This window comes from Triturus cristatus, chromosome 7, assembly GCF_964204655.1.
Source record: "Triturus cristatus chromosome 7, aTriCri1.1, whole genome shotgun sequence".
In the NCBI taxonomy this organism is placed as follows: domain Eukaryota; kingdom Metazoa; phylum Chordata; class Amphibia; order Caudata; family Salamandridae; genus Triturus; species Triturus cristatus.
The window spans coordinates 235,215,034-235,287,122 of NC_140590.1; the positions used below are offsets into that span (position 1 = coordinate 235,215,034).

A 72,089-nucleotide genomic window follows, 5' to 3' on the forward strand; every position below is an offset into this window, starting at 1 on the left:
GGAGTGATCTCTGTGGACCTGAACCTCCTGAAGGATGACCACAAGAAGCTGGCAGACACGGTACGACACACGAATCAGACGGTGGAGCCTTTGGTGTCTCAGGTAGCGTCCCATACTGAACAACTGTCCCTTATGCGTCAACAGATCGAAGCCCTACAGACGCGGGCGGACGATGCGGAAGGGCGCGTGCGCCGAAACAATCTCCGGATAGTGGGATACCCGGAGGGCGTGGAAGGCTCGAACCCCACGACCCACATTGAAAACTGGCTGAGAACGGCGGTGGCCCCTACTGGTCTATCCCCCCACTTCACAGTAGAAAGAGCGCATCGCGTTCCTGCGAGGAGACCACCGCCGGGGGCTAATCTCCGCCCTCTGCTGGCACGTATTCTCAATTATAGGGATCGCGACCACCTATTACAAGCGGCTCGAGACAGAGGTCCACTCCGCGTGGACAACGCCACCGTCCTCATTTTTCCTGACTACACGCAGGCAGTCCAGCGAAAGCGCTTCTCCTTCATGGAGGTCAAGGCCTGGGTCCGAGCTGCAGGTCTGCCCTTTGCGCTGCTTTTCCCGGCCAGGTTGAAGGTAGTACATCAACAGAGAGCTATCTTTTTTGACACCCCGGACAGTGCATGGGACTGGATGGACAGAAACTTACCGGAAGTCCTTCCGGCTAGGAGGATGGATTCTTCCAGACCGCAATCGCAACGACTCCCACAACGACGCAAAAAGACTATGTTAACGCAAAGCACATCCTCCAGCGTGCCGCAGCAGCAGCAAATACGTGAGGGTCAGAGGGAGGCGCTGTGCTCGGCCTCTTCCTTTCATTCTGTCCGGCCCCCGATCAGCACTAGCCCATCCCTGGAAAATTCCTTCGACTCAGACATGGAGGGCAGTGTGGCGCTGTTCCCGTCAGATTCCACGCACTTGAGCAAGGATCCTCTGGAGACCCCCCGGGACTGACCTTCTTAATGTGTCACTGCTTCTCAGTGGGCGAGGATGTGGGAGGGTACCCCCTCACTGCTTAGACAGTGAGAGCTCCTGTGTAGATTGCTCGCCTCAGAGGGCCATGGCCCGGATTGTGTTCTTTGTTCATGTATGAGTAGTCCCCCGGCCTGCCCTGTCTTGGGCGCTTCCATGACTTACATACACTACTGTTAATTCACTGTGCTGTTAACCTTTTCCCCCATTAGGCGATAGCACTGGTTTAGGATCTGAAGTTATGATTCGTTTACAGTTTGGTCGGACACATTTAAGGTGTCGGACCCAGTATTGGGCAAGGGAGTTTTTGTTTATAGGTTTGCCACATGGCCTGGGGGACGTGGGAGGGAGGATGCGGTGGTGGGGGGGCGGGATGGGGGGGTGGGGGGCGGGGGTGGGGGGGTGATTGTACCCTGGCGCGAAGACAGCTCCAAGATCTTATGTCTTCATATCCTGGAATGTACGGGGTATGGGATCCATCCAGAAACGCCATCGGGTAGTGGCCCAGTTGCACCGCCGTAAGGCTCAAATTGTGTGTTTCCAAGAAACCCACCTGATCCATGCAGAATCCTTGAAGTTGCAGAAGCGGTGGAGGGGTCAATTCTATGCCACTTCATACTCCGCCTTTTCTAGAGGGGCTGCAATATGGCTCCGAGCGGGAGTCCCCTTTTCTTTGCAAGAGAGCCGTATTGATGTTTTGGGTAGGTATGTACTGTTACGGGGCCTATTGGATGGTTCACCTGTAGTGCTGGGTTCTTTGTACGCCCCTAATGTAGAGTACGCCCAATTTGTCTCTCGGGTGTCGATGGCCTTGTCGGACTGGAGTGATTGTCCATGGTTGCTAGGTGGAGACTTGAATGCAGTATTTGATGTCGAGTTAGATCGATCTCACCCTCCCCTGGCAGGGATGGCGGCTCAGACTAGGGTCGCGGCCTTGGGTCAGTGGACGAGAGGCTGGAATTTGTTAGACCTTTGGAGAATGCAACACCCGACTGACAGGGAGTATTCCTTTTATTCTTATACCCACCAACTGCATACACGTCTGGATTACTTCCTAGGCTCACCGTCATTATCCTTTGCGATCTCCCATTGCACATACTTGGGAAAAACCCTGTCTGACCACAACCCTATAGAATTGGGTCTGCAGTGGGGGCGCTCCCCGGCACCAATACCGACCTGGAGAATGCAACCCCTCCAATTGGAGGACCAGGTTTTCCGTGATACCCTACAGAGGGCTATAACTACCTACTTCACTATCAACGACGGCACTGCCTCGTCCCGCTCCATAGAGTGGGAGGCCTTTAAGGTGTCTATGAGAGGGGTGTCTCTTGGCTCCTTGGTGGGAGCCCGTAGAGAAGTGGTCCGGGACCTAGCGGAGTTTGAGGATGTGCTCCAGAAGCAAGAAGTAGAGGCTCAAGGGGACGAGCAGGCTGCAGAGTCATTGCAGGAGACTAGAATAAGGTATGCGGAGGCCCTGGAGCGGCTTCGCTTATTGGACTATAGAGCATAAACCCAGCGTACGCACTCGGAGGCTGATAGGGCAGGCCCCTTACTGGCACGGCTGATTGCCCCCCCAGCCTGCCCTACTCCCATCCTGGTTATTAACACCGCACAACACGGACAAGTCCAGACCCAAATGGAAATAAACTTGGCGTTCCGGGCTCATTATAAAGCCCTATATGGGGCACATCCTGCGCCGCGCACGGATGCTGTAACAGACTTTCTGACACGGGCAAACCTCCCAGTGCTGACTGCAGCGGAAATCCACGACTTAAAAGCCCCGATTACTTCGGTCGAGATTAGAGTAGCTATTAAGTCCTTGGCCCATGGAAAGACCCCTGGTTCTGACGGACTGCCCATCGAATTTTATTCCGCTTTCTCACCTCAATTGATCCCCAAATTATTACAACTCTATACGACAGCACTTGCGGAGGGGAGGTTGCCCCCTACCGCTCGAGAGGCGATCGTCACATCCCTCTTGAAACCAGATAAGGATCCCTTGGATATGGCATCCTACCAGCCGTTATTGCTCCTTAACACGGAGTACAAAATTCTCAGTAAGCTTCTAGCTAACCGCCTTCTTCCACTCCTGTCGAGATTGATCCACACGGACCAGTGCGGGTTTGTCCCACAACGAAGTACATCCCTGAATTTACGGCGTTTTCATGCCATCTTGCACGCAGCTAGGCTTCAACCGGTGGGAGCGGGGTGCTTATCCTTAGACATATCACGAGCCTTCGATACCCTCAGCTGGTCTTATATGCTGGAAGTGTTAGCAAAGATGGGCATTCCCCCAGAGTTGTGTGCCTGGATTCGTCTGCTTTACACCGCCCCTACAGCCCGGGTCAAGACGGGCTCGATTATTTCTTCGGCCTATCCCATCTTTCGGGGCACGCGCCAGGGCTGCCCGTTATCTCCTATTTTGTTAGTGCTGGCGCTTGAACCTTTAGCACAAAACCTACGACGGGTCATGGTCCCCCATGGCATTCAGTTGGAGGGATGCCTCCATTCAGTCTCGCTTTACGCAGACGACATGCTGCTGTACTTCCGGGATCTCCAGGCGGACTTGGGGGAGGTGGCGGATCTCTTCCTTCAATTCGGAGAGATATCCAGTTTGCACCTCAATGCTTCTAAGTCCATAGCCTACTCCTTCAGTGGGGTGCTGCCGGCCCCGCAGCTCCGCTTCGGGCCCTTGACCTTACAGGTGGCGCCAGTCACGTTTAGGTATTTGGGGATTAATATCTACCGATCCGTGCCGGATGTCATAGCTGGCAATCTAGTACGTACAATATCTTCCATCCGTTCCCAAATAGCGTTTTGGAACACCTTGCCTCTTACTGTCGCGGGACGGCTAACGATATCTAAAATGGTGATGCTGCCTCGCTTACTCTACCATTTTGTCAACATTCCGGTGGTATACCCCGCTTGGATTTTTCGAGAGTTAGGTACGCTGCTGACCTCGCTGGTCTGGGGCCCGGGTAGACGTAGGGTGTCGTTGGCTAGGTTGCGGCTGCCAAGCAGAGCCGGTGGTATGGGGGCGCCCGACTTTAGGGCATACTGTATTGCTGGCCAGCTGCAGTGGCTGGCCTATTGGCTGGCCGAGAAAAACCTGTTTGAAATCGGGTACACCACGGCCCAATTAGCGCGTGGTACTTTGCAGTCATTGTTGTGTCCCGCGGCCCCTAGGCTATTAGAACCCCCAGCCCTCCTAAACATAGCGCTGAAGTATTGGAGAAGGGCATGTAAATATGCCACAATCCAAAATCCATATGCTTCCAATATACCATTGTGTGGCCTCCCCACGAGGAGCGGAATCCTGAGTGCCAATCGGGTGCGGCCTTGGACGCAGCACGGAGTGGAAACAATAGGCGCCTTTTTTCAGGAAGGCGAGCTGATGTCCCACGAGGACTTCGTGAGGGTAAACTTGGTAACTGATACCCAGTTTCTGCTACACGCGGCGATTTCCCAGTATATTCGGGCACACTGGCTAGACGCGCCGCGGGAACCCTCCTGCGCTCCCTACATATAATGGGACATGGACGCTGCCTGGTCCGCTGGCTGTACCGGGGCTTGGTGGAGCACACCCGGGTCTCCTTGGCTCCTCTCCGGTTGCGGTGGGAGGCGGACTTGTCCCGAGCATTGAGTGATAGGGAGTGGACCTATGTGCTGGCATACCCTAGGAGAGTGTCCTGTAATTGTAGATTTAAAACTATTCAGTTGTTTGTCCTACATAGGGCTTACCTTACACCCCATACAGTAAGTAAGATGTATGCTACCACCGTCGCGTCCTGTCCTCGGTGTCCGGCACAGGATGCCACTTTGTTACACATGTTGTGGCTCTGTCCGGTGCTGCGGGGATACTGGAGTAGGATCACACATGTTTTGGATATAATTACTGAACGCCCCTCCTGTGACACGGCAGAAGCTTGTCTATTGGGTTTGCTACCGCTCCCCCTTAAAGCGAAACTATTGCGCCGCTTTGCCAATTTGGCATTAATACTGGCAAAACGCCTGATAACCCAGAGGTGGAAATCTCGAGCCCCGCCGCGGGTGGAGGTCTGGGGAGAGGAGGTATTGAGGTGGTCGGTGGCGGAGCGAGAGGCATTGTACCGGGAGGAGAGCCGCGGGCTGCGGAAGTGTCCTATATCCCTGGAATGGGCACACCTCACTGAGCTATTCAAGGGTGAGATGGAGGAGAGTGAGGAGGCTGTAGGGAACAGTCCCCGGAGTCCCCCAGTGTGAGGTGGGGTATGTGACGGCGGATGAGTCGGGTGGTGACTGGAGCCAGTCCACTGGTGTTGAGTGTTGTGAATTCCCATCTGACTGTGGCCTTTTTTCTGGTGGGAGATGATACACGCCTTCCCCTCTTATGTTGCACTCGTCCGTAACCATCAGGGTCCCCCCCTGGCCGCTGTGCTCGGCCTCCATTCCCCCCCGATCCCACGCTTGCTGTGTGGGGCCGTCCGCTCCCCCTCCCGAGTGAGAGGATCTGTGACCCTCAGACTGAAATTTGTGGCATGTTTGGGTTAAATGGGTGGGTTAGGGCGGATTGGGAGTTTGTGGGTTGTTTGGGAGGCGCTGCCCCCGTAGATACAGAACCTTGAAGATAACGAGAGTAGCACATAGACACGGTCGGATACCTAGTAATGTATTTACCTAATGTACATTCAGCCTCTCGTATGTCTTATCCGGAGTGTATCGACAACTGAGTAATATCGTCTGTAAGGATGCTCATGATACTTGTGTAATATCCGTAGACCTATGTATAAGTATTGTGTTCAATGCAGAATGTAACTCATTGCTCCTCCTCATGTAAAAATTGAATAAACATTTGTTAAAAAAAAAAACACAAAATATCCGAAGTAAGATATAATTCCCCGAATTGGGAAATAGTGGTTACAGGTGATATCAATACCCATCTTATTCACACACCGGATGATGATGACCAGTTAGCAGTAGGAAATGAAACTTGGTCGGTAAACCATCAAACAGCCCATCCTTGGAGGAAGCCCAATAAAGTAGGCAAGGAACTGGTCACCACATCATTTTGGTTTGAGAGTAAATAATGGGAGAACACCGGACGATAATCCTCCAAATTTAACTTATTATGGTCCGACGCCTGGGTCCGTAATTGACTATACTATTCTTTCCCTGCCACTACTACAGCAACTAAGTATATTCAAAATTAAGTGCACAATGGACAGTGATCACTCAATTCAACATATAGCTATAACTATACATCCAGACAGATATCAGTCTGCTCTAACAATCGACGATGGAAGTGCAGTAATCACCCATAAATGATTGAATTGGTCATCTCATCGACTTCCAGAACTCGCAGGCAAAGCTAAAACATTCTTGGAGGATAGTATAGCGTTATCTTCTACAGTATTAAATGCCTGTATCAAATTTGTGACTGAAATGATGAACCATAAATCTAATTTAATATCGGGACGGACCAAAAGCTACACTCATTCATCATTACAGAAAATTAAAGAGTTGAAAAAAGAACTGACAAGAGAAATAAGGAAGGTAAAAAACGAGGTAACCAAGCAGACGCATGGGATAAGCTGAAACAATTGAAGAAGGAATTTAAGAAACATGTCTGGAAAGAAAAAAGAAAAATGACAGATGAGTTCTGGGCAAAGCTGCTCTACAAGTGCAAACAATCAAATACCAAGGCTTTTTGGAAAACAATAAACAACTTAAATAAGGTAAACATAGTAACAGTATCATCAAATGTTACAGAACAAGATTGGGTAGTTTATCTGACAAAACTCTTTATTGATGAAGACCAGCTACAAGTAAGTAAAACTAACAAAGTTATTGAGACTGAACTAATAACATTGCCGCGTTCTGAGTTTGTACCCACTTCAGACATTACATCGTGTACGCTCACAAGAGTTGAAAATGTGATCAAATCAGGAACAAATGACAGCGTCCCAGGTCCAAATGGCATCCCAAAGGCAATATTTAAATTGTATTGTTTAAAGAGGTGGAAAATACAGGCATGATTCCAGACAGCTGGAGGGGATTAATATTAAACCCTATCTTTAAGGGAGGAGCTAAAACAAAGCCATCTAACTACAGATTAATAGCCCTTATTGACTCAGAAGCAAAATATTATGCATCACTAATATTGGAAGATCTAATAGAGTGGTCAAATTCTAAGAATGTGATTCCACCCCAACAAACAGGATTTCAGAGAAGGTATGGTACCTCAATGAATATGACAACAGTAGCATTAATTGCGGAAAAAAGCAAACGACAAAAGAAAAAACTGCCACTCTGCTTTATAGATCTGAAAGCAGCTTTTGATCGGGTGGATCGACCACTTCTATGGGCTAAATTAAGACGATGGGGTATTCAAGAACAAATGTTAAGAGCAATTGAATCGCGATATACAGAAACATGGATTCAAATCAAGGTAGGTGATGGGACCAAAATATCAAGGAAATTACCAACCGCAATGGGTCTTAAGGAAGGGTGTGTGCTAGCGCCACACTTGTTTAACTTATTTACGGTGGATTTATCCACCCACCTGAAGCAAGTCAACTTGCATGCTCCAATGTTAGGCCCACTAATGATATCCTATCTTTCATACGCTGATGATATTGTGCTGCTGAGTCCCACAGAAATTGGACTTCAAAGATTGATTAAAGAAACTGCGGCATATACTAAACTCAATAAATTGGAAATTAACATTGCCAAGACAAAATCCATGCATATTGGGAATAATCCCCATGCCTCACTAAAGATCAAGCTAGATAATGTAACCATAGAAGAAGTCAGTACTTAAATATTTGGGTTTTAATTTTGATAAAAATTTTAACTTTCATGTACACCAACAGTATATGGTTAGGAAAAATAATGCTCTAATACATTCATTCAGTTTACTTGCAAAAAAACTAGATGGCCCCTCTTATCAACCATTGCTCTCTGTTATCAAAGCAAAACTGCTTCCATCTCTAACTCATGCAAGTACGGTGATGCATGGTAGGGATTCCAAAACGTTGGATAGATTACAAATCAAAACTTACAAACGGGTCTTTCGTCTGCCCTGTAATGCTTACCCCGCTCAAATTCGTTTGGAATTTGGATTGACACAGCAAAACATAGCAAGAAGATATCATTTCATTAAATTCATGCATAAAATATTAAATAATCAGTCCAGCCCTTTAATCAGTGCTCTATGGGAATCTGTGAATAATTATGTGAATTCAAGTTACAGCAAATACTTGTCATCATCTCTACAACTAAGCAATGCGGGTGACTCATGGGACTTGAATTTATCACATTCTACTTTTTGCCAAGCCATGAATAAAGCAGCAAAAATGTATTCGCTAGTTGAGGACAAAAGCATATTTTCGTGGCGACCCTACGCTTGAATGACAATTCAAACGTATGTCACATTGCAACTGGCAACTTACCTACACCTAACCTATCCGGTGTATTTCAAGAAAAAACTATTGGCTATGCGCTTAGGTGAACTGCCATCTTTGTCAGACAAACCAGTATGGCGATATAAAGGACCAAAAATGTAGAGACTATGTGATGCCCCAAACGAGGATTTTGTGCATTTGGTCAGCATATGTCCCAAACTGAATAATGTACGCCGTACACTTTTAAAGTGCTTATTAAATGAGAGATGGATCCGTACGTGCAGAATAGCCATCATGAGAAGTCTGGACCCTACAGATCCTTAGCTAAACTGCAAACTTCTGAAGTTTTTACAATTTCACGACAAAGCAGTCAAACAGAATTGTAAGCTGCATACTACAGCATAAGGAATTTGCCCCGCCTTATGAGCACAAGACATTGATACGATGTTAAAACAGTAGGAGGATGTTGACATTTGGAGTTGTGGAATTTTATACTGATGCATATTACACTTTAAAACAACGGTGAAGAGTATCCACAATAATGAATTGAAGGAATTTTATAATGTCATGTTTTAAATAAGACCCCAATATTTTCCTGTGTCGTAGCAATATTAATCTATGTTTTTAACCCCTTCGGTGCTCATGACGGAACGGTTCCGTCATGAGCCACGGTTGAGCTGTGCTCATGACGGAACCGTTCCGTCATGACCCCGCCCGCGCAAGATTCCGTCAGCACAGCGGCGGAATCTGCGCAGCATGGAAGGGGTTAAGACAACTGATTATTTTAAAAAGGATTTCTTTTATATGTACACCTAATTTGTATTGTGATGTTTTTAACTAATAACAATAAACTTTCATTCACTACTGGGAAATGCTGATGTTGCCAGAGTGGTCTCTAACAGTGCTGGTTATAGATTGACCGCTGTGTTTTCTCTTTTAAATTGTCTCAATGCTGCTGCATGGTGCTGGCATGGTAGTAGGTCAGCAGAGGCTCTTTTCAGGGGATCAGTGCTGCAGAGAGCGCTGGCACACATTAGACTTGACAGCTGAGATCAATTGCAGCCTCAATGCCGGGGCTCCCTTAGGATTGCCATCTTTTACAGAGAAAAATACCAGCCACTATCTGTTCACGTCTTAATGTTTTGAAAAGGCCCGGACATGATCCTTTAGCAGAACTTTATATGAAATTGTCCATATAACTTTATAACATGCCCTTTGTCTCTGTTTACTTTAATTATCAGTCCGGGGTGATTAAGGCAGCTTCAGAATATATTTTAAACTGTTTTGTTCTTACATTCACTGTTTAAAGTATGTGCTGATTAAGGGAAAAAATACCTTTTGTACATGCTAGGAAATTAAAATGCAGATCAGGCCTGTTTAAAACCGGCCCGTTGGCAACCTTATGCTCGCTGTAGTGGAGTTGTGATACTAGTACTGGGGTGCCACATCGGATCTTACCTCGTTTCCGGGAGCCCAGACTGGTGGTCCTGCTGCCTGCCTCATCGTCAGTTGCTCCTGGGTCCCTGACGCTGCGTGTCTCCCAGGGTGCTTTGCTGTTCCTTCCTGCCCTTCTCGCGCCCGGAGGCGTAGAAAAACTCAGAGGCTCCCTCCGCGTCGCGGGACGCGCGCGGGCGACGCCGGGCTAAGCCCGGGCAAAGGGCGGGCCCTCTGTAGCCCTCAGGAGCCGAGGGAGACCGGGCCGGGCTCACCCCCTTAAAGGTGCTTGTGAACTTATTTGAACATACTAATTTGTGAGCTCCTTTGTTCTGTGTACTTTGCTCTTTTTGCATGTTTTGCACATAGCGAGCTACCTTATATATAGCTGTTAACTCGACCCATAGTCCAACCACAGCGATATTATTATTAACATGGCTGGAGGCGCTAATAAGGGTACCCTAGATAGTTATTTATTTAGGGTCAACTCGGGATTAGAACGGGAATCAATCCTTGCTGAACTGAGGGCAAAGCGCCGTAGCTCTATTGAGCTTATTAAAAACACGCCATCCCTCGTGGGTTCTGTGCACTCAGTCACTTCCCCACTTAGGAGTTGCCACTCCCAAAATGCAGTCCTAGATAATTCTAGCAACGATGATCTCTCAATCCTACCACGAAATTTAACCTCCTTACCCGAATTAAATAATGACCAGTCCCCAACTGCTCCACCTCTACTCCTTAATTCAACTCCTGAACCAGTACTCTTAATTGAGTCACCACCACAAGCTGTTAAGCCTCCACCTCAAAAGGCTAACACACCTAGACAATCCAAATTTTCAGGTCCACCACCTAGTAAAAGGAGAAAGAGAGGTAGTGAGCCGTTAAAGAGAGAAAAAAAAGAGCAACCACTCTGATTTGGTTCCAACTGCTAAGGGTCCTGTAACTTGTACTGATAAAACATCTCTCCCAGTTACTTCCGTTCCTTGCTTACCAAATGATATATCTATTGCGGAGGTATTGGGTAATGTTGAACAGCTATTTAGATCTCTCATCTTACCTATTCTTGAGAGATTAAAAATAATAGTTAATAGACTTGATAATGTAGAATCGCTAATAGGTAATAACAGGGAATTAATCAAGAATTTTGCAAAGCCAGTGAAGGATCCCCCTATTACTACAGCACCTGTTGTACTGCCCCCCATTGTACCATCTCTAAACTCTATTCCTCAAAATCATCCAAGTATTAACAATCTAAATAATAAAAGCATAGGAAGAGTCATTACCTCTAAATAATTGCAACACTTTACTTCAAATAAAGATGGAGAGTCTCTGAGGGAAGATAACTTAATTCAATCTGGTACAACACGTGATAAAAATGGTAAAATTCCATCTCCTACTGTAAAGAAACGTAAGGGGCTCAAATTAGAACTGCCACCTGAAGCAGTTCTCCTTGTGGTTGTTCTTGCGGGAGTCCCAGCATTAAAAGAGGGGACAACCGAAGGCTACTCGCAGTTAAAAAATAAAGTTATTCATTGGCTTGGTCAGAATCGTATATAAATGGCGAACTTTTACATGTACGGCGTCTCTCTTGGTTGGGAAACATACCTAAGAATATAAACGGGGATATTGTTATAATTAATTTCAGAGATCCCAGAGCCGTCAGCCATATATTTAATTGGCATATGAACAATGCGAGGTCTTTTATTTCTACCTGGGAATTGACTTATTTTTACCCAAGAACTCAAATAGTTCCCACTGCTAATCCAGGGGTTCCACTTTGTAAACAGTCCAATCCTGTCATTTCTCTTGGAAACCGCTATGAGGTTCTAGCAAATCTTGAAGAAGTGGATTGACATAATCACCATAAGGGCTCAATGATAGACATCCAAGAGACTTCTTTTGATTTACCTTCCCCTCCCAATAAGTTAGGAAACTTACCACTAGAAACAATTGTTGGTATTTGTATTAATCCCCTTATTTCCCTTGATCCTCCTTTATTAACTAACCCCCCGGTTGGCACTGGGGATAATATGGGGAAGCTACTTTCATGGAATATTGCTGGGCTGGCCTCTAAACTGATATCTGATGATTGGCTCTGTTTTGTTAATAATTTTGACCTATGTATATTTCAAGAGACCTGGCTATGTGATCCATCTTTTGCTCAGGGATATCTGAATTACTCTGTGCCTGCATTAAAAGGTCTAAAGGGGAGACCTATGGGTGGATTAACTATATGGGTCCGTCAGAGTCTAAAGTTAGTTGTCAAAGCCATTGACACCAGCCATAGAGACATACAATTAATCAGAATGAACTTACACAAATTGTGAATGCTTGATATTTACAATGTTTATGTGAGGAGTAACAGGGGAGGGAGATCTGAGGTTTTAGCGGCCTTGGGACGTCTCCTTGATATTCACTCTCTAAACAATAACATTGTCATTGCGGGTGATTTTAACAGAACATTCGAACCCCTAGTTACTGAAGACGATTTTCTTGGATACGAAGAAGATCGGCAATGGGGAGTTCCCAAGTTGGAGCTCAAATCGGTTGTGCGTTGGACCGATGATGTGATTAGTTTGAATGCCCTTTGCTATGAAAAGGGCTTAAGAGCTCTAAACGGGAGGACTCAAAGTGATAAAAATGGGTCTAGTACATTTGATAACGGGCGACACAAAAGTAGAATTGACTATGTTTTATGCAGTCTTAAACTATGGCGGTTGATCTGCGACATGGAGGTTGTTTGGAGGAGTGAGAGTGATCACAACCCCCTGTGTGCAGATCACAAATGGTGGTCTTTTACCAACAGGACCATTGGCCCGATTGAGCTTGCCCCTCCTTTGACTGTCCCCACTAATGATATGCGCAGATTAAGGTGGGCGAACATAGTGACCAACCAACTGGCCATTGCTAACATCAGCGGCGAAGTAGATAAAGCAATACTAGCCATTGAGCATATTAATTCATCTAGTACCGGGTTGGCCAGAGTAGTCGAAATACATGACTCCCTCTTTTGTGCAATAAAAAACCACTTCCTTAAGCCTGTGAAAAATAAAGGAAAGAGAGCCCCAAAGCCTGCAAAGTGGTACAATGACCAATGTAGAGATGCTCGACTAGCTCTAGGAACCGCCATAAAGGGGAGGCAGTCTACTGCCATTCGGTTTGCTACAAAGGAATATAAAGCTAGTATATCAAAGGCAAAGAAAGCCTGGGATGAGCATCATTGGTCTGAGCTAAAGAAAGCTAGTGACAGGAATGATTCCAGGTTATTCTGGAGCATCGTTAAGTGGGGAAGTTCGGGTTTACCCGTACCCCCAAATAACAATGTACCGGAAGATGAATGGGTAAAATTCTTTAAAAATCAGTATGCTGACCCAAATAAAGTCGTTACAGGGTCAGATATAAGTTTAATTCAATTTAAAGAAAGTTTCTTTAGTATCAAAGAGATTATGATGGCCCTCAGCTCAGTGTCTGGTGGACGCGCCCCAGGACTTGATGGTGTCCCAGCTGATGTCTTTATCAATGATAAAGAGCGCTGGTGTAAGTATATCCATCTTCTTATTAATGCAATTGCGCAGGGTGCAGCGGTACCAACATCTTGGCAGGGTGCGGTAATAATACCCGTGTTCAAGAAAGGCGACCGGTCCCAGCCGGGCAACTATAGACCGATAAGCCTTATTGACACTATCCAAAAGGTTGTGGGGCGCGTGATTGTCAATAGGCTCCTTGACTGGGCCGAAGAGACCAATGCCCTGTCACCCTTCCAGGCAGGATTCCGTCGGTCCACAAGCACGGCGGACCAGGTTTTCCGCTTTACCCTGTTGCAATGGAGGACCGTGGTGCTGGGCGAGGGCAGCTTGTACGCAGCTTTTGTTGATCTGCGGGCTGCCTTCGACCTAGTTCCCCGGACCAAGCTGTGGTTGGTTCTTAAGAACCAGGGTCTACCAGAAGAGTTACTGTCACTAATAATGAGGCTTCATGAAACAAATTTTGCCAAAATTCAGTGGGGGGGACCGGGTTCGGTGACTGTGGATTTTCCAGTTGAACAGGGTGTTCGACAAGGATGTTCAATGGCTCCCATCCTTTTTACATTGTACATCAACGATGTTGTTGCCCGTATGCTCTCTGCACAGGTGGATGCTCCCTCTATAGCTGGCTCAAAAATGCCTATTTTAATGTTTGCAGACGACACGCTTATTTTATCTAAGACTCCAAGCGGTCTGCAGTGTGCTTTGTCTATTTTTGACCAATTTTGTAGGGAGTATGGCTTAGAGGTCAACACAGCTAAAACTAAACTTATGACTTTTAACCCCCATCGTAGCTTTAAATCCAAAATCACTATGAATGGCTGCCCGCTAGAGGTGGTGAATACTTTTACGTACCTAGGACTACACATATCTAGTGAGAATAGATGGAGTCAGCATATAGATATTGCTACACTTAGACATAGGCAATTGTCCGGTGCCATTAGCTCAGAGCACAGAAAATCTTTGACCAAACCAGTAAAACCTGTACTTCAGGTTTATGAAGCGAAGGCTCTAGGCTCTGCACTCTACGGGGCTGAGCTATGGGGTTTCGAGAAGGTGGCTGCACTTCAAACCTCGGAAAATAAATTTTTCCGGGCAATAACCGGTGTGTCCCTAAAAGTTCACCTTTGTTGCCCCTCAGATATGACCTGGGTAGAAGAGCAGTCACAGATTTGGTTAGGCTCCGTCCGATTTTGTATTGGCGAAGGCTATGGACGACACCAGTGCTCTCCCACTATGCCGAGGGGTTCCTAGATATTATTAGAATAGATGTATTCCACAAAATTGGGTGGCTTAAATCACTCAAGTTAACTTTGACTTTTTGCTCTCCATGTTACGCTTTTACACAGAAATAACAACTCCTCATCTTGGTAAGTTTGTAACTTTTCCGTAGGGATAGTTCCTACTATTAACTCTTCCAGTACCATTCGTAGTTTGGCCATATCTATTGACTGAGATTATTTGTCTTTCTTCTGCAAGCTTCTCAACCATTCACTCAATTCCTCTGTAGATGGTCCTACTGGCTTCTCTACATTTCCTTGTCCAAAATCCTTTTGTGTTTCTGATATTGACTCCACTATTGTCATACGCCTTTCTGCACAGTTTTGGCCTACAAACGGGTTATTTGAAAAATTCGGTTCAATCATACTCATAGTCTGTCTCCATGGATTATCAGTCTGACTCATTCTTGGTTGTTCAACCTGTTTATTACTTTTATAAGGGACCGTCAAACAATGTTCGCTATCTTTTTGTTTATCAAAAATAGGCATTACTGGACCTATTGTTACTGGAACTGTTACCGCTTCCCGATTTTTAGTCAATTCTCTTATTTTCTCTGTTAATTTTAGGGTCGTTTTCGCTAGTACTGCTGAATTGTCATCGTTTATTCTACCTCCGGACTTCTTCTCTACCTCTCTAATGGAATTGTTTCTTCCCAAATCTTGGAATTCTGGTTCCGATTTTATGATCCGTACTGTTTCTTTCACTGGGGCACTTGGGGTTAATATTTCTGGTTCTGGTCGATATGGGGGTGGATTTTTATAGAACATGTCATCAAGAACATCATCCTCTGACTTATTCACTCCATATCCTCTCGATTCCACATTATGTCTCTTTTCTACACACTTTCTTCCTTTATTCTCTCCTGCAGTTCTTACGGGAAACAAACCCTCAGTCATACTCGCATTCCGCCACCTTCTCATTCGATCATCATGAGTCTCATGTCCGTATGACCTACCAAACACGTACCTATACCCTCTGCCACTTCTCTGTCTTTCTCGGTCATGCATCTCATCTTCCCACTCCGTCAATGCCTCAAATTGTGTCGGTCTAGGTCTTGGTTCTAAATTCATCATTTTCTCTCTTAAATTTCTCAATACTGCCAAATTAAATGAACCATGTTCTGGAAAAGCCAACACTCCGTCCTTTTCAGTATATTTGACCCAATTGTCTAACCAAATACAAGTGTGATATCCATATTTCGCAACCATAAAGGATGCAGGGGTTTTCGGTGGAAGAAGTAACTGTCCTTCCCTTGTTACAATCGGTTTGTCCTTTTTAAACCATATTTTAATTCTACCAAACCAAGACTTTTTCTCCTTTTCCGGTGGATCGTAATACATTTTCTTGTCTTCCGTGTATCACTAGTTTCTCCTTGCAACTGTACCGCTATTCTGTCCAATCGTAGCGCTACTCACACTAACGCACCAATCCGGAGCGTCTATGTCACTTTTATAATTCTCCAATCCCAGCGCGACTCACACTAACGCACCAATACGAAGCGTTTACGTCACCTTGTACTTCTCCACTCCTAGCGCGGCACACACTAACGCACCAATCCGGGGCGTTCTACGTTTCAGACCGACTGTCCAATCCCAGCGCGGTCGTTCTGACGTCAGCAGCCGCTGCCGCAGCTCCTGCTCCTGTCTACCTCTCCTTTACAAATCCACTCGGTAAGTTTTGTTTCAAACTTACAATTCTGTTAGTAACAACACAAAAACACCACCATTGTCCGGTTCGCTAACCAATGAATAGCAATAGACCTTTCTCACGAGAATTCCGTCTTTCCCGAGAGCAGCGCTTACCTCTACCCTACTATGGAATCGTTACTTCCGTTGATAAAGTAGCACATCCCTCTACCTTACCCTTCTAACAAGCATTAGCTAACCGTTTCTCCAGAATTAAGACACATAGTTGGAGACCCAATGCTCCTGAGAAATAAAACTAGAGTTTCACAATTAGCCCGAATGCCTTTACATTCACGCACTTTCACACTAGAAAATGTAGTACATTCACACAGAATCCTGTCTTTCCCGAGAACAGCGAACAGTCTGTCCTACTACAGAATTATAACATACGTTAACAAAGTAGCGCTTCCCTCTACTTTATCCTTCTAACAAGCTCAGAGAACACCTGTTACCTTTCCAGTGATAAGCGTTATCGGAATGCCATTTGGACTCCTGGTACCTAAGACCAAAATTTCACAGGTAACCTTCGCTATCATACACACTCCTCTCACACAGAAAATGTCTCTAATGGCAACACACGACGATGTCACCGAATCGAACCCAGACAATGCGTTGTGCAACTTCAATCGTTACACGTTTCTCCCTGTGTACCTACAGGGCAACAACAATTCCGTCTTTCCCGAAAGCAGTGCTTACCTCTGCTCTACTACGGAACCGTTACAAACTCCCGACTTCCTACATCCCAGAAGCCGTGCAAACAACATAGTACTCAACGCGACTCAACATAGAGTGTTAGTACATAAACCAATATCAATAACCAATAATCAATAAGCAATTTACAAGCAATAATCACCAAACCAAAACAATAACAACCATCAATCTGCTACCAGAAAAACTGCTGCAGCGTGGAACATCAAATTCCCCCTTCGTCACAGACCAAATACCGCAATAGCAAATTCACTCAAATGCATTCATTGGTGGGGCCCATAACACCAACACTCATACTTCATTGATCTGTTTCCCTAGAGGAATAAGTTTCCAAACACTGACATGAAAGGAATATCTTTACCTAAACCCTAAATGCATTGAATACTTTATCAACTCCAACCTTGTGATATTCCCCTCATTGGGTGATGAATCAGTTAGTTGTTTATTTGATTTAGTGATCCAATTCATCTATCTATATTCTTCTCTTCTTTATAGTTTCTTCTTCAAATAATCGACACAACACATTTCTCAATTAATCAAATATCGTTTATCTAATAAAATTGCAAATTGTTAGAAATCATCATCCAAACCGCAGACCATCATATTTACCTAATCTGGCTATTAGTCGTCCTCTAAGTCAGTCAAGTCGTGGAAAAATCTTTCAATTCATCAAAGTCAGGCCGCAATTCAGTCTCTCAAAGATTCAGGATAACAGCTGTTCAGCAGTGTCACCGTTCTCTCCGTCAGCATAACGTCAGGAAATCAAGTTCGTCAAAGAAGAGAGAGTTTTTTTAGTTCACTTTTCTACCTACTTTTATAATGAAACTAATGTCAAAATGTATCAGATTGGGATTTTAGACAGTCCTCATTGGTGGATGTGGGGTTGATTGGTAAGGTTCTCACATAGTCCGCAAGATTAAGTCATCGCACTTGCTGGTTCCGGTTTTAAAGACAGTCCATTGTTTTATCCTTGGCGAAGCTCCCAGAGTGTCCTTGGTAGGAACATCATCTCCTGGGGTCAGGACGAGGCCATTGTTGCTGGCAGTGACGCATGCGCACTTCACCCAGAACCTCATGTGTCAGCAGCAGTCACGTTGTACGTCTCGGTCAGCCATTTTGAAATAGGCCGAAATGGTCAACTTAAGCAAAACAAACACAAAAACGTAATTAAAACATCGAAATGGCTAATAAAATGTTAAATCCTCACTAATTCCCTTATGTGTAAGTAATTATCTAGCAGAATAGCAACATTCAAAGCGTTTATACTCACTCAATGATGCGCAACTTACAATTACATCACAAAAGCAACATATATCATGCAATATTCTAATTTTCTACTATTAGTATGCGTACATAAGTTAGTATACAATTAGTTCAGCCATGCAAAGTGCAAATCCCACGTGTAATTCTTTTGTTAATATAATTGGTAAGTCTCCACTTCAAACAAATTAATAAGATTACTATTAGTTGATTATTCAGATTAATATAAACATGCAGAATGGGGGAGGGGTATACAAAATGTAGTACTACCCGCTCCAGCAGCTGCACAGCAGTCAAAGTTTCTGCGCCGCATTATTCTAGGGGGAGAGAGCAGGGTAGAGTCGTATCTACTAAGATCTCTCTCCCACCGCTGGTGCACAACCAGGGTGCCTAACACCAAGCACATAACTTTGCACCACAGTGCACCATAGTGCAATGGTGTGAGGCGCGTAAGGGTCACTGCACACAATAATATGCCTAGAAAAACGTTAAAGCTTTTCACACATTGGATGTATTGTACAGTGCCGCACACATGCAGAAATTAAAAGGTTTCACCAATTTAACATTTATCTTCTATTATGATGTTGGCATTTTTGTAGCGCACAGTCTCGCATTAGTGTGCCTCACAGCACTCTCGGCTCTCTGGGATGCCTTTCCACAGAGTTCCAAGGTTCCCACTATCGACAGAAGTCTAGGAGGTCCAGGGATGATATGTTGCATGTATTGTGAAATAACCCCTCGCTAGATTGGGTGCCAAAGTTTGATGTAATTAATTTAATTACCTAGCTGCATGAGCGCTATAAAAGATGTGTGGACAAGACGGGAAGGGCGGGACCGTGTCAGTAAAGAGCTAGAAATCTAGTACAATTGCTCAGAATTTTCCAGAAATTTCTACAATTGCCACAACCCCTATAAACAAACAGAAGGTTCCCTAACCTGGCAATGATATGAAAAAATGAAAATCCTTACCCTTCCATTAGTGTTGCGAAGTGACTTAGGAGACCTTGGGCGCTATATGAGACTGCCAAATAAATAGATACGGCTTTCATTAAGTAATTTCCATAAACTTTTTATATATGGACAGGACAAGAGGCCGCTAAATGGATTAGATTTGGAAACGTTTAATAGTAAGCTGTATTTTGATAGAGCTGATTAGTGTCGATGTTAGCCAGTCTTCTAAACAGCAGGTATGGTTTTTACCTAACTGTACTCATTTTATCAGTTTCTGGTGGCTAAAACTTTTAGTGGACGTGCCAGGATTTTAAACTGTTACCTTTGGGTTACACACTTCTGCAGGTGAAGCTTAAACTTTTGTAGCAACAACAAAATTAACTTCCCTTTTGCGCTTAAACAGAAAAAATATGTACTGCCGCAGTCACTGTAGTCTTGTCAGCCTGAGGGGGATGAACTGCCATCCCACCCCTACCTTGTTCTGAGCCTCCATGGGCTACCCAAAGATCACTGCAGTTGGCGCTCAACCCGTTGAGTTGTCTAGCAGATCTTCAGAAGTCAAGCAGATGTACACAAAACACCCCTTGATCGGGTACATATGTTTCGAGTAGACAGACATTCCCCACACAACAACCCCCAAGATGCACTCAGCCCAAAGATGCCCAGAGCACACAAAGTCACGAAGCACAAGCCCCCGGGATACAGAGAGCACACAGCCCCCAGGATGTACAGAGCACACAGCTGGGGTCAGGCTTACCATGGTGCCGTGAGTCCACGCAGCGAGTGACCCGGCACAGGCCGTGTTACAGACCCATTCCCATGCACTGAATGGGGAACCATGTGCCGTGCCCGTCAGCCACACGCCAGCCAATCACCGCTCGGGCTTTGTGTGTACAGAGAGACAAAGTGATGCTCGTCTTCTCACCGAAAGTTAGTTGTTTGGCGAGCGTGGAATCGAGTGTTCAAGGCAACATTCACTGGGTCACGTCACCAGTTTACAAAATATAATAAGAGGCAGACACAGGAGCGAGAGAGGGGTCGAGACGTTGACAGAAAATCAACCTGAAGGGTGATTGACAACCAGAGGTCACCCACCCAAAACAAGGAAAGGTAGAATCAGGGTCCCAGCAGAATCAGGGTCCCAGCCAGTTAACTCCCTTACTCTTCAGTCTCGCACTTTTTCTGACAAGCGTTTTCATTTCTAAGGAGAAATACGCATTTTGGCTGTTGGTCCTTGCACCAGTCTACATCTACAGACTGGGCAGCAGTGTTCCATTCAAACTGCAAACTTCCTTTGAACACGCCAGAAGCCGCGTATCCGCTAACACCCAGTAAACATACAAAGAGAAGCCATCTTTTGCAGTCTTTGATTCAAGGGGAGGAGTGTAATAAGCCTCCATCTCTTGTCTGATTGGGCCATGTGTTTGAAACACATGACCCCACAAAGATAAGAAACCTTTTGCAAAGCACTGAAAGCAGGCGAGCCGGTCCAAGTGGTCTGAAAAAGCCAAAAGTACACCACATAAAAAGCTCTTTTCCAATGGCTGGCCACCGTTTAGCATAAACGGTGACGCCAGCCAATGGGAAAGAGGGGCGGGTGTAGTAAAGGCTCATCCAATAAAATCAGGAGAAATATCTCTTTGAAGAAAGTTGAAGTTTATTCACGACAAGACCCACGACCTTCTCCTTCCAGTGCCCCAGTCTGTTGTCCAATCAAACCCAAACATTCTCTAATGACCTAGTAAGAATTCTACGCTCTACATTCCTTAAAGCAACATACATTAAATAACACTTATGCCCCTCTTTACATAAGAAATTCACTGCCACATATTACACATCCCCCTTTCCATAAATCAAATGAGAAGTTAAAGCAATTACACAAAAAAAATACATATATACAAATATACAATACAAAAATGCACACAAAATACATTGACTCTAAAAATTGATAATGGAAAATCAAACAGAGGAGATATGCATATTTACAAATCATTAATAATATACAAAGTCCCTTGAATGAATAGGAGCAGATCTTATTCTAGAACTACTCCTGACTGAAGCATCTCCACCACCTGTAGACTGGAAACTAGATGGCGGAGAAGGAACAACTATATTGTCACTGCTCCCCATACCATCTCCTTGATCCAAATTATCATGTACATCCCTACTGCGGCCTGCACATGTATGGGCATCTAAGTCAAACCAATCCTGTCTTATCTTGCTACCATATGCCTTCACTCTTTCATAAATGATGCCAGCTTGCTTAGGAGTAATTTTGACTAAAGCATTGCAATTCCACCACCCCCTATCTTGCAATAGAACTGTTGTCCTATTCATCCTTACAATTTTTACAGGTTCAGAGAATTTTGACTGCCCCTTACTAACCCTATACGGTTTTTTGATAAGGACCCAATCTCCCACACTCAAAGTACCTTCCTTAACATGCATCCTGGAATCATAGTTCTTTTTATAACAATCTTGTTTTTCACGGACATGTTCTCTGAGACTCTGTAAGTCTACTTTTTGATAACGTTCCACTTTATCCAACAACCAATTTGGGCTAATGGCAGTAATAGGTTTCCTTCCTCTTAACAAAATAAAAGGAGCCACATCCGTTGTACTCTGTGGTGTAATATTATAATTCCACACCTTGAACTGTAAGTAATCTTTGACATCAAGGTTATTAGCAATTGCCGTTTGAACACCTTCCTTAATTAATCTATTTGCCCTTTCAACTAAGCCATTGGAAGAGGGACTATATAAAGGTACCCTTATGTGTTTTACATCATTTTTATCCAAAAAACTGGTGAACAACTCAGAAATAAAATGGGAGCCATTATCCGTCACAATCTCCTTAACTCTCCCTTCTATATAAAACAGATGTTTCAAAAATGTTATGACAGACGCAGAATCAGCAGACTTAACAAACGAAAAGTACAACCATTTTGAAAAATAATCAATAGCCACAATCAAAAACCTTTTATCACAACCCACCATGTTAATAGGGCCCGAAAAATCTAACCCAATTTTTTCCCAAGCATTGTTGGGCCAAGTGACCGGACACAAAGGAACCGTAGACGTCTTCCAATGCTTGTCTGAACACAAGCATTCCGTGCAAGAATCAACAAATCTCCTAACCTGCCCATCAATACCTGGCCACCAATAGATTTGTTTAATCTTCTTAGACGTCGCCGACATACCTAAATGTCCTTCATGTGCCAAAGCAATAATTTTTGGACGTAAAACACTAGGAGGAACAAACAAATCTTGTCGAACCAAGATACCATTAACAATCGACATTTCTGAAGCAACCTGATGAAAACATTTCAACTCCATTGACATAGATCTTTCATTGGGCCAACCATCAATTAAAAACTTCTTCACCTTAGTCATACACTCATCTTTGTCACAATTCTCAACCCATTCTTTCTCAGAAATCCGAAATTGTTCATTTATATCTCCAATAGTAAACACATACTCCAATCCTTCCCATTTTTTATCCTTGACATCCACAACATCATCACATTCAACAGGTAGGCGTGATAAACAGTCCGCTCTAACATTTTTCCCACCGGGAATGTATTTTATGTCAAAGTTGAATTCCTGTAACCTAGCCAACAATCTAATCAGCCTAGATGAAGCTTTATTCGAACAACTATCTCCCAACATGTATATTAAGGGTTTATGATCCGTATGCAATTCAAATTTGTTCCCCCAAATGTACATTTTAAATTTTTCAGAGGCCCAAGAGCACGCTAATGCTTCCCTTTCGATCGTACTATAGTTTTTCTCAGCCACATTCAAAGTACGTGAGGCAAATGCAATGGTACATTCCTGACCATCAATCATTTGACTGAGGACTGCCCCTAAACCTTTCCCACTGGCATCAACTGTAATTATGCACTTCGCCCCATACATAAATGGCTTAATTGCAGAAGCAGAAATGATTAATTTTTTAACAGCCTCAAACGCCTCCTGACAATCCTTGGACCATATGAACTTCTCTTTTTTTTTTTAAGAGATTCCTTAAAGGCTGCACAATTACTGCATAACCTTGCACAAAACGTGCGTAGTATTCACTCAGGCCTAAAAACGCCCTAAGGGAATCTTTGTCAGGAGGAACTGCCGCTTCATGTATACCTTTTAGCAATGATTCTTTGGGTCTGATACCATCACCAGAAATGTTGTGCCCTAAATAATTAACCTGTTGTGATAAAAATTTACATTTCTCAAAATTTACTCTCATACCCCACGCACCCAATTTACCTAAGACCTCTTCTAAAAGTACAATGTGTTCATCTAGGCTTTCCGTGTGAACTAAAGTATCATCTTGAAAAGTTTGTACACCCCCAAGATCTCCAAACATTTGATCCATCAATCGTTGAAAAACGCTGGCAGCAGATGTCAAGCCAAATGGCATGCGCCTGTACATATATACACCAAAAGGTGTCACAAACGTAGTCAAATGTGAATTTTTAGCCAATGGAATCTGATGGTACGCTGAACGTAAATCAATTGTAGAAAAATATTTACTACCACCTAATCTGGCAAGCATTTCATGAATACGTGGGAGGGGATGACAATCAACAAGGATAATTCTATTAAGAACTCTTAGATCAGCACACAGGCGTATATCCACGTTACCTTTTCGTGCGACAACTGCCGCAGAAACCCATTCTGATGATTCTACACGTTTAATAATGCCTTGAGTACACATATCATTAAGTAATTTCTTAAGATCATCTCTGGGTGACAAAGGAACAGGTCTTACTTTTTGAATTACTGGAACCGCATTACTCTTGAGTACAATATCATGTTCAAAATTTTTAATAACTCCTATCTTGCTAGAAAACACTTGGGGAAATTTATTTTGTAGCATCCTAGTGAAATTGTCACATATGTTTGTTTCCTGGATCGCTAAAATGGGCATCTCACCTAAAGTAACTGGCTCCTCATGACCTGGTCGTAACATAATACCCAACTTAGCTTGATCCTGCCAACCTAGAATATCCCGTCCGTTAACAGCTACATAAATTTTAGTAAAAATGTTCCTCCCCTTAAACAAAACACTATCCTCAAAGTATCCTCTCATGATTATGTCATACTGCCCAAAAGCCTTGGGATTAATAGTTGTAGATTTCAGTAATTTTTCAGACCAAAATTTATGAAATGTGTTCTCCGCTAAAATTGTAATTGGAGATCCAGAATCCGCCATCACATTTAGGTCAATTACTCCAATTTTAACCTCACATATAGGACCCTTACATCTTTTTTCACATTCACCTAATGCACTAATTTCTAGTGATGACACCGATACATTGTTAATGGCTTCAGCCAATATGTCATTCTCAACGTCAAGTTGACTAACCTTGACTCTTGTTTTACTAGCATGACACACATTATAGAAATGTCCAATTTTCTTGCAATTATTGCATCTCTTGCCTTGAGCTGGACAATTTTGAAAATTCCCTAAATGGAATCTCGACCCACATCTGTAGCATGCTCCACTCACTCTCTTGTCAACATTCCTTCTCACATTACCCATATGTGTAACCAAATGTATGTTAGCCTCATTACTAACAGGTGTGACCTCCACAGCAGAAACTTTAGCGATGTCAGAGGACACACTAATACTAGACTCCGATAACATTTTTGATGATACCACAGAACGCTCAATACTTCTTGCTATATCCATGACCTCATCTAAAGATGGATTCTTACACGTTAAGATGCGTTCTTGAATCTTTTTGTTAAAGCAGTTAAAAACTAATTGATCACGTAGGGCAGTGTCTAGATGATTCTCCAAAACACATTTAGATGCTAATACACGCAAAACAGCCAAATAATCCTCAATAGATTCATCCGCAGATTGTTTGCGTTTAAAAAATGTGTGCCTTTCCACCATTACTGAAGGTTCATCCACGTACTGCCTTCCCATACGTGCCAGTGCTTCCTTGTAAACATCCCAAGAGTCATCTTGCGCAGGTGCTGGAACCACAGGTACATTATCGTAGACTTCTTGTCCAGCGTTACCCAAAAGATTAAAAAGAATGGCTTTTTTGCGAGCTGGTGAATATTTTAAACCATCTATGGCTTCCAGATAATTCTCAAAAATTCTTAGCCATTTATGCCATGGTTTAATAGGTTTACCAGGAAGTTCAAAAAAAGGAGGTGGTTGCATGACATTTGAATTACTATTATTGGCCATACTTTAATGCTTCTTGAACAAAAAATATGAAATTTTTAATTCTCCCCCTCACTTTGTATGCTTTCTATCGTTTTGGCTGCATGCGTGAAGAAAAACAATGAAAAAAACCAGTCACCCTCCGTGTACGATCTCCGTGTCTCACTCGCTTTAACTTGTTGCTAGGCAACCGGGAACAACACATCCAAGATGGAGGCACGCAGCGTCAATTACCGTGACGACGCATCACGCTGTGCACCAGAGCGAGATTGCATGCGTCACTCAGCTCACTAAGAACGAAGAGCGTGTGGCTGCCTGGAACGCTGCGCCCGCTTCAAACAATGCCGCTCCTCTCGTTGATGGTTCAACCGTTGGAGGCCTTCAACCCCTCACCATAACACCATGGAGAAAACCGTAAGTCAAGACTCGCACAGAGCCACTGCACTCTCGAAGCAGCTTGCCCACTTAATAGTGCACGCCTCCAAACTGCATTCGTCACTTTGACACGAACATCTTTGCGCCTCTTCGCGGTGTAAATTAAGAACGAGTCAGACTCGTATGCTGCTCCCCAGCTGAAAAACAACACCACGAAGTGCTCAGTGTCTCCAATCCAAGACGCAGGTGCCAAAACACATCCACGAACTGCTTGCTCCTTGAAAATCGTTGTTTTCAGCGATCAGCACTTTTGACAAGGTTTAAATCTTCACAGTCGGTGGGTCTAAGTTTAAGATCGTCGCCATTAATTGTAGTAAACGCTCATCCAATAAAATCAGGAGAAATATCTCTTTGAAGAAAGTTGAAGTTTATTCACGACAAGACCCACGACCTTCTCCCTCCAGTGCCCCAGTCTGTTGTCCAATCAAACCCAAACATTCTCTAATGACCTAGTAAGAATTCTACACTCTACATTCCTTAAAGCAACATACATTAAATAACACTTATGCCCCTCTTTACATAAGAAATTCACTTCCACATATTACAGTGGGGCTTAAAGCCCTTTACTGAAAGTCCTCCAAAACATTAAATCTCGCCGAGCCCGCTGCGCATGTGCGCAGCCACGCCAGCCGCGACCTAAAAAGTGTGCTGTATAGCAAAATACCGATAAGGTCCTAATGGCGAGAAGTGCCAATGATAGTTGACTGCGTGCCGATATACAAGGGTATAAAGCCAATGACGCAGATGAAGCAGTCTCATTGAAATCCTGCGGGGGCACTGTTTTGATGGTGTTTTGTTCCAAGCGTTCAAATTGTAATCCTATCTGTAACTAGGGAGCACACGTACTTTATAAACAATATTTTACAATGGAAGGAAAAAAAGTACTTTGGCAAAACTCACTCTAAAAAAAAGAAAAATGAACTAGTGTTATTGTTTACTCTAAGTTCAACTACACTCTAATTATAAATGTAGACCCACAAGCCACTTTAAATGTTTCTACATTGCTTGGTTGTTTTAAAATCACAAATTAGGTTTTTTGTTTGCGCTACTTTTTCAGCTGTTTCGGTCCCTTCAGCTGTTCTCAGCGGCAGGGTTTCTATTCACAAATGGCTGCCGCTTTGTCGTGCGGGGGCACCGGAGGGCGTGCTCTGCGCGAGTGACGTATGTCCGAGTCGTGATGCGTGAGGTACGTGCTCTTCCGGCGTGGGTGACATTGGTAGGGCGCTGAGGCCTCGGCAAGTCTTACTTTCTACGGGGAAGGACGCGGGTAGACCCGACAACCGCCACCATGTTTCGTACTATGCTGAACCATGCTAAGAAACATCCGAGCGTGAGTGAGCGTCTGGGCGGGCACAGGGGCGGAGGGAGAAGCGAGCGCTGTAGCAACAGGAGAGAAAGGAAGACCACCTCAGAAGCGACAATCACGGCTTTACACCGAATGGGAGAGGGCGGTTTGAGAGTACAATAATCGTTAATTTGTATTAACAGCGCTGACCTTAGAGAAATACAAAAAAAGTTACTCGTGAAGGGTAGATTTCCGTAAAGGCATTCGCTCGTGTATTTATTTGTAATGTAATCTCCAGACATACATCCGCGAGCTCTCTGATGTTCGTTGTAGTACACTTTAACATAATGTCACTAGCGTGCTGCACAATCGGCCGTTTCCTTGGGATCATATTAGGAGTGTCGCCCTGTACGCTCTATTACACGAGGAAGTCCTGACACTGCTGCAGGCCTTATTCACTGACACATGTAACCTTCAAGCGCAAACATCCGCATTTGGTGCTTTACAAAAATTATGGGTCAACACACCGTGGAAAGTTAGAATATGCTTTAGTGCTATCTCTGGTATCGGCTCGTACCATTTCGGCTGACCGATGCCACACAAAAAATGACCTGCCTCTCTCAGTGCACCCATGTGCTTATTAATCCACCTAACTCGCTGCCCCAAACCCATGTTTGTGGCACAGTGGGAAATCCGCTATTACTTTTGTATGCTTAATAAAAACATGGTAATGGGTGAATTTTCCAGCAATATTTGGCAGCTGGCATTTATTGGTTGGGTATTTCCTAAATGTGGTCGCAGTGCTGGAAAGGAAGGTCCGTGTTTTTGTTTGGAACTATGCTGACATTCAAGATAATTATGTAACCTTCTTGCTGAAAGTCTAGTTTAGGCCACTGGATTTGTCCTTGACAATTCACCCCACAACTACCGAACGCTCCATAGTCTGATATATTAGCAAGAATGTAAATACATAATTTCGGTTTACCTGTTTGACTATAAACTCTTACTCACAGTAAATGAAAACATTCGATCATTAAGTAAAGTGAAACGTTTTTAAAACTAAGTTATGACTTTAAATTAACATCTTTTGATTCTCCCAACACCAGCAAACTGTTACATTGATCATTATTCTTTATAGGACCAAAGATGTCAACTCCAGTGCTTTCCTAAAGCATTTGTGGAGTTTCAATGGGATGTAAAAAAGGCTTGGAACATTATCAATCTTTTATCCTAATAAATGCATTTCTCACCATTCCATGCTACCTCAATCTTATCCCATGTTGGCCACCAATATAACTGCTTTGTTCTTCTCATAAATTTACAATACCAAGAGGTCCTTCATGACACAAGGTCACAATCTTGCCTCTTAATTTGCTTGGTGGAACTAACCGCCAACTTCTCAAGACAAATTCACTTTCCACTTCCCAAAACGTGATAATCTTTCTCCAGATTCCTCTTTTCTGGCCAACATCCCACTACATACTCTCTTTAGTCATTAAGGCATCCTGTGCCAACTCTGTCTTCCTCACTTCAAAGGAAATTCTTTGCAACTCCTTACACCAGAGATGCACCCAGACAGTTATCCCATTCAGTCTTGGCATTTCCACGATTGTGTAAAGGCAGCCTACTAACAAAATCTGCAATTTTGTTGCGAATACCTGGAACATACCGGACACTGTACACATAATCTAGCAGTTGCATAGACCATCTTGAGATTTGTGGTGAAACATTCAGAAGAGCACGTGGTCGCATCGCAGGATTGCTTTATTTCCCGCACAAACTGTCTGAAATGCTTAAGTCCCCACACACATCCCAGCTTTTCTCTCCCAATGACCGAGTACTTCTCTTCCACTGGTGGTAAAGCGTGAGAAGCAAAGGCATTTACATGTTCTTTACTGTAGCCATCTGTCTGGGATAAAACAGCCCCCAAACCCTTTTCACTTGCATCCATAGCGAACAGACTTTTACACTTGGGGTGAAATCCCTGCAACACAGGGGCTTCACAAATATATATATTTTTTTAATCTAATCAAATTCTTCCTGACACTACTCTGACCATACAAATTCGTATTTATTTATTTTTAACTGCCTGAGTGATTACAATTTTACGGGAAACTTATGTACAAATTTAGAATAATCTGCTAACCCCCAAAAAACTCGTACCTCATTTTTGTTTTGGGGAGACCGAGCACACTGTGTTGCCTCATCCAACTAATTCTTCCGGTTTATTCCATTGGAACTGATTTTATGTCCTAGATATGTCACCTACTCTTGCAAACTTGCATTTAGTTGCCTCAGTTGTCAATCCATACTCGCAAAGTACACTCTAGTCTAACTTAGATTCTTCATCATGTTCAACCCTATTCTGACTCATGACTAGGATGTCCTGGGAGGAGGTTACACTCACCCTGTCTTTGAACAACCTATACATTAAGCATTGCTGCCCCGATGCAAGACCAAACTGCGCTCTCCTAAAGTGATAACCAGTAGGCATTCTAAATGCTGTACAATGTCTGCTTTCCGTATGCAATACTAGCCGTTGGTATGCAGCTTTCAGATCAGTAGTGGAAAACCACTTCATACCCTTGGTAACAGATAACTCAATAATACAGGGTAATGGAAATTGATCTACAAAAATGTTAAATTCTCTTAAATCCACACATAATCTGAAACGCCCATGTGCTTTGCACGCTACCATTAGAGGGGCCATTCAATCGGAAGAATGCGTTTTCTAAGTGATACCAGGCTTTTCTGTCAAGTGGAAATGTAATTGATACTCCCATTCTTCCCACATAATGAGGTTCACCCTACAATACCATAAAAGGTTAAGGAAGACTTAAGTTTAGCGCAGCCATGGTTAATAAAGATTTCGCTAGTAAAATAATGCTTACAGTTGTACTGCTGATTCTTGGGATTTTCCAAAGTTAACATAAAATCTACCTGAAAACGAGCTGAACCTGGAATACACATTGTAAAGATACGCATGCAGTCATTTACAAATGATGGCACATTATCCCAACTATTTAAATTATAAAATTCAGAAGAATGTAGGCAATGTATCCAGTGAGGGGCCAATCGGGAACCTTGATTTTAACTACTGCATATCCAACCAGAATAACCAATATTTGACAGATTGCATGCTCACCACATGATTAATACGGCGGGTGCGCATAGATTGGAGAGTGCTCGCTGCTTGATTCTGAGAGCGCTCTCGTTCTGAATATGAGAGCTCCTCTACTACTAGCAGTACCACACCCAGAGTAACTGATCCAGGTGGTTGTGCACTGAGGAGCTTCTGTAGTGCTGCTTGATCATGAGAGCGCTCGCGCCATCAGCCTGTGTTCTAATGGAGGCTTGCATGTTTTATTGCGCTTGCTAACTCACTCCATAATCAGTTAATTGTCAAAAGGTCCAAAAAGATCACAGTACCTGAAATCTCTCACTGGTATCGATAGTTGTTGAATGCTTTCCAGAGTGTAGCACTAGATTCCTGGTCGGTAGAGTTAAATTGTCCTACCCCAACTGCCGCTGTGTAGCCTCAACTATCTCTAGATTTACATGAGATGAGGATTAATTACTGTAGGTTCAGGCATGAGCAGCTCGTCAACCGTACTGTTACTTGGAATTTCCAAATTAAAACTCCACTCATGACTTCTTATCTTCAGTTTTATTCTTCAGGTCAAAGTCTGCAGCTAAGAGGGAACACTGTTTTTTCCTCTGTCTCCTAAACTGTCTCTCACACTCTACATTTCAAATTCCTAGAACTCATGCCAGTAATAACACAATACCTACTTTTCGCCCTGATACCTCTGAATATAGGACTGGCAGCAGTGTGTTAATCACTAATCCAGTTATACGTTTTCCTTAGATTGTTTACATTCAGGAGTATAATGGATATCCATTAGTGGACAAGCAGGATGCTTTTTTAAGGATCAGATTTTGACTTGTTAGGACTTAGCATGTAATGGATGCAACAGTGTTTGCTAAAAGGGGTTGGTGTTTGATACGTTGCCTGATGCTGACCTTTCCTCCTTTTTTCTAGTTGATCCCTCTGTTTGCCTTTGTTGGACTCGGCGCTGTTGGTTCGGTTATGTATGCACTTCGTGTGACGATGAGAAGCCCTGATGTCTCGTAAGTTTTTTTTTTTTTTCATCATCTACCGCTAGGCACAATCTTGTAATTTAGCTTTTTCACATGTTGATGTTGATCCTGGTAAACTAGACCACCCTAACTTTGAAAACCAATGACATAATATATAACTTAACAAGAGTTGACATGAACCTTTGATCCCAGTCCATGCTCTTGGGATGATGAGCTCCTCCTCCCTGATTATAATTATAATTGTAGCCTAAATAAAACCGTAGCAAGTCATAATCGCACACATACATTACTGAATGATGTCCTTGTATGCTTATTTTTTGGCTGAAAAATAACTACAATGACGTGGAATAGAAACTAAACTCGCACAAGTCTATGGTTTTACATAAAAATACTTGCATACCATTCGTCTAGTGGTCACCAAGTCCTATCAATAGAACAAGCATTTACAATGCAATAGGTCTCACATTATGCAAGTTTGAACTATTGGCATTGTAAATGACTGTCTTTTATTTATGTTTTGGTTTTTATAACCTAAATAAAAAGCATTGTCCTTTACAATGCCAATAGCTTTAACTCTAGTAAATGCGAGACATATTGCAAATGCTTGCCTAATATATTCCCGTAGAGAATACCGGTATATAGTGTTGGAAAGGTCGCGAGGTATGTTGCTATTTAGGAACACGCCAGGACTCTGGCGGCCTTCAATTTTCTATGTGGTTAAACACAACACAGTATGCTATATTCTGCATTTCATTCTTGTTAGACATGCTTTCTGTGCCTCTTTCATTGGGGTTTCTCTCCCCTTTCTCTATACATTGTCTCGGAATGTAGGACATTTTAATCCCTGGGGACTTAGTAACCGTGTTTTGTTAGTTTTTATGTTACTTGCCAATTATGTATGTGCAACATTTTTCTTACTGCCTGGGGACCTTGATGCTCTGGGTGCATCATCAACCCGTACTTCAAGTTTAAAGAGTTTTCAGGTTAGAGCATTTGGCACTATTCTCTAGACACTCACCTTTCAGATGATTATTCTGTTCCTTAATCTCATTCCCCACCTCTTACTCACTGAAGGCTTCTCTGTTCCACTTTCAGTAATAGGCAGAGGCTCCTGCCCACAAGACCCCACATCCCCGAACAGTTTCATACACCCGAGCTAAGTGGTCCTCTCAGAGCCATTCATTTTTTTTTTTAATATCCGGGGCTAAACTACCACAAAGAACACAAGTGCCTCACTTCTAGTGTTACTCATCCCCATTTAGCCACAACATGACAACACAAAACATACACAAGTGTCCTGCTGGCTACGCGGAACCACTGTAAATAACCTCTCAATGTTAATGGCCTGAGGCACTAGGTTAAACCTAATGGGGTGTTAAAGGCATAATGTCACTTTCCACAGGAGACTTGCATGACCCCAGAAGAGGGATAAGATCTGCAGGGACTGGTGGAAGAATGAAATTAGTAAATGTGTTGATGACAAAGAATGAAGTTGGCCGAGCAGGAAGTGGTAAGTTTTCTGACACGTACCAGGAAAGAATCTTGGTGTCTCGAGCCAAGGACGGAGAAGCCCAGCCCACCTTTACAGCACTCATAAAGGGCAGTAGTGTGATTTACCGCACTATGGAAATAAACTTGTCAGTACTGTGTAATTAAACAGAAGCATTTGCAATGCACAGGATTCACATTTACGTGAGTTTGAGCTATTGCATTGCACATTTTTTATTTATTTTTTATTTAAAGCGCCTCAAGCTGCGCTTTCTGGTTAATGGAGGCCAGTCCATTTTCCTTGAACGATCCGTGTCTAAAGAAAGGGACTAGACCGTCATTAAAGGGAAAGCCCGCTATGGAGCGCTTTTACAAAACAAATGCATTAGTTTGTCAAGACAAGCAAATGCTTTATTTTGTAAAGAGCCCCATGCCGCAGTTTCACTTTAATAGCCAATCCGTATCCCCTGCCCCCTCCGATATGCCCCTGCCAACTTCCAGTAACGCCAGAGGAAGCGCCAATCCAATGGGAGCAGAGCACTAACTGCCCTCTGCTCCTTGTACTATAATCTGCGCGTGAGACCGGAAGCAGGGTCCTCCGCTCTAGCTGCAGAAACAAAGTGCTTGATCCAGCTGACGTGCGGGATCAGGTACGATATGTCCTGCCCCAAAGCTCCCTGCCTGTGCATTGACTCTGCCACCCACCCTTACCGCAGAGCCTTCGTTTGAACGTGATATCCAACCGTTTGGATTTTGATAATGAAGCCACGTTTACTTAGTAGTGGCAGAGATAACGAGATGCTCGGCCGCCATTATTTAGTATATTTAAAAAACAAAAAATATACGCTCGCCATTGTTGCTAACTAGGAGCGGCGTGCCACGGTGCTTTGTAAAAGCGGGCACCTGCTGTGAAGGGGGGGGAAAAGCCCTGGCCGCCATTGTTCGTATGCGCCCATTTTGTCGTTCATTTGAAAGCCGGCGCCATGCTGAACCAGTGGTCGAAACGGGGCAAAAAAGAAAGAGCACGTACCATGTAACAACCAAGTAAAGGGGCCAGTAGCCATGGAAGGATACAAATGACCACATGGCCGTACTAAGGAGGGACTAACAAGCCTATTAAGGAATCAAACGCCAGCATTTACGAAGGACAAAGACACAAGCCAATGAAAAATGAGGGGGCTTCTCCTCTGTACTCTACCTACAACAGATCGCCAGAGCAGCGCTTGTGCACCGGCTCAGGCTCGAACTAAAAAAAATAACGTGACGAATAGCCAGGATGGATTTCAATTTGTGACCATTTATGAAACAAGAAAGTAGCCAACAGTTATTAATCCCCTGGAAAAAGTTTACCCTGTAATTAAATACCATGTGGAACCCACATTAGCAGCAGTATCTTGACATTAACATTTTGTTTACAGTTAATCAGTCCCCCAGATGGCCTTGTAGAAGTTCTGTGCTACTCCTCTCTATAAAACTCCGTAATGTATGTTTGAGAGCATTTGTTTATGTTCAGCACTGGTAGGTCCTGCCACAGCATGTCTGTGGGACGGAGGTCTGTACTTTGACTTATTTTCTGAGGGTTTTCCCCCTTTGCCATTTCTAGATATCTATACTAGTGTGGTTTGGGTTATTCTCCTTTAACTGATCCGCTTTTGGCTTTGCTACAACTGTTAAACAGATGGTGTCATGTTTCCATCTAAAATCTATGGATGTAGAGGGGATTTCATGGTGAACTTGAATGTGCTACATCCTGGTCCTGCAGCTTCAAGTAGGCTCAAGTAATCCCCTATCCACCATCATGCTTTACAGTTGATAAGGTTTTTGTGGTGATAATCAATGTTTCGTTTTTGCAAAGCATGTAATTGTGCATTGTAGCCAAACAACTTTACTTTGGTCTCATCTGTCCTAGAGGTCATTGTTCCGGAAGTCGTGCTGTTTGACAAATTCAGCACTGTATTTGGAGAGAAGGGTTTTTTGGTTGGTTAACTTTCCAGAAATGCCATACTTGTTCTGTTCTTGTTAATAGAAACCTGAACTCTGTTTACAATATTGATGGAAACATGTGGCTACATGGATGAATCTTTGTGGGGGGGTTTTTGTAATTGCAGAGGGCATCAGAATGTTGATCTGAAAGTGAATTTGCTGGTGCACCCACTCCCGGGCACATTGTTAACTGCTTGAATATTTTTCATTCTTAAATCTTTCTCATTGTGGAATGATGGACTTCATATTGCTGATAGCTTTATAACCTTTTTCAGAGATGTACTGCAACAATCTTTTCTCTTAAATTGTCACAGATCTCATTTGGTGTGGTCTTTATGTGTTATCACAAGGGAATTCTCCAGACGAAACTGGCAATATTTCAAGGGGAGGGGGTGTTTTTATTTAAATTAATTAAAAAAAAACTTAATACAGGTGGTAGCACTTTGAAAGACTAAGTTATCATGCTTTTGTTTAGAAGGACCCGATTTCAAGAGTTTCATTTGTGTGGGTTGGCTTCACTGGACTTATTTTAAGGGACCAGGGCACTTTTGGTTCCTTTCCACAAATGGAAGCCCTTAAGCTATGTGGTGGTTGTACCATAGGGGCATTGGTGGCCTTCTTCTAACATGTAAGGCATTGAGGGAAGCCTGGTGCTGCAGTAGCAGGGGTTAATTGTTTCTGAATAGAATCTCACAGTGATACTCTTCAGAGATACCGGGACCTAATCTATGTGGAATGAGCAGCCCGCTGCACACGATCAGGAGTTGGGCACGCAGTTGTGAAACCCTGCTCCCAGTTCAAGTCCTGTGGAATAAATAAAACATAGCAGTATAAAGTTGTTCTGTACTATAAAGCTCAAGCAGTCGGTAGGAGAGGCCACTTATTTTATGCCTTGTCCCATTTATGACTTGCCCTGTATACAGGGTGCCAGCCTGTGAGAGGCAAGATCGTCTGGGCTCAGCGCCAGGAACCTTGGTTCTCGCCCACACACCGAAACACTGCTGTGCTCCTCCATGCTCAGCTGCTGCTGGCTGCACTGCTGCCATACCGCACAGCGTTAACTTGCACCTCCAAGTTCTCATGTTCTCTCCTACACTCAACCAAAGTCCACCCAAACAAAACACACCCGCAGGCCTGCTCCTCAACTCTTGCTCACCCACCAAACATTCCACAGAGATATGGGACCCACTGCACAACCTCGCTTTGGATCTGCTCTTTCTCACAGTAACATGGCTAATCCCAACCTTTCTACTGGGCATCGCTACCGGCGTCTCCGCTGGCTAAAAGACCGTTAGGCCATCAGTACAAGCCTGCAGGTGGAGTCACCATCATATTGAAGGATTCCATCAGCGGCTCCACTTATATGGACACCCCCACCAGCTACATGGGGCACCTCGCATTCAAGATGCCCGTCACAGCTAATTTCTCCCTACGTGGACATCATGAACTTCGTCAAACCCCTCCTAATCGAAGCGAGCACTATCATCCTCCTAGACCTTAAAGTCCACCGTGGTGCCAGCCGGGCCGAGACCATCCTCTGTCCCGTGGGCTCCTGCAGCCATGAAGAGCGCTGTAGCCGCTGAGTGCCCGCACCGTTTGCTACTTGGCTTCATCGCAACTTGTCCCTTGGGCCGCTGCAGCCAAGAAGAGAGCTGTAGCCGCTGAGTGCCCGCACCGTTTGCTACTTGGCTTCATCGCAACTTGTCCCTTGGGCCGCTGCAGCCAAGAAGAGAGCTGTAGCCGCTGAGTGCCCGCACCCGTTGCTACTTATCGTGAGCTGTCCCGTGGGCCGCGGCATCCAAGGAGAGAGCTGTCACCGCTGAGTACCCACACCCTTTTGCTACTTTGCATCATCGTGATTGGTCCTGTGGGCTGCTGCAGCTAAAAGAGCTGTGGCCGCTGAGCGCCTGCACCTTTGGCCAACTTTGCATCCTTGGGATTTGTCCTGTGGGCCCCACAGCCGAGGGAGAGCTGCTGCTGTGCGCCAGCACTATGTCACCCCTTGTTGAGCATTGTCGCGATTGTCCTGTAGGCCACTGCAGCTAAGAGCTGCTGCCGCTGGGAGCCCACCACGGAGTTGCACGACGAGTCATCGCCACCACCAGCCTGGGCCGCTGCGCGCCTGCCTGTCCCAGAGTGCCCGGATCATTGTGGGTGTACGCTGCGGACCTCAACCTCCAAGACTTGTGGTCGCTGGGAGTTTGCCTGTCACCGACTCTGCTTCTTTGAGAAGCTGCGCGCTGTCCCCTTTTTAATGACCGGTATCTGGTGTGCACTGGGTCGCGTAGGCCCGGGACGTAGTCTGTCACGCTTTGGGTGAATGTTATTGTCTTTTTGAGTCCCTATGGGGGGACATGAATTGTAGTTGTTGAAACGCTTTAAGAAGTCTTGAGTTAAACTGTTGGATAAAGATATTTTTATATACCTACCTGAGTCGTGTCCCTTTTGTGGTGTCATTGCTGCCTTATTGTACGTGGTCATAAACTCTTTACACACCGCCTCTGAGATAGGCCTAACTGCTCGTGCTACGTTACCACAGGGTTGAGCAGGGGTTGTCAAAGGGGGTAGCCCACTTGCCCTGACTTAGGAAGAAGTGTCCCTATTTGGACAGTGGCGCCAGCCCTGGCCAACTAGAGACCCCCATTTCTAACAAACACATTAGGATATAAAAAGAGGTGGTGAAAGAGCGAAAGGAAAAGGAGTTAGATGCAGAGGTAGAGATACTGAATGCAATGATCAGACAATATAACGACTGAAATATAAAAAAGAGGTGAGACAAAGAGAACCAGTACAGGAGAGAGTAAATGGCAGGCAGAAGTGGGGATGAGAACCATGCGGTGGGAAAGGCAATAGGTCTGACGTGTTTATTTTAGAGATGAATTGGTGCACGTATAAATCTTGGATATATTCCAAGAACTTGGTGAGTATGTCAGTACTGGTCTACACCAAGCTGTGACAACTTTCTTCGTCTTTAGTATTTTCGGAGCCGACTACTGCAACAGTGATTCAAGTGTGATCTGTTTTCATATTAAATGCTATGAATTTGTGCCTTCCTTTTGCATATTTTTTCTTTGTTTTCTCATTGTGTGGTTTGATGTAACTGAAGAAATGAACTGGCCTTAGGTGGTAGTGAAGATATGTCAAATAAGTGATAGAAAATAAGGTTTGTATTTTCTGCTAATATTTTACATGATTGTATTTTCAGATGGGACAGGAAGAATAACCCAGAACCTTGGAGCAAAAACAGCCCCAACTACCAGTACAAGGTAGGTTTGCGGGTTTTTCTTTTAACTAGCCTGTAATACAGTGCAGTCTTATAAAGTAACCCAGGCAGTTTTACTGGCAAAGAAACTGGGTGTCGTGTTTGTACACTATATAAGGTCCTATGTCACTGTTGGTAAAGAGACATGATGGTTGTAGATTGAAACCCTGGTAGTACTGAGTGGTTGATTTGCTCTGGTTGTGGTCTGACTTGATTAAGTCTGTCCTGATTCAGGAGTGCAGTGCAATGCTTAGATTTAATAGGATGCCAGAATTATAAATCCCCTAATTTTTGATCATGTTGGCAGCGAGTTTATAGTTTGAGGAGGCTAGGTGTCAAAACATAGTAAGAGGGAGGGATCTAGATGCCTAATTCAAGTTTGCTCCTCACCTTCGAAATAAGTGTGGTAGAGGTAGCCCAGATTTTTTTGGGGGGGTTTTGCAGCCTGAGTCCCTTAACCTAGGGGCATATACTGAAGAGGAAGCAACAGAAGTGCTGCTAATTAAATTCTGCACCTAAAGACTGACTGGATTGCTGCAGAAATGTGGTGTGCAATGTTGTGGTTGAGTCGGTGATTAGTTCTCAACATGGGCATGCACACTAATGCAGGTCTTTAATTTTAGACATGTACCCGTTTGTCTATATGACCAGCTACTCAAATGCTCTAGGAAAAAAAGGGAAAGGTTGCTTAGTAAAACTGGCCATCTGGCAAGCCAAACATGGCAGTAATGGCCTACGAAGCTAGTCAGTGGGCTTTGATTTTCATCATAGGTACCATTCTGTAGCATGAAGCACAGGTGTCTTTTGTATCTTAATGTCCTGGCCCTATGAATAACTCATTTATTCTCCGTTCTCTGGTTGAATGGCCATGGGGTGCCACCTTTAGCAGTTTGCCTTAGCTAAACTTCCCCTTAGTTTAAGGGTTGTATTAAGAGTAAGGAAATAGTAAACCGAAGTTCGATTAAGCAAACTGAATAAATCCATCAACTTAAAATAGTTGGGAAATGTATGGGTTAGTTTTAATGAGTTTGTTCATCTTCCAATTGATTACTTCACTTTTAAAGGTGTTTTTAACCCTGAGCTTTGGCTTCTGCTCTACCTGCTGAATTGCTTGCTTCTGAATCCTCTGTATTTTTACACTGCAGTAGTTCCTTGGTATTTGTTGGTGGCAGTCTGTCCAAGGGGTTTTTGACTGTTAGTCTGGAATTTTTTTGCTGTTTTGTCTGTGCTGGTATGGGTCTACTAAGTTAGATTCTTTAGTTATGTCAATATGCAAAAGGTTTACCCTTCTCACAAAAGTTAATATAGATGAGACTTCAAGCGAAGGGTGATTGGCCAACTGTATTTGTGCCCTCTGTACAGACACTACTTATCTGAAGGACGTCGTAATGGATTTCTAAACTCGATAATTTTAAACTCTAACCAACTTGGCACTTAAAGCATAGACTTTCAGCTGCACAAGACTTGATAAGAACTGCTCAATACCACCACAAGCAATTTTTACTTTTAGAGGTTGAAAGCTTGCAGGAATAAATAAAAAGTAATGTGCAAAGAGAACCTGCAGGCATCAGTTTCACACTCTGGGCACCATTCAATCAATCAGGGGTCTGTAAAGCGTACTACTCGCCCGTGAGGGTCCCAAGGCACTGGGGGAGGGGGGGGGACAGCACCGGATCAGTCAAAGAGCTACGTCTTAAGGTCCTTCCTGAACGTGTGCAGGGTCGGGGAGCGTCTGATGTTCACAAGGAGCTCTTTCCGGGTCTTGGCTGCGGTGTAGGAGAAAGCTCTCCTGCCTGCTGTTTCTGCAGATGCAGGGGACCTCTGCCAGGGCGAGGTCGAAGGAGCGGAGGCTCTTGGGTACATGGAAAGATTCTTTCGGTGAGGTATTTGGGGCCGATTTTGTTGAGGGAATTGAAGGCATGGGTGAGGAGTTTGAAGGTGACCCTCTTCTCAACGTGGAGGCCGTGTAGGTGTTGGGTCATGTGTTCGTGACGGGGTGTCCCGAGTAAGAGTCTGGCTTCGGCGTTCTGGATGGTTTGGAGTTTGTGTAGAAGAGTTCTGTTGATTCCGGCGTATAGGGCGTTTCCGTAGTCCCGTCTGCTGGTTATGAGCGTGTGGGTGACGGTCCTTCAGCAGTCGGGGGTGGGGGGGGGACATTTGAAGGTCTTGTGGAGGATGCGCATGCAGTTGAAACTGGTGGAAGCGACGGCGTTTATCTGGGGCGTCACGGAGAGGGAGGAGTCTAGGATGATGCCGAGGTTTCATGCGCAGTCTGTAGGGGTGGGTGGATTCCCAAGGGCAGAGGGCCACCAGGTGTTGTCCCAGGTGTAGGTGCGGGGTCCGAGGATGAGGACCTCTGTTTTCTGAGTTGAGCTTCTTTAATCCAGGCTGCGACATTCTTCATTCCTTCATGGAAGCAGAGTCTGGTGTCTTCAGGATTCTTCGTGAGTGAGAGGATGAGCGGAGTGTCGTCTGTGGATACTATGCTGAGCCCATGCTGTCTGGCGAGGGCGGCCATGTAGATGTTGAAGAGCGTGGGGCTGAGCGATGATCCTTTTGGGTTCTCCGCAGTTGATATCGGTGGGTTCGGAGAGCAAGGGAGGGAGTCTGATCCTCTGGGTTCTGCCGGAGACTGGATTGGATCCAGTCGAGGGCGGCTTCTTGTATCCCTGCGCTGTGAAGTCTGGCTGCGTGCGATGTGAAACGGTGTCAAAGGCTATGGGGAGGTCTAGAAGGATGAGGACTGCAGTGTCCCTGGTCGAGTAGAATGCGGATGTTGTCAGTGGCTGCGAGGAGGGCGGTCTCGGTGCTGTGGTTACTGCGGAATCCAGACTGGGAGGTGTCTAGGATGGAATTCTCTTTGCTGAAGGCTTTCAGCTGGGCGTTTACGAGTCTCTCTGACTGGCTTCGATGGGAAGGAGGGAGATGGGCCGGTAGTTTTCAGGTCTGTTGAGTCGGCCGTTGGTTTCTTGAGGAGGGGTTTAACCTCTGCCCGCTTCCAGTCGTCTGGGAAGATGCCGGGCCTGAAGGAGGCGTTGATGGTCCATCCTAGTTCGGGTGCGGCGGCGGCCCTGTGGAATATGTGCGGTGAGCAGGGGTCCGTTGGGGCTCCTGAGTGGGTTTTCTTCTTGGTCGTGGTGATATGTTCGACAGTGGCAGGATTCCAGGTCATGATGGTTGGCTTGGCGGCAGTGACGTGGGGGGGGTGGTGTCTGGCGTCTGTCTGCTGAAGTTGTCGTAGAGGACCTTGATCTTCAGATGGAAGTATGATGGAGCTTGTCGCAGAGTTCCTGGGAAGGTGTGACGTCCGTGGCTTCGCTGGGGGGTTCAGTGAATTGCTGTATGACGTTTAACAGTTCCTTGGCGTTGGTCGCGTTTGTCTGGGCCTAGTCTCTTATGGTGTTTCTTATGCGCTGGTGGTACTCCTTCAGGGCGCTCCTGTGGTTCCGTGGTATTCTGGTATTGTAAATCTTCCATTCCCATAATTTGTTTATATTCAGCCTTCATAACCTTGCATTATGCTGTCAAAAAAATGGCACTTTGCATGATTGCACTGCCGTTCATGGCAAAATTACAGCGTGGCAACATTGTGAAAACCATGCAAACAACCAGAACTTTAAGCTGTTCACACCGCTGCTTGTTCTTGCTTTTTTGGTATGAAAGGCTCATTTCATGCTAAAATATGGTGCTAAATGACAGATTTGTATTTTACGTAATTGCACTTAATTGGTCATCATTTTCCTTAAATTTAGCATACTTACTCAAAAGCAAATTGCATGATTTTTCCACAGCTCTTAAATAATGGTCTACAGGCTTTAGCATAATGTAATGACAATCCACTTTTAAAAGCCTACTGTCTTAAACACATGCTCTTCACAATAAGTCAGGCCTGCTTGCTTTGTCATAACTCTTCATTATCAACAGATCACTCCTAAGAAAGCTGATATAACGTTTCTCAGTGAACAGATAAACTTGTTCCCTTTACCATTGCTTGACACTATAAAAACACATCCATATCGAAGTGAGCATAACCTAGCAAACATCATGCAAACAGTTATCACATCTGTCCAGAATTCCAGTCCGAAAAACTATATATAGCGCCTTTCGATAGGGCCTAACATAAATCATTACAGTGAAAATGACAAACTCGTCTAGTGTGGCAATCTGCGATATTACAGGTACCAAATACTTGTTTACAGCCTGTAACATAGTGTGATTACAATCCACTGTTAAAGGCCTATTTACTTTAACAAATGCTTTTCGCAACAGATTAGGTCTACTCCATTTGTCATACCTTTTCATCATAAGACGAACTCTCTGGCATAACTTAGCCCTGCATAGCAATCTGATCTATAGGTGTTCTCATTGGCAAGCAACTCAGGCCTACTGTACTGAGCGTAAGCTTTTCCACAATGTAACCATCAGGAAAACGTCATAAAATGAGATGTGTACAAATTTACAGTTGGCTAAGCAAAATACTCTCAACTAAGAGTGCCTAAAACAAGGATTCTCAAGCAAATATTCTATATCCACGATTCTTCACATGGGATAACCAACACCAAAGCCCTTGCCTGCTAGTTTAATCTGTGAGGTTCCAGGAAACGTACTAATTTGTAAACTTTAATGTAGAATAACCCACCTTTATGTACATATTGACTTTAACATAATCTTTTCGCACTAAATCAATCCTACTGCCGTTTTTCCTAACATTCCATAAAAAACAGATAAAGCCTATGGACTGATCATTGGCTTGCTGCCATAACCAGCTCAGTCCTTCTGTATTCTTTAAGTTTTGCAACCAGCTAATAAGTATCCTACAAACACTCTTTGCGTAAGCGTACAATTTCGGCTAAATCAAATCTTCTTTTCGGACCTCAGCATGTTGGTGAAGCCTAAGCCCCTCACAGTAGTACTCTGAAAGCTCTTTTCTGTTGATCATGTAATTCCCAGTGACAGCTGTGCTGTCAAAGTAGCCCTAAAAATGCATGTAGGTTACAGTAGCCGTGGGCATCCAAAACGTACTCTAATACAAAACTGCACTCTGAAGACTAAAGTTAACCCTTTAAGTGCGCCCGTCGGCTAACAGCCGTCGCGAGCATTACCTCGGTAGTGCTGCGCATGTCCGTTGGCCGACGTGGCCCTGCCCTCTCCGCTGCGGAATTTCTGCCGCGATTAAGGCGTTCATGATGGAAAGAGAAGGGGACCTGCGCTGCTGTCACAGAAAAATAAACACTATCTTATCTAAGACGCTTTTACCGATTTACAGTGCCATCTGCGCGTCGCTGAATGTTCAAGCTTCTTCCCATTGTAAGCCTGATAGTATGTGCTTTAGTAAGCCTTCTCTAGACAGGCATACTACTGCTGGCAGTTGGATAAACCAATTTCAGCTGCACGGAGGAGAAGCACTTTTTGCCCAATCAAAACATGTACTGCGGTTCCCCAGCATATGGGCAAAGCCTATGGCTGAAGTGGGCGGACCCATTGCTCTATGCTGTATACCATGTTGATTTTGGAAGCATTGTGTGAATTAAAGTTGAACAAAGAACATTAACCAACATACTCTATATGGCTGAATATATATATATTTTTTTACCAAATATCTTTAATTCACCTAGACAGTCAGCTTTAGGAAAGGCCAGACGACAAACACGATCTATTTTCTGGGTTTTTCTCTAGTCTTGGCATTGCATATCTTAATCACGAACAGCTCCGTAAGGAATTGAAACCTTACTTATTGTAGATGATTTTCAGGCTTAATTTTTTATTCTAAAATTAATATCAAGAGCATTATCGGTCAGTAATATTTGTGTTTCATGAAGCTGTTCAATTGAGTAGCCCTTTAGAAAAAGGTCTGGAGATGAATAGTAGATGAGTTCTAAAGGGCAGTCCTTTAGAAGCATAAGGCTAAAACCAGGAATACTGTCAACGATATGAGGTAGTGAGCCAAGCTTCACAATATGTAGATTCGGTGGGCCTGGCTGTCCCCATCTGCGTTCATTCTGTTACCCGTTTAGTTTGCCCCTTTTTACTGTTTAAGTTGTGTATGCATGGGCTTAACAGCTATTCGAGTATCTGCTATAGACCAATGTCTAATCTTGCCTCGTTTAGAATGTTTGAGGGCTTCTTTTCTTCTGGTAAACAACCGCAATGGACCGCACTCCGCTAGCCCCTCCTCCGGGTCGCCCCAAGGGAAGCTGGTACATGGAAGTTCTTGAGTGGTTCACCCCAGTGGGTGCAAGTAAGTACTTGTTGAACTGATGATCTCTAATGGAGTTCTTGAGTGGTTCACCCCAGTGAGTGCAAGTAAGTACTTGTTGAACTGATGATCTCTAGACCCGATACATGTCCCGGGTTTTAAAATATCGCCCGAGACATGGCTGTGGTTTCGGGATAACTTCCCTCCTCAGTAGAGAAAATAGTTAGGGGGTGGAAGAGAGGGCTGCCAAGCAACCGTCAAGGGCCTCAGTGCCCGCACAGGCACGCAGGTGCGTCGTCCAGGAGCTCGTCAGCTCAAAGCTCGAGGGAGCCATTTTTATAAACAACTGCAAGTGTCAATGTTCTAATTTTCCAATTGTGTGCATGTTACGTGGCCCTGGATGCCTGTCTCGTCCTTCGTGAGATTTATTCTAATGTATTCTTTTCTTTACTGCAGTTTTACTCTGAGACCATAGACTACAAGAAACTGAAGAAAGAAGGACCTGACTATTAAAGCACAAACCTCACCCCCGTGATCTGTACAGAAGAATGATGGTCTTCCACAAGCCGATTAACACAAATCAGTCCAAATAATGTTTTTTGTTGCTTTGTGATTGGTTAATTGATGTAAATTGAAGTTGATTTATTTAATCCAACACATTTGTAAGATGTGTACTACTGCTCCACCTTTGGGGTGTATACATTGAATAAACATACAAAATGTGTTCTGCTAATTTTTTTCGACCTATTAAAGGAGTCGACAGGTCTCTTGTATAATTTCTGGCATCCTGGCCCATTATGTTGCTCAGCAGTGAGTCTTCTGTAACAGCATATAGTTCCCGGCTTGACAATTCTTTTATTTTCCACAATGTTTTATCACAATAGCATTGCTGTGACATAATTTCTCTAAAACTAGTGTTCCGATTTAAGTCTGGGTCTCTATTGTATTAGCTAAGCGCAGTTATCGCTATGTAGTGATTCTTAAATCGTATGTGCCTCTAGCAGACTCACTTGATTAAGTGCAGGGAGAGAGCAAAGAATAACTTTTTATGACTTGTGCCACAATCCGGATGCCATAACAAACGGAACTATTTCCTACCTTTTTCTGGTATTGGTATACCTTTGGGAGTAATGTTTGCGACATGGATTGCTTACAATGTTTAAACCGGCCAGTATTAACGTACATTGCAGCGTACATAGTGTCTTCATTTCCATGAAATATGCCACTTAGACTCAGTGCAGAGCTTGGGTCCGGGAGAGATGTGATCGAAGCAGAGTGGAAAGCCTTGCTGCTGCAGTCTGCGGACCCTTTCATAGACAATGACCGATTTGAAATGAAGATAAGGAAATTATTTTAATCCTAGTTCTCAATCATTGAAATAATAACTACTGAATAGTGGTCCACATCACGTTTTCAATCGCAAAAATGTGAATTAAGAAAAAATGGTGTGTGCAGGCTATCCCAACAAATGCATTGAAAACGTGCATGAAGTTGAAATCTTTCAAGGGGTTCGGCAGCTTTATAGCAGCCCTTTCCAATAGATCATCGTGCCTTGTACCAACTGTTAGTTTAGTTCAATTTGACGGGATCTCGGTTCAAAAATACACAAGTTACCATTTTGATGGCACTGCGTCTGCTTAGTGAGTACAATGTTGGGTCTTATGGAAAACTAGGACTACAAGTAGCATTCTTCCTCATGGCCTGCTATTGATAGTAACAGTGGAGAGCAGTAGGGTGCAATCAGAGGGGAAACATGAATGTTAATTGTGTTGAGCAAGAAGGCCAGAAACCATTTTGTTCTTTCTAAAGTCCAACAGCCAACGAGCAAACGTGAACATACCTTCAGGTTGTCTTTCAGATGTCCATGTTTCGCTGAATAGATAGTGACCACTTTCACAAGGGCAAATGTGCCTTGAATTTCTAGGGTATAGAGATGGGTAACCTATTAACACAAGGCAATGTTGTTGTCCTAGATACTGATTAGAAAAAGAACCCTTTCCAAATGGCACCATAATTCATAGTACAGTTGTGTAACTTTTATTTTTTTATTTTGTATTTTTTACTGATCACACTCAGTGACGTACATTGCTTCATGCCTACAACCCTGAGGCCGGCTAACATAGCTTCGTAAGGTATATTGCATCACATCGTATCCCACATCCCTGAGGCTGGGCATCGCTGTGTACCAAATATGCAATGCATTAGGTTCAACAAATATTGCAACATTGTACGTCATTGCTATAGCAATTTTCCCTACGGGAAGTCGCAGTTTTCTTATTTAACATAACTGTAAAAAAAAAAAACACCCAACTCCCTTCCCTCCCCGGAACTATAGAGGTGTCTAGTCAATAATCCCCCCCGAAATTCTCACTCTTATACACTACCTAGCTATGAGGACCCCTCCCATAGTGCACTTCATTTCTTTGATTCCTATTGTGGTCTGTTGTCTTAAAATTGTACTACCTGTTTTGTGTAGCAAATGGAATACTTTGTGTTAAGTGCTCTGAGGCCACTGTAGGGTTGTTAGTAGTGTGGCACAAAATCCCCACAGTATCATGTTTTTCCGAACTACCATGCTAGTGTAGATAGCTCTTTTTACTAAAGTGATTTCTACCTGGAACGTCTGATTGCAATGTGAGGTGTTACAAAGATCCCTTATGAATAGGTTGAAATGGAAGTAATGTCACAAGAATGCTGACCGTGGACTCTTGGCAGAACTTGAGGTGCATTGCATGAAGGAGGCAATATGGCAGAATTGCTTTATATAATGGCATTATTGATCTTTTGTACTTTATGCAGAATGTCTTCTGTTCGGAGTAAAACTTCATGACGGACAGGGGTTTGCTTCTTTCAGAATGCACATGAATTGAGGATTTTAAATGGCTGTTTTTGGAGAACCATGTAATGAATGTTAAAGATGGTAGGCCTGCACGGAGACTCTGATTTTAATGCCCGACAGGAAATCTGGTCTGCATGGGAATCTCTTTCCATGCCTGAAAAAATGGAGATCTGTGAACTACCTCCTCAGCTATAAAAGTATTATTAGCATTCAAAGGGCCAGGGCAGAATGATTCTGTTTTTAATTAGTACTGTTGGATTCACTGGATTAGAGTATGACTGGTGATATATTCCCTGAGAAGTTTATCATTGCCTTTGGGCTTTAGTTTGTGATATCCGGAGACAGTCTGGGCTTTTGCTCTAGTTTATCGTGACAAAGAAAATGTATTTGTTGGGATTTCAGCTTTTGTCTTTAAGGTTAATGTTTTGTTCTTCGATGGTCTGGATTCTTTTTATGTTTTAGCACAATTGTGATAGTGGTCACTACCCTTTCTTGATTTGTGTTCACAACATTCTGTGTATAGGTCCTTGTAGAATGTTGAGTGGTAGGATGGCAGGGCTTTGTCCAGTCAGAAGTGGCAGTTGCCGGTCAGCTGTTTGTAGGATGGTTACATGTTGATTGGTTAAATAATACTTTAAATGTCTCTACTTGGCATTTTTTGTGGCGACGGCTGAGTGAGAATGGGTAATATGGGTGGAGCTGGTGTGTGTGGGGAAATCCGTGCTGACACACTGGCTTGTAGAAATTCATTGTTTTGGTTACAAAATAAGTGTGGATGCATACAATTAATAGATATTACTGACCCGGTCTCCTGTTTGTATGAGGGATTTGACAAGTTCAAGCTTACCAGCAGATGATGTGCCCTTAGCGCTGATTGGATGGGAAGCTGCACTCTTAATTGGGCAGAGAGGACTGCTGTTATTGGTTGGAGACCACGCCAATGAATAGGCTTTGTAAGGTTGGCCAGCAGTGAGTACTGGGAGTGGAATCGCTGTCCTGAGCAGCTGGACAACGTTGGCTATGGAATCTCCCATAACACCTTTATATTTTCCAGAATTACCTTTGCAGAAATTGGGCTTGGATATGTGTAATCCATTTGACGTTTTGGGTTCAAGTAAGAAAGAGATCATTGTACTCATGGACTACTTTACCAAGTGGCCTGAAGTGAGTTTAGTTCTTGAATTGAGTTTTGTAAGATAGTATTCAGCAGGGAATGTTTTCCAGAGGAGTTACTGACAATGGCCACAGTTTATCAAAGGATTTTAATGAATATTTGGAACAGTTTGGAGTGATACATGAAGGAACTGAATTGTATCCTCCTTGAGGAAAGCGACTTGGTGGAGAGCATTATTTGTGCTTTGGGGGAAAATGTTCAATTGTCACTGGGAAATGGTTTGCATTAGAAGGAAGATGTGTGCAAAATGGTATGAAATTACAGCACAACGCCCTATTCCATTACTGGTGTCACTATTTATATTAAAGTTGTATACCATAGCAGTTCCTACCTGATAAACAAACGGAAAGCAAGAAAGACTGATTTAAAAAGAAAAAAAAAAGTTCAAAGGGAAAGTATATCCCAAGCATATGCAATGGTCTCGGCATTGTTAAAGTTTGAGCTATTGCCATTTCTCATGACATTATTATTTTTTTTTTTAAAAACATTCAAAGAAACGGCATTGTTATTTACAATGTCAATAGCTTAATCACTCTCCAATGCGAGACCTATTAAATTTGCACCCACACATAGAGCCACACACAGCCACCCACCCACACAGAGCAACCCACGCACAAATAGAGCCACCCACAGAGCCACACACGCACGCAGTAGCCCACTGACCTATTTACATTATGTGCACTTAGTGATCTGCATGGTACATGTTCTTTGCTGCAGGCACATTAACCCTATGTGCTACCTTTCCAGGAGTCAAAACCTCCACTAGACAAAACTCCGATCTCTCTCTAAACACCAGAGTCATCATGACATTTTAATTGTTGACAATTTGCTGGAGGCCAGGAAGGAGGCAGCAAGGGCTTTTAAAACATTAATTTACTTGCAAACATAATGTCTCCACCCAAAGTCGGCGCCCGGGCACACCGGTTGCACTACCCTAGAGCTGGCCCAGCTCAAGGGTCCTGTGACCTCAGTGACAGCCACTGTTGTTCTTGGCTCTGCTACTTCATAGGCCTGCTAGCAAGACTGGAGGTGAACTTCAGTATGGATTGTGGTTGACAAACCTTGATGGTTAACCCAGACGTGCCAGTGCTAGGGTCCACCTGCTGGTGCCAGACGTGCCAGTGCTAGGGTCCACCTGCTGGTGCTAAGACACCAGCGCTTATTAGATCTTGCACCGCCTTCTAAGGTCTAGCATGGGATTGTGCTCTCTCAGGAGAGTTGTCTGGTGGACTGGTTATTAAGGCTGAACCTAAGCCCCCAGTTCCAAATTCAGCAGCTTTGGCCATAGTGCCACATCGTCTCCCCCGCAGAACACCATACTTTCCAACTGAGGAAAAACTCATACTGCCTACAACTACAACCTAATTGCTGCCGGCTATAAACACCTGGATGAGGCTCAATTTAAATTACGCAATAGACTAGCAATATGCGGCCTACAGAAAAAAGTAACATCCTGGAAAAAGCAAACACTCATTGGGGAATGCAAAATTTAGCAAACTATGTGAAATGCAAGCAGGAACAACACTCACCTTAACGCTTTTACACTCACTTCAGAATTCAGTGAGTGCTTTTGCCTGAAAGGGGCCTTGAATGGTCCCATTTCAATGTCCATTGCTGATATCCTTACAAAACGTTAGCAGTATGGTAAAAAGACCACATCCCTGGACGCAGAGCCGCAGTACACATTTTGTTTTCCAATCCACACTTTGCAGTACCTCCAGGGTTGGTGCACTAGTTGCAAGCCCAGGGAAAATAAAGTCAAGAAAACAAAAGCCCAGGTAGGTGTGCGAGTCACTTACTTGGGAGGCCCAGCTAGGTGAAGTACGTCTCTGAGAGTCACTTGATAAGGAGGCCCAGCAGGGTGAAGTTCCTCTGTGAGAGTCACTTACTTTGGAGTCCCAGCTAGGTGAAGTACGTCTCTGAGAGTCACTTGATAAGGAGGCCCAGCTAGGTGAAGTACGTCTCTGAGAGTCACTTGATAAGGAGGCCCAGCAGGGTGAAGTTCCTCTGTGAGAGTCACTTACTTGGGAGGGCCACGCAGGTGTAGTTCATTGCCCATCTCTGAGAGTCACTTGATAAGAAAGGCCAGCTGGGTGAAGTCCCTCTCTGGAGTCACTGAAAGGGTAGGGTTGTGGATAAGCAGCTGGCCTGTTGTCTTTGCTAGCCCCCTGGGATCAGTCTATTCCCGGGTTCAGTCCAAACAAATCCCAGACTTCTTGAGCCGGTGCCTCCCCCAGGTGATCAAGGCAGGGGCCCTCAGCCCAGGTAAAGAAGTTCACTAGGCTGGGGGTGAGCAGAGAGGTATCCGGAGTTTCAGGCTACCTCTGCAGGACCCTAAGTGGGGAGCCCACAGAGTGCACCCTGGACACACCGGCACCCATCAGGCTCCTTCCTGACAGAAGCCCCGCACTCACCTGCCTGCTGGTGCGGTATCCACTGCTGCCCCAGCCGGTTCCTGACAATGAGCAGCCTCCGCCCCTTGGAGACCCGGGACTCTACTGTGGATTGGACTGGAGCAGGAGGTGAACTTGGACTGGCGCGTGCGACGCGGCATGACCCTACGTCATGACGGTATCTCCGCCCGTGCTGGGTGTCGAGAAGGACTTATTTGGAAGAACCTGGAGCCACAATTGCTGGCGCTCTGAGCATGCGTAAAACCTACCTATGTTTACCGATGGAACAATGCCCCTTACCAGCGAACCGTGGATCACGTTAGCAGGCTTTGTAGGGCGCCACCCAGCCTTACGCCGCCCAATATGACATTTTCAGCAAAAATGATTTTCTTTTTTGGATCCATTTCACAGGGGAGCAAATAAAAGAAAGTAGAGGAAAGAGAGTGAGAACCCCATCTTGAAGTCAAGGTTTTCAGTAAGAGAAGAACTGCTAGACTGAAAGCGAGGGAGGTGCGCAGCTGAAGCATTGTCGCACAGGGCGCCACAGGCACTAAAGCCGGCCCTGTGTGCGTCGAAGGCGCTGTACAAAACACTGCTGGAGAGGGGTGAGCAGGAGGGGAGAGGGATTGGCGTGGCAGCGGAAGAGCAGAAGCGGACTGTATTTTCTTCTCTAAGTAAGAAGGAAAAGACAGAGCCCGGTTACTTATCTGCCGCGTGTCCTCGAGCGCCAGGAAACTCTGAGATCAGCCTTGGAGCAAGGAAGAGGCGACCCCACGTCCCGCTCCGTTCCGACCGTGCACAAAACGGCCGAACATTCTGACGGTAAAAAAAAAAAAACCACGCCCACCACGCATAAAAGGGGCAGGGAGTAAAAAAGCGAAAAAGCACGCCCCCGAATCCGAAAAAGACGGGGCTTTTTTGGAGAGACAAAGCTCTTCTCCAATGGCTGACCAGCATTTAAGAGGCTAGCCAATGGAGAAGAGGGGCGGGTTCAACCCCCACTTCTGAAAAACATTGAATCTCGCGAGCGAAACTGCGCAAGCGCAGCCTTCGCTAGCCGAGACCTAAAAAGCATAGAAGGTTTGACGTTCCGAAATGCATTTTTTAAGTCTGCATCGGTGGTCCGTTTTTTGTGTCTGGGAGGAGTTCACATTTCATCTCCTTTCAAACCCCCTAAAATGTCACACACAAGCACCACTTGTCACAAGTGTGGCCCATTAGTATGCATCGCTTTCCTGTCCAGGTGTAGGGAGCATGAGGTTTTTGTTTCCTGTGCGGATGTGAGATGTGTGTACCCCCTATCTCATTGTGTCTGTTGTTTCTCTCATGTTTTCTAATGCTCGATGTTTCTCCACCCCTTTTGCCAGTAGTCAGTAACCCGGCGCTTTGGTACTGTGCTCCCAGTCGACCATTTCTGTATTTGACTAGGCTACATAGCTGTCCTTTTCATATAGAACTTCGTGCTGATCAAACTTCTGACTTGACTGTGACCTTCAACAAACTGCGTTTTAATTCACTCGCAGGCTGTTATAGTGCATAGGAAGAGATTTGCATAGGAGCAAGGGCGTGGGCACTTGCAAATTGTATTTTTATGCAACCTTTACAAAGCTTAGAGGGAAATCTTGTCCGCTTTGTGAAAGATGTTAATTGTTGTGTTTCCCACACTTTCTTGTGAAAATCCTGACAGTTCGTCACACACGTCCTTCGTTAACATTAATACAATTGATCTACAGAATATATACTTTGCTCAATGCCATTATGCACAGAAAAGAAATGCAAATGATAAATATGCCAAGAGAAGTCGAGCAAATATTCGCCATTGAGGATGTACACTTGTAGAAGAAACATTTGCACCCTTTTTAAAGGTGGTCGGGTTTCGATTAGAGTGAAAATCCTAACCTTCTAGAGAATGTCTTTGTAGTGGTGACGGTACCAGCCTATTTCAGAACATTTGCAAAGGGCGACAATCAGAATTTTATAAAACGTTTCTGATGAAACATTATTACCAAGACGCTTGATTGGGCTGTGTTTATTACAGCAGTGGGGATGACTGCTAGGACCAAGTCGGCACTCTTGCTGTTAATCTTGCATATTTAATCAGAATGCAGGAAGCGCTGTTCATAGGATGGCTGCACCATTTCGTACTGTGGTTATCAAAATTATTCATCGAATGCTCAGGCTTCACATTTGGACAGGTTGGTTCATTACTTGAAGCAGTCCGAGTGTAACTGACAGGAAACATTATCAACATTTACAAACCACAGATCGGTCATACTGTATCGACTATGTGTTTTTTTACCCAGCGCTGGCTCCTGTAGTTCTGTTGCCCTTTAAACAGTGGGTATTAATATTACCCAGTTCAACAGAACTCATTCATCAATCTCCGAAGGATGAAATGTAAATAAGCCAGTTATGTTGCCAATCGCAGGCACACAAACACATAAAAGGTCCTCGGCTCTGCTTCCTCCACCCGCTCAACGCTGTATTTACAGACACACAAGGCATCGGATAATGTTAAAACCATGCCACTGCCAAATGATTATGAAAATATGATTTGAATAAATTGCGTAGTAGGCAAGGAAATTAGCATATGGTAATTAAACTTGGAGAGAAAGGGAGAGCGGCAACGTCATCCAGTTGCTCTGCCTTAAAGGTTGAGGGTAAACATACTAGGGGCGGTGTAGCGGGACACGAGCGTCCAAGAAATAACTTTTTATACGTCGGGGGAGCAACTTTGAAAAGATTTCTGCCCTAAAGTTGGGTCGCTTGGAAACAATATACATTGATGCTTAAAGTGACTGGTTAATTATGTTTGTTTTTATGGAAAAATGCAATTATATAAATTACGAGTCCCATAGTTTACAAAAGGAAAGTGCATGAATGGAGTCTTTGGGGGATTATATAATGTCCGGTCCAATTATGGGGGTGAAAGGATTTTAGTAATAAAGGAAAACAAATCAAAACACACAAACGAGCATCGTCTTTAAAAGAAAATGCTGGCATGTGACATTGGGAGCATGTTGGTCACAGAGAAAAATACAAGCCCGGGAGTGGTGAGAGCACTACAAGGAATTTAAAGAATGCAGCTGGCAGACTGCGAAACAGATGGTGCCGCTGCTCGCTCCTGCAAGGTGGATGCTGTACATGCATGAATTCATTGGAAAGAGTGCAGTATATGAATGAGTTTTACAAAAAGTATAGGCTAATTCCAAGAGGTCACTCCTAAGCAGCGATTGTGCGCTGCTAGGCTCGACCTAAAAATGGTCCATGTCCAAAAAAAAGTACATGCTGTAGGCAAATATACTGTAATTTTTTGGAAGGTAGAAAAATTGAAATTTTCAGAAATACTACCAAATGTAGGGAACTTGAATTAGACCAGTGGCGAAAGAAACAAGCATTTGCAATGCAATAGGTCTCGCATTACTGAAAGTTTGAGCTATTGGCTTTGCAAATAATAATGCAACAACAATAGCTCAAACTTTCAGTAATGCGAGACCTATTGCATTGCAAATGCTTGTTTTTTTTTTACTGTGTGCTGTGCTTCTGACAAAGGAAACACTCCGATGCCGATCAGGCTTTTAAATAATGAGTTCAGAGCGAGGGTGATGTACAAAGTTTAAAAAAAATGAGAGCTTGGCATAACTCCGGTGGCTGAAGTGTCGGTGGTGGGGTTGATTGGATGAGGGGGGGGGGTCTGTGGCCATCAGGGTCTCCTACCTCCAGTTCGCACAGTTTAGAGCTCTTTCCGGTAATTATTTGCATATAAAGTGATATATATATTTTGCATCGCTATTCAGCGGTGGGTTAGGGGAAGGTGTGTCTCCGTCCGAAACGAGCTGGATGTTTTAGTCAGAGCAGGGGGTGGAGGAGCTTGATGGGTGTAGTTTACGGCGCTCTAGTGGCAGTAGGTACAGTGCCGTCGGTATGGCACATGTATGATTGTGCCTTTTATGGTTTCGACATTTATTGATCACACCACACGGGGCTTCTTCGCAAAACTGTAATACGCCCCACTCTTTATGTTTTCAGATGCTGGGTTTTTTTTTAGTGTGTGCTGTGCTACTGACAAAGGAAACACTGATGCCAATCGGGCTTTTAAATAATGACTTCGGTGCGAGGGTGATGTACGAAGAATAAAAAGCAGTGTTCTTTACACTGTTACCTGGGAAGCAACCGAAAATTAAATTAAATGAATCGCATTCTATGGCACAGAATGAATAATCACACTTGCAAACGTAATCAGCTGGCAGAAAGGTGTGACTTTACTGACACGTCGTTTCGATTTAAGTACACTGCTATTGTTGCAGAGCTGCACTTTGAAGAAGCTGGCTGTGCAGGGCATGCTAAGTGTATCCAGTTGTTGGAACAGAACAACTGGCGCTGAATAGAGGCACAGCCGATAACAGCACAGCGGCAGAAAATAACCGCAGAGAGGCAAACTGCCACTCGTAGGTTTCATTGACACATTGTTCACAGCCAGACGAATTGCCTGTGATTAAAAACTGTGCACCAATAACTAAGTGAGTGAGAGCGGTTTCATCCAGTCTTTTGCCTCCTGTTGGCAACACCGCGGGAACCTGATTCCGACACCATGTTATTAATTTTAAACATTTGCAGAGTGTTACTCCCCAAAAAGGTCTCAATACGTTTTCTTGCACACCTGTTCCCAGTCAATAGGCATCAGTGAGAGGCTGCAGCCAGATATAACAAGCCAAAGCCTTGTTGTAGTGTAAATTGCCGCTGGAGACCGCAGAACTGTTGATAAAATGGAATTGCTGCATTTCATGTAATTGGGACAAACCAACCTTAGTTGGGCGAGCTGCGCATTTTATAAACATCATGCACGGCCGCCATTGGTAACAAAATAAGCTGTTCAAATGCTGCTCGTGAGCCACAAACTCAGACACGTACCGTGACATAGTCATGTGACCCCTGTGGCTGGTGTAAGTGCCCTGGACGTGCGTCCTATATTTTTGTGTCACTGAAATACAAATTTGATGCATAAAATATAGAGATTAGTACCATCCCCTGCTCAGCGGCCATTTAGACTCCGCCCACTGCGAATGTTCAGAATTTGGCAATCTCAATAAGAACAGAAATAAGTACTCACTTTCACACTACAATCACCAGGAAGCTAAAATCCGCCAGCAGTCACGAAGCAGAAAATAACACCGAACCGCAAGGGAGTGGCGCAGCCCCTTCTCTTTCATCGCAGACCGATGGAAAACAGTACACGAGCCACAAGATTCCTGCAGAGTTTACAGAAACGAAAGCGATTTGTGTTTCGTTCCGAAGCGAAGCCGGCCGGGTCCATTGAGAACAAGAGCACGCTCAGCTGACACTGTGTGCTATACAGACACCCTCACTCATCTGGCGAGGACTGCTGAGCACCACATGCAGTACCGGAAGCAGCAGCAAACATGCAGCCCTTCCTTGATCTATCCTTGTCCTCTAACACTCTGGCCCGGCCATCCCCTGACTGACAGGAGGGACCCACACACAGCCTTATTTACTCGGGAGGGCAGAAGCTCTATGCCCACGACCAGCAGGTTTAGTCGTCGCTCTGCCTGGCCCGTCTCACAGGGGGTCAGCCATATCAATGCTTAGGCTAGAGGAAAATAAGGCATAAGCAGGGGGCGCGGAGGGCACCTGTGGCGTCTCTCCCAGCCCCAGACCTCCTCTGACTAGTCAGAGATGGGGATAGTTGTGAGATTTGCTAATGCGAGGAGGATTTCATTAGGCACAGTCGCGCTTATTACTGCTGGTACCCGGTATGGCTATCGGGACCAGGGAGGACCAGGCAAGGGGAGCTTGCCGGCTGCCCCAAGTCTGCAGCCCCCGCTTAACTGGGCCAGCAGAGAGGGCCCGGGCAGAGTGGCTCTGGGGGCACACACCACCCAAAACAAAGCACCGGGCCCGTGATACAGCAACCGTGACACATTTGAATATAACTATGGAGCAGCAACACATGTTTCATTTGTTTTGCAAGGTAAGCAAAAGTCCATGAAAAACGTTGCAACTTGCAAGTTTGGGGAATTTTTTCGTATTGTGTGCGTATAGAGACAGTTACGATTTACCCTCATGTGTCCTCCTATTTCCAACATAAAAGTGGGCGCGCATCATAGACAAACGGCCGCACGCATATAAACTAAAAAAACAAACAGCCCCACGCATATAAAAAAAAAATACCCGCTATTGTCCCAGCTGCACTTGGAAAGTGAAAGCGGCCATGGCCCTGAATGTAAACCGGGAATCGAAAGTAGAGCGGCGCGTGCACCACAGAGGAGCGGGGGGAAGGAGCACGGCAGTTGGACGAACGCGCGCTGCTGCGTGTGCTAGACACGGACGGGAATGGCCGTTGAAAAGGCGGGACATGCGCCCGCCTTTGCCCAATCGCGTGCCTTTTAAAAAAAATAAAAACAGACGAAAGCCAATGCCTGCCAGCGAAAGCCTGATCACACGCACGAGCGTGTGGTCAGCTTTCAAAACCCCCGTACAAGAGGTCTCGCGTTGCGCGAGTAGGGCTGCACACTGCAACGCTAGGCGCGAGACCTAAAAAGGAACTGGAGTAAATGAGGAATCTTCACAACAAAGATTCTCTAGTCGCTTAAGGATTATATTTAAAATTTGTCCTAATGATTCTTATTTGTAGCTGTATCCGTTTTTTATACTACTTGCTTATTTTGGCATTTTGCAAAACTTAATTTATATTAAATGTGCTGTATTTCCCTGATTAGTGTTCAGATTTGTGTATAGGTGCCATAAAATGTAATGTCATCATGGCTTTTTTCAATCTGAAGTGACATTTGCCTCTCCGCTTTTTGTGGGCTTGTCGTGCATTAAAACTAATCATTTAGATGTCTCTACTTCTCAATTTTTTGGAAGACAAACGTTTTATGGTCCCCATGTGTTTTTCACTTTAACCATATTGCCCTGATGAAACTAAACTACTTTTGTTGCACTTTGCTTGTTCTCCCGAGACTAGGTCTGTGTGGTTCTTAACAATATTTGCTGAGGGAGATTTCAGTTTTTGCCCTGCCTACTGCATCTGTCCATTTGCCTATTCAGCCTGGATGCAAAACCTGGGGGAAGATCAGAGCTTTATAAAGTTCAGTAGGTAGGTACTTGTCTGCCACAGAACCTCTAGGTCTTACAATGCCAGACCACCTCTGTGAATATTTCCAGTGCTGCTATTTTCAAATCACACAAGTGTGTGCGAGTCACTTCTTTCCCAAAGGTTTTTTTTATGCCAGGCTGGGCATTGGCAGTAACACGAACCAACCCAGGTTTTAATTCATGGATGCGTTGTAGAATGTCCCTCGTGCAACCGTGTGTTTTCTTGCTCTCAAGCATTAGTTACTCAGGAGGGGAGCCTCAGTGGCGTAGCGAAACTTGAGGGGGGCCCCCCTGCAAAGCACAATGAGGGCCCCCCTCTAGCGGCACGGGCCTGAAGTCAGTGGTTCCTATGTCTAGGTTTGTGTTCTGTCCCTAGGCTGTAGCTACTCACACTTCACTTTTATCGGATCTGAGTTTTTTTTGTTGCATGGATCATTATTGTGTGCATTTTTTAAATATACCAATTTGTGTCTTTCAATGTGGTCTTGTTGCATTCCCCATGTTAGCCCATGCTTCTGTGTTTCCAGTTGCTTTGGTCTATACAGCCAGTGCAATAATCCGAGCACCTCTAGATAATTGATGTAAGTGTATGCTGGATGTCCAATCTTGGAGGACACATAAGTGTTATGCTTCACTATGAGAATAAATAAAGGACCCCAATCTCATTGATAAACCCCTGTCCTTACTTCGTAACCAAGAAATGATCCTCGCCATTGCCAAAGTGTTTCACACCTATATATACCATTTGTATATGGTTAGTAATAACCAACTTAGGCCCAAGGACTTTTTGCCCACTCCGATTCCTGTCTTCTTGTGTAACCACTTCTAATCTCTCCTTCCATATTACTTGTATTAAACTCTCAGGCCATTCTGGAATAAAAACCTAACAACATTTAATAGCTGCTAATGTCTTCTTCCAGAAGGCCTATATTTTTGGGCATGCCTCGTTCACCACAGCCCTTCCAAACACTAATCCGAAGCATACCGTTTAGATACCTCAAATACATTATTTTGCACACCATTCTGTATTTTCCAGGTCCCTCCTCAGGCTAGAACAGAGATGGTCAGCTGTAACTCTCTGTCCTACAGATCCATATGAGCAGTTTGTGATACTTTTAAGGGTGAATGCGGTATTATTTCTGCAATTAAAGCATGCATCACAAAGAGTGTTCCAGAAGGTAAGTAACTTGTTTTTGGGATGGATATTTTTAACCATAGATTTGTAACTTTTTTATACCAAAAGCTGGAGGGTTTGAGGAGTGGACTTACACTAGGAAGTCCTACAGACTGAGCTGCCGAAATGTCCCTTCCTCTAGCTTGGTTAATGAGACAGTTAATAAATACTTGGTGAAGGTGGGAACAGACACCCATGTTGCAGCCTGGCAGATGTCCAGTACTGCAACACCTCTCGCTAAAACTGTAGTGGCAACTTTGGCTCTGGTGGACTGATCCCGTAGGCCATTGGGTACCTCCTCCTTAGCAAAGCATAGCATGTTTTAATACATAGGACGATCCACCTCGATAAGGTCTGCTTCTAGACCCCTTCCCCTTAGTAACGGTGAAGCCAGTAAATAGATGCTCACCTACCTAGTTTGCCTACGTGCGTTTGATGTAGAAGCTAAGAGCTCTTCTAAGGCCAAACATGTGAAGCTTCTCTATGAGGTGGGACTGTCCAATTTGGAAGGGCAATACCATCTCTGGCATGAAGGAGGAGTGAGTTTGCAGCACCAGTGTGTCCAGAAAGAAGGTTGTTTATGAAGTTTGCACTGACAGTGCCTACAGCTCACTGACACGATACACAGAAGTAACTGCAATTAGGAATACTGTTTTAATGGTCAATAATTTTAGTGAGCAAAAGTGCATAAGCTCAAAAGTATTTACTTGAAGAGTATGTACGTCAAGGACATGAGAACCAAGTTAAGATCCCATTGAGGCATAATAAAGGGCACAGAAGGAAACAAGTATGCGAACCCTTTTAAAAAACACATCAAAACCGTAGACTTGAATAACAAAGGTAGGTCTGGCAAATGCAGAATTCTGAAAGAGCCAATGATTAACCTTTAATAGTGCCCACTACAGAACCTTGCTAGGCTGAGATAAAACAAACATCAAAACATCAGCCAGTTTTGCCTGGAGAGGATCAGTTTGAAGGTCTCCACACCAGACCATGAACATTGTTCAACAACCAGAATAAATAAATTTGGTCGATGGGCACCTAGCGACAAAAATAACATTCTCTACTTCCGCGGGCAGATCAAACACAATCAGTTGGTATTGCTCAATTTCCATGCATGGAGATGTGTCTTTTGGGGATTCAGTGGAGAAGTCTATCTTTTTGTTGGGACAGGAGGTCCCCTCTAAAAAGCAGGAGAACAGGAGAGCAAATGCTCACATTATCAGAGTGCCACACTCTCCTGGGTCAATCCAGGGCTTTCAGAATGACCTGAGCCCAGTCTTTTATGACATTCTTCAGAACTGGGGCAGGAGAGGTAGGTGCAGGAATGCATACAGGAGATAGGTGTCCCAATCGTAAAGAATGCGTCTCCCAGGGAGCCTCTTGGCAGAAACTAAAATGTGCAGTACTTATGACAATGCATTCTCGGTGGTGGGAAAAAGATCTAGCTAGCATACAGCCCATTGGCCAAGACGCCTTGAAGCACCTCCAGGTGGTTAGCAGATGGTATCGGCTGAACTTATCAACCCTGGCATACTGCAAACCTGCCAAATGGTTGATCATCAGAGATATCCTCTGGGAGTCCAACTACTTCCAGAGCTGCAGTGCCTCCTGGTACAGGACCCACAACCCTCCACCGCACTGCTTGTTGCAGTACCACATGATGGTAATGTTGTCTGTTAGGACCTGAACTGGCTTCCTTTTGATGTAATGTATGGAAGAAAGGCCTTCAGACCAACCAAATGGAGTGAAGATCTGGCAGGCTGATGTGGTGCCTTGGCTCTAAGAGCAAAGGAATGTGATCGCTACTTCTCCCAGATGAACATCCTAACTCAGAGGTGACAAATCTGCCACTACTGCGAGCGTTGGGTGGGGATAGGAAGAAAGGTCTGTCACATCTGGTTAATAAGCATTGGAGGTTATAGGCTTTCTTTTCTGAAATATGGATGTTGTCCGAAAGCCCGCTAAAGGCCTAGGTTTCATTACTCAACCATCATGTGCCACCGGGCCAGGGGAACATGAGAACAGCCCACAAATGGAACCAAGCATCACACTGGGATCATAGGTTAAATGTCCTGGACATGTTGTGGCGGTGGAAATGCTTTGCATGCCACTGTGTCAAGGATGGCTCCTATAAAAGATGCTCTGCATAGGCTACAGGTGGGAGTTCGGCTCATTGATAGAAAATCCATCCCAGAGAAAACAGATAGCTGACAGTTGTCCACAACAGACTGTGCCAAGCCTACCTTCAGTAGGCAGTTGAAGAAGTACACAAATACAAGTGTCTGGCTGCAACTACCACCCTCACCTTCGTAAACACCCATGGGACAGAGGTGTGGTCAATGACCAGGAAGGTTAAAATGGAAGTTTTCCAACATTACCAAGAACCGAAGGAACATCTATGAGACTGCAGAATGGGTACATGAAAGTCTGTGTCCTGCAAATTCAAGGACACCATCCAGTCATCTGGATCCAGGATGGAAAGAACCTGGGCCATGGTTATCGTCTTGAGCTTGTCCTCTCGAAGGAAGGTGTTATCCTGGGTCTTACATCCTTTTGGGCACCAAAAGGAGTAACACTTCATGCCTTTCTCTGCCTCTGGAATCCTCTCTATACACCCTCTAGCCAGCAGAGACTAATCTTCTTGTGCCAGAATTGAAGCATGATCTGCTGAAGTCTGAACGGAAACAGGTTGAAAACGAGAGGGGTGGATGCAAAGAGAAGGGCATAACGACGCTGAACTACTTGCAGCACCAACGTGCCTGAAGTTGTAGCATAATAGCCAGACAGAAGAAAAAAATATTCTGCCACCTATCAGTCACACATGATCATGGGATCAAAGATCTTTGGGCACATCTTGGGCTATAACAATATGGAAGCTACGAGTAGAGCCTCTTTGTTGAACAGACTTCATTACTAGAGTTAACATGTACCCTCAAAACAGAATGTTTTGAAAAGGTGTCAGTTGATGTAGTTTACATTGTAATTGGTGAAATTAAAAGGCACACACAGTACAATATCGCACAGTAGACCCTTTTTGCAAAAGGCCTCTATTTTTTTGTAAAGTCTATGTGTACATGCTTTTGCTTTGGGAACACAAAAACATGAATCCAACAGCAAGTTATCATGACAGCAAAGTAAAACAAATAAATGTGCAACGGTGATTAGAGAATCGTAATGTGTCTTGATGATAAGCTAAGGCATCCAAATAGAATACTTCATAAACAAATAAATCCATACATCAGCAATTAAAATGTGACTGTCTGCAAATGTATATCAAAGGACACACACTGGCTCTCATGTTGCATGTCCAGTCTAACCCTAAGGGGAATACAAATGGAAAAATTTAACCATTCTCAAAATACTAAGGACTTGATGGATAACTCGTCCAAGCAATCAATGACAACGTATGACCAATACATGAAAGAAAATGGCTGAAGGGGGCTGACCCAAATTCAACTGTCTCTCTGAACTACGTATTGCACATTAAAAAATGATGACATGAAGTCTCAACAGAGCTGAACATATCTGAAGTCAGATCTAAACAGTAGTTAAATCCTCAAGTTCCAGCATCAGCCAAATTGCACGAGCCTGTTCATCCCAAGAGAAAATGCACTGACCCCGAATTAGGATCTGTCCTGATCCACGAGTACAGTAAAAGAGAAGAACATTTTATTGCTTTGCTGGTACAGGAGTCCTCCAATTTCAAATGAAAACAATGTTATGACTGAATAAGAACTATTTGCGATCAAAGAAGCATGCATTACATTGAAACATCATCGTCCAAGACTGTGACTATAGATCACGATTCAATCATCACAGCCTCAAAGTACTGCAACAACTCGAGAGAAACACTCAACAGACCAGACGGACTTTTTTTCTTTGCACATATTTGTATTCTTTCAAGTTGCTCAGACATATGCCTGTTTTCAGAGGATTCGTTATTGCACATTTTACAAACTCATAGACCAAACTGTCACTCTTTATTTCCCAGTCCCTTCCTCCCTGAGCTTCTCCCATTTCATCTTGCACACCATATCCTCTCAATTTCCCCAACCAAACTCTTGGGGTCTCTTATCCATAACATAAAGAAATACTCCTGCCACGGCACCAAACTTTTTGAAACTTTACCTAGGTGACCTCTATTCTTAAATACCCTCTTCTCCACTAACATGTAATAGAAAATGCCCCTCAACCACTTGGCAATGCATGGTATGTCCCTTGACACTGACTCAATGACGTATTTCTGTTTCACCAGATGCTAACTCCACAAAAATGATTTTGTACTTTGCTGGCACTGCCAAGCAGAGCAAGCTTAGGTTCAATATCACAAGCAGAATAAGCTTAGGCTAATACCACAAGCAAAGCGGAGCTTAACCTCAAGCTATACTCCAAACGCAGTCACTCTAGTCAAAATATCTCCCACCTCCCTGCAAAACTGATGGACAATAGGCAGTCCTAAGGCAAAAATGCCAAGTCTCTCTCTGACTCTATACATTTTAAACCAGGGTCCCTTGCTCGATCTGTCATTGGGTCTAGAGCGGCATCTCACTGATGAGGCCCAACAAGGGTGAAACTGCTCTGGCGCGGCTTGTAATATCGCTCAGAGCGAGTTAGTGACTAATTCATTTGTAAAAGAATAAGTAGGGCCCAAAGTTTTGCTCAGATGCCCATGGCTGGGGCAATCGAAGGTCAGAGCCGGAATATCAAAGGTGTGTCATCTGGATTCCACCTGATGCTTCTTTAATCTACCACCAGACACTTCCTGTCTCTTTGTCTCACTCTTACCAGTTCCTGCTTTCTCTCTTTGTCACAGTTTTCCATCTTTCTCTTCTTCCTTCTGCGTTTTTCTCTCTCTCTTACTTTGTATCAAAGTCTGAAGAGGAAAACTAAGTGCCGGTCCCCAAAAATAAGTGCTGGTTGGCCCTACCTGCAACCACAAGCTAAAATTAAGCTCTGAGTTGGTCTAGAAGTTCAGGATAGGCTGTTCCAATTGGAGCAGTGCCAAGGCTGAATGGCATATGCCAGGTCCATGTCTGTAATGGTGTTGACAAGTTATAACGACACTGGCACCAGGTTTGACAGCTGTATGGAGACCGTTAAACTCTGGATGGACAGAAATTATCTAAAGCTCAACTCTGCTAAGACGGAAGTCCTACTGTTTGAAGCTCAGACCTCCTTCTGGACCCCTCCTGTTGGCCACAGGAGTTGGGCCCCCTACCATCTCCCGTAAAGAAGGTTCATAACCTGGGGGTCTTGATGGATGATAAACTGTCTTTTTCAGTCCAGTCTTGATGGACGATCACCTGTCTTTTTCAGTCCATATTATTTAAGTGACCTCTTCTGCTTATTTTTACTTAGAGGACCATTACAAAGATTCTACATTTTATTCCAATTCATCTCCAAAAAACTCTTATGACATCTCTGATCATGATAAAACTGGACTACTGCAATGGACTACTCTTCTCTGCCAACCAATGTGTTATAAACAAATTGCAAACCCTACAAAATGCAGCTGCCAGCCTTCTTTTTAAGATCCCTAAATATCATTCAGCTTTCAATGCCATAAGACAATTGCAGTGGCTCCCCATTAAACACAGAATAACTTTCAAAGTACCCTGCATCGCCTATCAAGCACTGCATGGACTAGACCCACTCGTTATTCAACAGAGTTTCATATGGTACACTCCAGGTAGAACCTTACGCTCAACCTCAGCTAAACTTGTGGTGCCTACCAGATTCAAGCGGGCAACCTGGGGAGGAAAGAGTGTTGTACTGGGAGCCACAAAAGCCTGGAATGCACTCCCACTGCATATCAAGGAGGCCCCAAATGTAGCAGTCTTCAGGAAACTGTTAAAGACTAAGGGGCAGATTTACAATAACTGGTGCATCCCTGCATATCAGCCAGTTATTGTGCATCACGGCTCCGCCACCATGGATGCGCCGCATTTACAAAGCGGCGCACCATGGGGCAAAAAACGGACAGATGCGTGACGCATCTGTGCCGTAAAGGCAGCGCATTGCTGGAGTTGCATCGCAAGCGCGATTCAGCTCCAGCAAGGCTTTGGGGTGCCTTAACTTCACAATGCTGCGTCAATCCTTACGCCTGCTTCAAGCAGGCGCAGGGTTTTGATGCAGCATGGGCTCAAAAGTGACTGCGTGAAATCCTGTAGATTTCACTCAGCCACTTTTAGGAGGCGTTCCTGCGACGGAACGCCCCCCCCTGCACAGGAACGCCTACTTCTGGCGCGTCACGTTGTAAATACCCCGCAGCATGGCGCTGGTTTTGCGCCGCCGCTGCGTCACAAAAGTGACGCAACAGCGGCGTAAAAGAGGCGCAAGGGGCTTGTAAATCTGCCCCTAAGTTATTTAAGTCTCTGTAGCTTTTCTTCTTCCAGGTCCACCTGTTACTCTGCTAGCTTTAAAGTCAGCGCCAAGAAGCTTCCGGGTATTTGAGCGCTTTTGAAAACTTTATAACATAACATAACAAAAACAGTTCCCAGAGCAATTATCAGTTTCTGATTATTTCAAGCATTTTCAGCCATTAATAATTTGCAGTACCTGGTGTGCAGCCCATTATTCTTTAGAGAGAGGCAGGCTAAGCAATCCCCTCATAGATAATGAATTCTGCTATAATAATTCAAAAATTAAAACACACATAAACATAAATTGCTGGTTTTTGCAATGGGGCCATGTCTTAAAATGGTTCACTTCACTATATAGGCAATATAGCTTCAACAAGGTGCTCCATGCGCAGTGTAAAAAGTGGTTGTGCAATTAAGTGAATGTGCGTGAAAAAGACAGACAATGAACAAGAATCAATTCCAAATAGTTTCAACCTAGTTACATAATGTATAAGTGTGTTCCAGCTGGTTATGTATATATTTGTTTTGACCAAACACAGTCATGTAGTACAGGCAATTCTATTTCCGGATTTGGAATTGATTTTCTTTCATTGAATATCTTTTTCAGGCGCATTCAGTTATTGCACAAGCACTTTTTAGCAAAGTTTACCTATGAGGGTTTGCTTTGAGAGCCTCTCTTTAAGTATTGTAGCCTGAACTAATATATCCGACAGAACTAAGGTGTTTTTATGTACTGTCACTAGTCCAGGTTCTGAGGAACACAGTGGGGCCCCATTGATCTCATCACATTTTTTTTTTTGCAGATTTATATAGCGTGAATTCGACCCGAAGTTATTGGAGCGCTTTACATGAGCACCATTTACGTTACACCACGTTCATGTTTTTTTTTTTGTTAGGCACGGGTAGATTAAGTGATTTGCCCAGAATCACAGGATGTGGAGTCGACCCCGAGGCTCGAACCTTGGTTTCCCAGTTCCAAATAAGTCAGTCTAGCCGTGAGACCACAACATCCTCTCCCCACATGCATCAATAGTAGGAAAAGAGAAGCGACAAATGAATTATTTTATACGAGCTTTAGATCAAGTGTTATTATCGCCCAGTTCAGAAGGACCCATGTAATCAATATCAGACCAAGATATGGCTCGTCATCTGCACCGAGAATGAAGCCAGTGACCTTGGGGTTACCTACAGATATCTGCAGTGGGCGTATCACCACACTAAGCAATTTTATTATAACGTATGTTTTTGACCAGCTTCATCAACTCAAAAACAGACCTCTATCTTTACCCAAAATCATTTGTATCATTAGAAAAATGTCACAGATTTAAAGAGGTGAAGAGGATAACCAAATTCAATACTAGTAAGGGATGAGACGCATGTACCCTCACGCCGCTCACGCCTCCCGACTCCACGCTACCGCCCCGCCAACAGCACAAAATGAAAAATTGTCTAGCAATCGCGACAAAGAATTTTCAATTCTATTAAGGACACGGAGGCGAGGATTATGCTTCCCAATCTTTACTGACAAAATACAGCAGCCAATAAAAACCTTTAAACTTGCATGACCCCCGGAAGGACAACCCCCTCCAGTGTCTGCACCAATCACCATCTAGTCCTTCACATAAGTGTCTGTGTAAACGCCGTGATGTCCTCTTTCTTTGCGATCAATTTCAACAGTCCAACCATAACTGGAAACACAACATGACGTAGAATCTTGTCACAACTGAAGCTGTCCGCAACATCCAGTGAACTCCGCACTACAGGTGTATTACTCTCTCAGGTTCAGGTCTGCTTGCTCTGGTCACCTGAAATGGAAACCAACACCGTAAATTCCATCCCAAACCGATGGATATACTGTAACCATGAATTAACTCTAGGGTGGGTATACTGCATTATAATATACACAATATTGTCATTGCACTGTAGCCTGAATAATAAAATGCATAATAATCAACAAAAAATAGTCACTGACATTGTAGCCTGGGTGGGATAATCCTCGCCTCCGTGTCCATAATAGAATTGAAAATTCTTTGTTGTGATTGCTAGACAATTTTTCATTCTATGTCAGTCCACGGAGGCTCCGATTATGCTAGTTTAAAGTTGTTCCACCACCACCGAAGCCACATCCACAATAGGTTTATGATAAAAAGTCTTAAACGTAGAATCAGTAGACCAATCCGCCACAGTCATGATGTCCTGCATCCGAGAACCGGCACCAAAGGACTTGGAGGCCATAGCCCCTCTAACTGAATGAGCTCCAAATTTAGAGGTATCCACACCTGCTAAACCCAGTAACCAAATGACTCACCTGGCCAGAGTCGCAGACGTGACCGGGCGAAAAGGTCTCTGAAGAGAAATCAACAATTGCCCCAACACATCATTTCTAAATTCTCTAGTACAATCCTCATAAACCTTTAAGCATTTGACCACACATAATTTGCTGTGATGAGGAAAAGCAGGGCAAGAAATACAATGCGAATGTGTCTTTGTACGCTTAGAAATCGTGAATGAAACTCCCGTGGGAGTAAATACTCTACCTGCCAAATCCAAGGCCCGTATGTCAGACACTCGTCTGCATGAGATCAGGCACAACAAAATCGTCAATTTCGCCGATAGTTGCTTTCTTGACAGACCTTCATTACTTGGCCAGTTCATCAGAAAACGACGGACCACAGTAACATCCCAAAGAGTCGTATACTTAGGCTGGGGAGGATTCACCAACCGAATACCTCGCACCACCTTGCAAACCAGTGGATGTTCCCCCACCGGTTTGCCCTCGCCATGCGGATGTCCCGCTGAAATCGCTGACCTGAAATTGTTCACAGTCCTATACGCTAGCCCCGATCTCGCGAGCTCCGACAAAAAATTTACAATCATATGTATGTCGGATCCCATAGGATCGCTCTGTCGTTCATTACACCAACTAACCCATCGTCTCCAAGCAGATTCGTACCGCTTGTGTGTGGAGGGTGCCCAAGCCTGGGACAGGAAGAAGAGAGTGTCCTGTGAAACTCCCGGTGCTTGCCAACGACGCCTGAAAGTCTCCAGGCCATGAGGACTAACTGGTCTTGTAGGACCAAAGGATGTCGAAGCCCTTGAGGGTCCGTGAGGATATCCGGGAATGACTGAATTCGAACCGGAGGCTCGCAAGTCAACTCTAGCGTGCTCGGAAACCACGCTTGTGCCTTCCAGCACGGCGATATCAGGATAACCTCCGCCCTCTGTCTGCGGATCTGCGCCAGCACTCTGGGTATCATGACAAACGGTGGAAATGCATATAGAATGCCCGTCGTCCATGACTGAAGGAAGGCATCCGAGCTGACCGCTAGAGGGTCCGGGCGCCAGCTGTAAAACCGGGGAACCTGACGATTGAGTCTGGACGCAAACAGGTCCAACACACAAGGACCCCACTTGAGGTTTAAGGCCCTGAAAACTCTGGGATGGAGTCTCCAATCGCTGGCGTCCCTCAAATATCGAGAATTCCAGTCGGCTACCACATTGGTCGCCCCGGGAATATACTCCGCTGTCACCACAATGTGATGGTCGAGGCAATAATGCCAGAAGTCCTTTGCTATTTCTGCCAAAAGGCGAGATCTGGTGCCTCCCAGGCGATTTATATAACGGACCGCGGACACATTGTCCATGCGGAGAAGAATGCAGCAAGAGACCCTTTGAGGAGCTAGCGTGCGAATCGCAAATGAGCCTGCTAGAAGCTCCAAGCAATTGATATGCAGATTCAACTCCTCCCGGGACCATCGACCCCCTGTCTCTAGAGTCCCACAACGTGCTCCCCAGCCCCAACGACTGGCGTCCGACTCTATCACCACATCCGGACTGGTTGAGAAAATGGCTCTGCCATTCCAGGCGTCCATATGTTCTAACCACCAATTCATCTCCGTACGTGCCTCTAACGACAGTACAATCTGCTGCGCGTACGAAAGACCCTTGCGCAGATGTAATATCTTCAGTCTCTGAAGGGCCCTGTAATGTAATGGACCCGGAAATATCGCTTGAATGGAAGATGCCAATAGTCCAACCAGTCGAGCCAAAGTCCTCAATGATATTGTCGGAGAGACAAGCGCTCTCCTCAACTCCTTCCTGATCGCTACTCTCTTCTTGAGAGGTAGAAGTAACTGCGTCATAAGGGAGTTGATCTGGAAACCCAGAAAATCCATTACCTGTGCTGGTACCAGAATGGACTTGTCCAGATTCAGGATGAATCCCAATTCCTGCAGGAGTTGTATCGTCCATGCTAGGTGGACTAACAGAAGGTCTCTCGACTGCGCCATGATCAAAATGTCGTTGAGGTAAATGATCAGGCGTACTCCCCTTTCTCTTAACCACTGTACCACCGGTTTCATCAACTTGGTGAAACACCAAGGGGCGGACGAAAGGCCGAACGGCATGGCGGAAAACTCGAACCATTGATCTCGCCAAAGAAATTGAAGGAAACGCCTGTGCGGAGGGAATATAGGAACTGCGAGATAGGCATCTTTTAGGTCCAATCGAACCAGCCAATCGCCCTCTAGGAGGATGTCCCGCAGGAGGTGTATGCCTTCCATTTTGAAGTGTCGATACACGACCCAGGCGTTGAACTCCTTGAGATTTAGCACCAGGCGAAATCCCTGATCCTTTTTCTGGACCACGAAGATGGTACTTACAAAACCACCCGTGTGAGGTACGGTCTCCACTATTGCCCCTTTCTGGAGCAACGCCTCCACCTCTTTGTCGATGAAACTCTGCTCTAGTAGGGAAAAATGAAGAGGACTGGGCACGTGTGTCTGCTCTGGAGAGGCATAAAACTCTATGTGAAAGCCCTGCACAGTCTGTAAAATCCAGGGGTCGGTTGTGAGACTTTGCCATCTGTGGAAAAACAAAGCTATCCGACCACCCACCATGCACTCCTTGGGACCTAGGACTCGTACCTGAATAGGAGGCATCTCCTGCCGTGTGCTGTTGTCCTCGATAGACCCCTCTCTGGCCTCTGCCTCTTCCTCCCCTATTACGGGAGGGGTAGAATTGTGGTCTCTGATTACCTCTGCCTCGTTGCTCTGCTCCTCGTGAGGTCTGACTAAAACCTCGGCCGAACCCTCGACCTCTTGAACGGCCGGCCTTGTAAAAAACACCCGTGTGAAACACTTTTTTAATGTTTGCTTGGGCCTTGTCCAACGCAGAGAAAGTGGCCACATACTTCTCCATCTCCTTAACGAACTTGTCCCCGAACAGCATGCCATTGGCGAGGGAACCCGGTTCGGTAGTGGCCATCTTCCGCATTAAGAAGGATCGTCGCCTCTCCGTAGAGAGAGCCACATTGGCATTTCCCAGAAAGCATAAAGCCCTTTGGGCCCATTCCATGATATCCGATGTATTCAGTGGGACGTTCTGATCCTTTGCATTAACTGCAGCCTCGAGAATCTTTGTGAGAGGTCCAGAGACATCCAATAATTTGTCCTGGCATCCCCGCCAAGCCCTATCTAAACCCTTCTTAGGGTCTTTCGCAAACTTTCTCATGAACGTCGCCATATTTGGATCTAGTTCTGGCGTATCCGCCACCTTCCCTATCAAGGAAGGCCTCGGGCATTCCGAACGTAAGGTGGCCCGTACTTCTTTCTCAAAACCCTGGCGCAAATTATTAGCCACATAATGAGCTACTTTGGGACAAGGTACCCACTCGGTAGATCTAGGATGAACCAAACTTTGAGGGTCAAATAAGAGGTTCTTGGGCGCTTGACTGTCATCTGCTTTATAAGCTGTATGTTTAGTTTTCTTTGATTTCTTTTTAGGCAACACCGATTCAACCTCGGAATCTGAGGTAGCCGGTGTAGACTGGGACGACTCCCCAGTAGTATAATTAGCCATGGAGCCATGGTCCCTCATAACATTCTTAGCCATGCGCGCTAAAACTTGGGCCAATGACTGTGAGTGGCCCGCGCTGCTATGAGAAGATTTCATCTTCCTTTTACCATAGCTATGAAGGGTTTTAGTAAAAGGCTTTAAAGCCTTGATCAGGGCTTTATTTACCGAACCCTGGACGTGGGTGTCCAAAGCTTCCACTAGATTTTCCTCCAACACATCTTCATCAGGCTCCTGATACTCCTCAAACTGGTTACACTCAACCCACTGATCTTCCTCTTCGGCGTAGTACGCCATTGCCACAAAGCAGAGAGGACTGGAGGAACTTTCAAAAGGGGGGTAGAACCCTGGGGTACCTCAGACCTTTCTACAGTCCCAAATCCTAAGAAAAACCCAATATTCTGAGGTCTAATGAGGCAAAAATATAAAGGTGGAAGGAGCCCCTATACTCCCCTACAGCAAAGCTCTTATCCGGTTACTGCCCCGGTAGGCGTTCACAAGGCCAGGGATTTATGCAGTCCTGCACGCGTTTAAAACGAAGAGTCAGTCACTCGATTTCAAATTGAAACTGCTCCTCACGTTCGCGCGCAGTGTTTGGGCCACAACTCGACTGCTCCCTGAGCGCGAGAGTCTCGCGTCTGCCTTCTCCTGCTCCACCGCCCCCTACCGGCAAAAAGCTCGCGTCGCGAAACCCGACACCCGCAAACGCGCTCCGTGAAGCACTCGCGCTCGTGAGCCCGCCGATATTAACTGAAATGAATATCGTGAAACCAACCTCCCCCAACATATAACCTAAAAAAGATAATGAAGGGAAAGGCACTTATCTGCTGCTGCAGCAGCAAAGAAAGAGGACGTCACGGCGTTTACACAGACACTTATGTGAAGGACCAGATGGTGATTGGTGCAGACACTGGAGGGGGTTGTCCTTCCGGGGGTCATGCAAGTTTAAAGTTTTTTATTGGCTGCTGTATTTTGTCAGTAAAGATTGGGAAGCATAATCGGAGCCTCCGTGGACTGACATAGAATTTCACAACT

The 72,089-nt window shown here is 44.6% G+C and overlaps 1 protein-coding gene across 1 annotated transcript; it reads left to right on the forward strand.

Moving 5' to 3' along the window:
* Positions 1-26,996: 26,996 nt before the first annotated feature.
* On the forward strand, positions 26,997-44,864 carry COXFA4 (cytochrome c oxidase associated subunit FA4). The gene is made up of 4 exons (XM_085616096.1): positions 26,997-27,155; positions 31,153-31,241; positions 37,888-37,948; positions 44,597-44,864. The coding sequence occupies exons 1-4, from the start codon at positions 27,114-27,116 to the stop codon at positions 44,651-44,653; spliced, it is 249 nt and encodes an 82-aa protein (XP_085472222.1). The 5' UTR covers positions 26,997-27,113; the 3' UTR covers positions 44,654-44,864.
* Positions 44,865-72,089: the final 27,225 nt, after the last annotated feature.

Bases quoted from the DNA above. Each gene is read 5' to 3' on its own strand.
- COXFA4 (XM_085616096.1), top strand. From the start codon at position 27,114: ATGTTTCGTACTATGCTGAACCATGCTAAGAAACATCCGAGC. The intron at 27,156-31,152 runs GTGAGTGAGCGT...CCTTTTTTCTAG, and splicing joins ATGCTAAGAAACATCCGAGC to TTGATCCCTCTGTTTGCCTT. The intron at 31,242-37,887 runs GTAAGTTTTTTT...TTGTATTTTCAG, and splicing joins ATGAGAAGCCCTGATGTCTC to ATGGGACAGGAAGAATAACC.